The sequence below is a fragment of the Mustela putorius genome, unplaced genomic scaffold (genome assembly GCF_011764305.1).
Source record: "Mustela putorius furo isolate JIRA1106 unplaced genomic scaffold, ASM1176430v1.1 tig00003845_pilon_pilon_pilon, whole genome shotgun sequence".
NCBI lineage: Eukaryota > Metazoa > Chordata > Mammalia > Carnivora > Mustelidae > Mustela > Mustela putorius.
In genome coordinates this window covers 29,736,833-29,808,921 of record NW_025421998.1, presented here as the reverse complement: position 1 = coordinate 29,808,921, position 72,089 = coordinate 29,736,833, and the positions used below count along the sequence as shown (strand labels likewise).

Here is a 72,089-nt window from a genome sequence, read left to right as displayed (position 1 = left end):
AAGGGTAAGAGTGAAGGATAAGTAGATAGAGCACAGGAAATTACAGGGCAGTGAAAATATTCTGTAGCACATAGTAATGAAATATATACATGATACTATGCGTTTATCAAAACTTGCATCATTTACAACACAAAGAGTGAACTGTAACATAAACTATGTACCTTAGAAAAGGATAGTGTATCAGTAATGATTCAATTTTAACAAACGTATCACACTAATTCAGGAAATTGCTAACATGGGAAACTAAATATTAAGGGAACTATATGTGGAGGAAGAGGATATACTGCAAATCGCAGTTTCTGCTTCATTTTTCTATAACCCAGAACTAGTCTAAAATAGAATCTATTAATTTAAAAAAAACATGATTTCCAGTACCAAGTCCACACATAAGGGACTTGGAAATTCTTGCTAAATTATAATAAATAAAGACACTAAGCAGACTGAAGAATGAGTAACTCTTCATGGATCTCTAAGAGAAGACAGGACACAGGGAAAACAAACCAATCGCCCCCAACACTGGAGAAACCAACACAGGAAAACACGGGAGTTAAGACTTACCGAAGTGGAGACTCTAGCAGACGCCACCACTGAAGAAGAATGGGGGTAGGAAAACCCCAAGAGTAATTGCTGAGCTCCTAGAGGCTCGACACAAACAACTCTGAGAATTAAAAACTCCTGGGCAGAAGAGTCAGAAAATGGCCCCCACAAGATTTCTCTCCAGGAGCCTGACCAGGTTCCCTCAATAAGTAATGGAGAAAACTTCCCCCACTTGTGTTTCAAGCAGGGGGAGGGGAATATTTGAAGTTGGCAAATGTTGATAATAACTGAGGGTGAAGTGCTCAGTATTTTGGAGCTTATTATACTATTCCTTCTACTTTAGTGAATCTTTGAAATTTTCCACAGTGATAAAAACAATGATAGAAAGCATATGTGTGTGTGTGTGTGTGTGTGTGTGTGTAAAGGAACTAACCAGAGCAAAGTGCTGTCTCCTTAACAAAACCTGCCCTCAAGGGAAACGATTTAACCAGAGTCTTACCTGTTGGGTGTTACAAGATACAGCTGACCTGCTGAAAAAAAAAATAAGCAAGTCCAGCCAGTCTAATTTCCCACAGGAAAGCAGGGAAATAGCCAAGTATAGACCCTTCTAGCCATCTTGTGCCACCTAAGGGAAAAGAAAAAAACAAACATAACAACAAAAACTGAGAAATGATTATGAAGTTCATAGTTCAAAAGAGGCATACATGAACTAAAAAACTAAGTTTCATGAGGCTTAATCATAGGACTATAGAATGCTTCCCTCTCCTCATACCTCATACTTGCATCTCCTGCAACACCAAAGGTCTATTAATAGTTGTTTCACTTGCCCAGTATATCCTGTCTGGCCATCAAGAAAAAAATGAAACATACCAAAAGGGCAAAGAACACAATCCGAAGAGAACAAGCATCAGAAACAGACATGGTAAGGATATTGGAATTATCAGACCAGGAATTGAAAACAATTGCAATCAATATTCTAAGGATTATAATGAGTGGAACAGATTGGGTGCAAGAATATATGGGCCATGTGAGCAGAGAAATGGAAATCCTAAGAACCCAAAAGTAATGTTAGAGACAGAACCCACTGTGACAGATATGAACACTTTTGAGGGGCTTATTAGTAGACTGGGCACAGCTGAGGGAAAAAAAATCTCTGCCCTTGAGAATACCTCAGTAGGAGTCTGCAAACCTGGGGAGGGGGGAAACAACTCAAAACAGACACAACACAATCAGTAGCATAGCATCAATGTAGCTCAGGATTTCCTACTAATAAGTTCACCTCCAAAAATTTGATGAAAAGTTGTCAACATACACACAGGAAAGGAAAGCTATTCAGTTTGTTAATTTCCAAGATGTTTTATTTGTTTTATTAAAACTGAATACCGAAATGCTACAGATTCAAACATAAAATAATCTTTCTTTTCTTGAAGATAGTGGTAAATTAAGAAAAAAAAAAAAAGACAACAGAAATTATTGGCAAATGGTGCATATTTACTACATAGTAACTTCATATTTTCATTGAAACTAAAATATTGGACAACCATAAGAAGTGTGTGTGTATATATATAATATATGTGTATATATTATAATATATGCTGTATTATAACATAATATATATGCATATAATATAATATGTTATAATGTATGCACATATAATATATATACATATATATACATATAATATATGATATTTATATATATAAAAAGTGTGTGTGTGTATTTGCATTTGTGTATGTGTGTGGTTTTTTTTTATTTTTAAAGATTTTATTTATTTGACAGAGAGAGATAGCAAGAGAGGAAATACAAACCGGGGGAGTGGAAGAGGGAGAAGCAGGCCTCCTGCTGAGCAGGAAGCCCAACACAGGGCTCCATCCCAAAACCCTGGGATCATGACCTGAGCAGAAGACAGCCGCTTAATCAACTGAGCTACCCAGGCACCCCTGTGTGTGGTTTTCTGTTGGTAGATAAAACATACTAAGGTACTGGTTATGATCAAAGGATGGGAAAATAACTGAAAGAGTTTGTAATTGGGAAGAGATATTTATAGTTCAAATTGAAAAATAACGGTAAAAGAAATTTTCATAGAAAAATATAAAATGTCAGTATATTAAAATCATCTATTTAAAAGAAGAGACTATTAGAATGGAATGAAAGAGAAAACCTATCATATACAGAATATAATAAATATATTTAAGGCAAAAATATTTTCAAAATTTTAAAATCAAAGGAATGTAAAAATATATATTAACCAAATGAAAGATGAATGGGGGAGACATTTGTTTACATAAGGCAAAATACAATTAAGACATAAACCTTGACATTCAGTACTGCTTAATATTGACTGCAAAGAGAGGTTTGACCAAATTATATAGTATGTAAATTATATCTCAATAAAACTGTTTTTTTTTAAAGATTTTATTTATTTATTTGAGAGATCACAAGTCAGCAGAGAGGCAGGCAGAGAGAGAGAGCAGGAAGCAGGCTCCCTGCTGAGCAGAGAGCCCAATGTGGGGCTCAATCCCAGGACCCTGAGACCATGACCTGAGCCGAAGGCAGAGGCTTTATCCACTGAGCCACCCAGGCCCCCAATAAAACTGTTTTTAAAAAAGGTTTCTTTTTGGCATAACCATTAAAGGTAGCAAAGAAGAGCATTATCTGACATCCAACCACAGGCTGGCAACTGAAGTCCTGCATTGATGTGTCGCACCGTTTCCATTTATGCTCCCCATTCTTCTTTTTTTCTTTTTTAAGATGTTATTGATTTATTTCAGAAAGAGAGAGCACACCAGTAGGGACAGGAGCGGTGGAAGAAGGGGAGAGAGAATCCCAAACAGATTCCAAGCTGAGTGTGGAGCCTGACTCAGGGCTTCATCCCAAGACTCTGAGATCATGACTAGAGCCAAAATCTAGAGTCACATGCTTATTAACGCACTGAGCCACCAGGGTGCTCCCACTCCATTCTTCTTAAACATCATGGAACTTATATTTATCCAACTTAGGTTAAATGGGGAAGGATTTATGGTGCCTCTGAAGAGAGGCAGCCACCTGAGCTGGGATTCATTAGCATTGTGATCTGGTGATTAGGTGTCAACAGTAAGAACACCAGTGCCAGTTTCATTCTGATTTTCATCCTGTTCTTTATCCACCACCTGAACAGTTGACTCACCTAAACCACTTTTTTTTCCCATTATGATTTTATTATTATTATTATTATTTTCATTTTTCTGTTAGCCTTCTTCGCTCTTGGGAATGGCTTCTCATTATTAAAGCAGTACATGACAGATATGGTGGCAAGAGGTTTTTTCCTATGTGTTTTATCACCCTCTGAACATGAGGTTGAAATAAGGTGGCCCAGGCAGAAGGAACTGCCTGTATCACAAGGTATATGGTTGTTTGGACCAGAGGCACATCATTTTGGCTGGGTGTTTGTCATCATAAAACGAATCTCATCTTGCTTGTTACATGTAACATTTTAAGGGATTCAGGGGATATTTCATTATTTAAAGAAGGCAAGACAATCAAGTGGTAAGATTTTCAGCATAAACTTGCTCAATTCATGACTTCATTCATTCCCAATTGGTCAATTCAATTATGTCTGAATTCTGGAGGATTTTCCGTGTGTTAATTCTGTTGGGATCCAGCCTGAACAGTCCATTCTGTTCAATTATGTATACCATGAAATTGTAAGCCTCCCAATCATTTAACTAACAAATCTGAGAGAATGAAGATTTATCAGGGAGTTGTTAATATTTTCAAAGTGTCACACTTCTGTGAACTATATTCACAGGCTTCTGCGGTCACCTCTCTCCTGTGTCATATGCCTGGAGTATGGCTAGTGACTGATGACCATATCTGAATAAAATCACAACTGATTACGTTACTTCTCAAATTCCCAATAGAACCTTCCTTGTACAGTAACACTTTTTTACCTACTATGATTGACTCTTTTCTTGTGTTTTCGGCAATTCTACTTCAGCTAAAAATCAATTAAGTACTAACCCAGTTATAGTCCTTCTCTGTCTCCCCCTCTCAGTCAGCCTTTCCTTACGAATTTATTTTGCCAGCTGAACAGGAGTTAAAACTTTTCACTCATAAATAATAAACAAACAAGCAAACAAACCTCTACCACAGAAGTTTTGCTGCTTTTTACTGAGAGTGGGTCAGCAGCTGTCCTGGCATTGAAATGAGCTCTTTCTTCCCTTGTCCTTGCCAAACCGTCAAGTACACTTGCCATATTGAGTTGTAGGTCTGAAAAGTCAATCCTTCCTCTTCACGATGTCAGCGTGTAAGACCTACTAGGATTAAATACCGGTCGTGATCTTGGGTTCCGTTTGATAATCAAACTCATAAAGCACAAGTTCATTAACTTTCATGAAGGTTAAAGATCAGGGAACAACATGCACAGTGACCAAAGAGGAATTGTCTCTTGGCTCTCAAAACCAGCTTCTGAATATTCCCTAAATCCCACATTAAGATTATGGCTTAGATTTGAAATTGAATTTTTTTTTTAGATTTGTATTTATTTATTTGTGTGTGTGTGTGTGTGTGTGTGTGGGAGAGAGAGAGAGAGAGACAGAGAGAGTGCACAAGCCAGGGGAGAGGGAGAGGAAAATGGAAAAGCAGGCTCCCTGCTCAGCAGGGAGCCTGACTCAGGGCTCGATTCCAGGACTCTGGTATCATTACCTGAGCCGAAGGCATATTCTTAACAGACTAAGCTACCCAGGCATCCCTGATATTGGATTAAGTAACATGGAGGCTGACTGGTTATTTTGACAAAAGAGTTATAGCGTTACCGTGGAGTGAAAATCTGATTAGAGGCGGTTAATGAGAAATAGAGGAGGCATTACACGCAGAGACTATAGGTAACAGTCTCAATGCGATGTACAACAGAAGAATGGGCAGGGACTTGAAGCATTCAAGGTCAAGTCAGAAGCCACTTTGAAATGAAAGCATTTGTGGATGGGAATAAACCAGTAGAGAAGGAAAAATAAAACATGCAGAAGGAAGAGGGAAGCATCACTAGAATGATGTACTCGTGTAGGCAAGAAGTGAGTACTGCACATTGCTGGAGTACTCGGAATATTTCCAGACTCTTCTTGTGTGTCATTATGCTATTTACTGCCATTTCAGGCTTCAGAAGAGATAAATATATGCTAGCAACTCTTTGTTTCATTGCTAATATTTTTGGTTCCTTTTTGAACATTTAGTATTATAATTTCTTATTGAAATGCTCTAGGGTGAATTTTAATTCACAGAAGTGGGGAAATCTACTAATCGTGTCCCTATTCCATTGTACTATGAAGAAATGTTTCCCAAGATTTTAATTGCTCAGAGAAAACTAACAAAATCAAAATCCGTGCAAAGGATCCACGCATAGCTGAGATTTTCTAGGACTTTATGCAGGAAAAAAAAAATTGTAGCTCACACAACAGTGGCACAGTAATCAATGATTTCTGCTGAACTCTTTGCAGAGCATTCACTGGGATTCCAGGTGTGTTTAATATGCAGGAGACGGATCCTATCAGACAAAGCAGGGAAGGCTTTGCAAAGAGGAGCAATGTCTTCTCTGTCCTGGTTTGTGGTCCCCACTATAGTGATTGTGTTGATAGAGTTTTATTTCTCCCATTTGTTCTTGCCTTTGTTGTTGATGACATTAATATATTTTTAGGAGCCACGCATCCAGGGATAACCAGAGAGATGTAGCTCATATCATGCATTACTAGGATGACAGCAGAGATAGTGTTAGCTGAAAATCTGCTCTCTCAGTAGAAGACCAATCAGAAAAACAACGTGGAAGTCATTCTTTTCCTTTTCTATTATTTGCTTACCAGCAGTCTTGTTCTTGCCTCTAATCAGATCTCTTGAAGTCCAGAGCTATTTAAACATAGCCATATTTCTGATCTTGGACACTCAAATTTGGCCTCTTTGTTTTTAAGCCCTTATATGGGAGTAAATAAACCACTAAGAGTTTTATTGATTTTTAAGTTAGAGCATAAGCAATCTGGCCCCAGCTACCAGCATCTAGTATTTAAGGGAAGGATTTGAGTCCAGCGTTATGTTCTTTCGCTTTCCCACCACTGAGCATAGATTTGGCTGCAAATGACTGTAGCAACATGCCAGTGACCCAATTTGAAATACACCTTTAAAGCAACTTTGACTCCTCAGCACTCTGTGTTCCCAGTGATTTAACAATAATGCTTTCCAACCAACATGTTATTTTTCTCTCATATTCCATTTCTCTCAAATTCCAATATGTGTTTATCATCTTTTTGGGATTACAACCTTGTTTTCCAAACAAAAATGAAATAAACCACAGTCTGAGATGTATCTCTTGAAAGGAAATTCTACCAAAATGGAATATTCCATAATTTATATGATTAGTATGGTTTTGCCATTTCTTTTCTGTGTGGCTTGTTTTACAGATGCTAGCGTGAGGGCCAGGCAGGCTAATTAATCTCAGGGCACATAGGTTATGTGGCATGCTGTCATATTAGTGCTTCTACACAGCTGCCAGGAAAAGGCAGCATGACCAAAAAATGCCACGGGACGTGAGGTCTTCTAAATAACCCCACTGTAATTTTTCAAATTGCTGCCAAATATCTTCTTCAGAACAGCAGCAAATGTCAATGAAGACTCAGGTTTCTGTTCAGGGTAGAATCACCATTGTTCAAATAGCAAGAGAAAAACAGACCAGATGCTGTCTGGTGTTGAAGAGAGGAAGAAAGAAGCACCCCAGGTTATACCTATTATTTTGGAGACAATATATCTCTGAACTAGAAGATCAGTGTGACATTGGCTTTGCCTGAACTAGGCTGTGTGTGAAAAACTAGGCTTTGCTTAAACTAGTATGATGACAGAATTTAACAGTATGTCAGATTCTTACCTATTATCATAAAAGTGGCAGCAAATACTACCTTGCTACCATCTGAACAAAACAGCCTGTAACATCAGCCTTTACTGGCAATGACAGCCCCTTTCTCCCGGCAGTGTTTACACGCTTCACACAATTCAAAACAGGAGACTAGAGCTTGGATGTCCAGTGGACTTATTTGCATGTTTGTCTATAAAACATCTCATAGAAATATTAAAACCTATGTGTTTGGAGGAAACTCTGGTTTTGTGGTGGGTGCTCAGATATAAGGATCGAAAAGAAGTTTCAATCATTTCTGTTTTTATCATCTTTAGAATTGATATGAAAAGGTTCAAGATGTTGATACAAGGTTTGGGGGTAATACATAAGCAGAGGACCGGGTCCTTGTTCAAAGAGAAGAATTATATTCCTCAAATGCTTCCTGTATTCAAAAATGATGGAATCTTACATTTCATCATTAGTGAAAATTACAAATACGACTATCCCTTAGTAATCTTTTTCAGCCTCTGAAGACTGAGATGAAAACCTGGTACTACATGTGATTGTTTCTCTACTGTCTCTCTCTCTTTCTGAGAATGTAAGTGCCAAATGGGAACAAATTTTGTTTTGCTCATTTTGTGTCTCCGGTAAAACTAGCATGTGATAGAAACATCAGAAACTAGCATGTCAAGAAACATCATTTGAGTGAACGCATAAAGGCTGAAAAGGTTATTGAGTGCCCCCAAAGGGGGGGATACACACCAAACAATGAAGGCTAGGCTTTATAAAGAGAAAAATGGATGATGGGGATTTTGTTTTACACCTTAGACTTCTCAGTTCCGTGGAGAATACTGATAAGGCTGTGTATATAACATACACACATACATGTCAAATATAATCTTGGAGAGGTTTATAGTGTGAGAATAAATATACATCGAAGGAGAGGAAAAGGAAGATATACAAGTACGAGACAAATGATATAAAAGTGTTATAAAAAGAAAAGAAAAAGCTACCTGCATTCAAATCCATTTTCTGCCCAACTCTTTTGCTTTCCAAGACACTATGTTTTACTAACCACCTCCTTAACTTCCTGGAGGTGGAGACCCTTGCTTATCTTTCTGATAAAAAGGTCACTACAGTAACTGTGATCCATTGGCTTTTGGAAGTTAACAACTCCCAACTCCCCACTATTGCTTTGGCATTCCATCTTTTCTATTGCTATAAAGCCAAACACTGTGATCATCTTCCTTACCATCAGCACTGAGCTACAGAAGAAAACCTCTACAGTACAGAATGGTACCAGTACCCCTTTCACCAGTGGTATTCCTGATGACTTTGGTAAATAGATGTGCCCTCTGGGCATTCTTACAGAATAGAATCCTCCATTGAGTGGTCTGGTCTCATATAATATATTCCCTCCTGCAAAGTCGCTTTTCTGAGCCATTTTGACCCCTTTTAGAACTGTATCCCATGGAAACTCAGGCATTCCCACTTTGGTCAGTGTGGACAATTTCTCTCTCTTGGCTTTTAAGGGCCCCTCTAGCAGTGAACTTCTCCTATTTTCTTGGTCTTCACTGATAAACTCTATTTTGGGAACGTGTCCCCAAGCCTATGAATTCTTGTTTACCCAGCCTCAAGTTCTGTACCTCTCTGCCCTGAAACCCTTAAGCAAGCACCCTCGTGTTCCTGCTGGGACATGTAAGCTTTCTTGCACCTCCTTTGAAATGCACATGACCGATTTCTAAAGTTCTTGATTAGTTTCAAAACATGTTTATTCTTGTTTATGCAATTCTTGTTTCCCACTCACCTGTGTACTCTTCCAACTTCTGATCTGGTCTGACTCTAAAAGCATCTAAAAGTAAAGTAGAACAACAAGGTGGAAGAAAATCATGCTCTATTTTTACTAGCCAGGTGACAAGGAAGACTCATTGAGACATTTTCAGACTTACAATAAGAAGCATAATGCATGCATTAACATTGGGAGAAAGCTTGCTTAAAATGGCTAGAGTTACTATTTATTTTAAAAAAGGAGGCTTCATCAAATGAAAAGATAGAAAGCTGATGTCGTTTTTTAAAAAATATATTCACTTTAATTACATTCATTTATCTGGGAGGAGAATCCTTACCCTTTCAGATAGAAGGTGAAATGAAATCTCATCTTTAGGTAGAAATAAAGTGTTTACAGGTAACGTAGCTATGTACTAGAGGAGTTCAATAAACAGATTTTCTACTGATAGTATTTCAACAAAAATACTACTGAATATTGACCTTTAAATTTTCTCTTCAGTATTACTTTGAACTTGAGTTGCTAGCACTCCTTACTTGGAATATTATCAGAAATGTACATAAATTTTAGAGAGTTAAAAGAGAACCCAATGCCTGTGGAAACGCTCAGGCTTCACTTTCTCACTTAGAAACAGTAAATTGCAAAATGCATTTAAGCAGCTAATTTCCTGCTTGAATATACTAAATCACTTCTTCTGATTTCCCTATTGTGTTTTGTTAAGAATGCACTTTAATCTTGTGCCCTAGTAATGACAAGGTTGATACTTTCTGTATTTCTGTTAGGTATTCTCATTAACATCACTTATAACCTTATATAACAAAGAGCATTATCCACAAGACAAAACAGAGATTAGAAAAATGAAAAATAACATGAGATTTACAAAATACATACATGCATACATACAAAAACTTACTGTCAGCCAGCCCTGAGTGATGGTACCAATTTTCCAATGCAAATTGCGTACATTCATGCTTTGGTTTTTAGAACAATCTTGTCAAAATTTTGTTATTGTTTCATAAAAATCTCTCTCTCTATTTTTTTTTACTTCTATGTGTGTTACTTGTTTTATGTAGCCTACTCGTTTTATATAATCAGGTTTAAGTACTTTACATTACATATTTTTTGGTCTATATAGATATACTTAAATAAATTGATGAGTCAGACTGAAAAAATACATAATTTATCCTAATCACTGTGTTCTCTGAACAAGAGATTTATTTTATTATTTAATTCATGCCCCATAAGATTCTCCCCAAAGGTTTTTCTTTTTTCTTGGGAAGGGGATGTGTTGATAAGGTTGTTCAGTTTATAAAACAATAGATTTATAGCAGCTATCATCCACTTAAATAATATCATAATCTCTCTTTACCAAAAGGCATCTGAAGTTTTCCATGTCATGTCTTCAATAAAGCATCCTATATTTGGAATTTTGGAGAATAATGATGGTAAATTTTAAAATATTTTAAATTAATATAATGCATTTTTCTCAAGCTGGAAGCTCAGCCTGTTCTTTTAGCTTTAGGTATCTTTCATAGCTTATCCATGTGAGGTAAGATTGAAAACCACAGTGGACAACTGAAATGCCTCACTAAACAAAAAATAGGAAGTAGGTCAATGATTACTTTCCGAATTGTATAAATATGTGAAGAAATATATTTAGCACACATCAGTGTCATCAACAATATCATTGAGTAATCTCTACCTGTATGTTGACCCCAAATATTTAATACATTTAACTTATCATACTTTGATTTTTTTTTGAAATGCAGTGATTGACTCTCTCCCAAAGAATAAAAGAGAGTCTGTGATAACCTTAATTTCAACATGTCAAGTCCTGTTTATTGATAACTTTAAAATGTTAGCTTATGTTCTAATAGCACAAATTTGTAATTAATTTCCCAAATAAGGAAAATTTGAGAATAAAAGAGGCACTATTAATTAATTGTAATAAAAGAAGAGAGAGAATAACCCAGGATTGTCTCAGGCAAACACGCATTCATAATGACTTCAATTATTAAACATTGCTGACAGTTTTCCAATATATCCATTTCTAAATTCAACAGTCCCCACAGCCACTGATCTATTTATTGTATGAAAGATTATGTATTTCAAGAACTTGCTCCAGGGGCACCTGGGTGGCTCAGTGGGTTAAAGCCTCTGCCTTCCGCTCAGGTCATGATCCCAGGGTCCTGGGATTGAGCCTCGCATGGAGCTCTCTGCTCAGTGGGGAGCCTGCTTCCTCCTCTCTCTCTGCCTGCCTCTCTGTCTACTTGTGATCTCTGTCTGTCAAATAAATAAATAAAAATCTTAAAAAAAAAAAAAAGAACTTGCTCCATATTATCTAGGTTGTTGTGAATGTAGATTATTCTTTCTTTATTATCCTTTATTGTCCTTTCAGTTTCCATGGGATCTACTGTGATGTCCTCTCTTTCATTACTGATATAAAAAATTTCATCCTCTTTTTTCTTAGCTTGGTTGGAGGCTTATCAATATTATTGATCTTCTCAAAGAATCTGCTTTTGTTTTTATTATTCTTCCTATTGACTTCCTACTTTCAATTTCATTGATTTCTGCTACCATTCTTATTATTTCTTACTTTCTGCTTACTTTGGATTTAATTTTCCCTCATTATTATAATATACTGAGGTGAAAACTTGGCTGATTGATTTTAGGTTTCTCTTTTGTTCTATATATGCATTTGATGCTATAAATTTCCCTCTAAGACTTGTCTTTGCTGTATTCCAGTTTGATAAGTCATGTACTCCCTCATTTAGTTAAATATATTTTTTATTTATTTTGAGATTTCTTCTTTGACCCATGTATTATTCAGAAATGTGTAATTTAATCTCCACCTATTTGAAGATTTTCCAGTTTTGTTTCTGTTAACTAATATTTAGCTGTATTCCATTGTAGTCTGAGAACAGACATTGTATTATTTCTATACTTTTAAGTTTTGTTGAGGTATGTTTTATGGCCAATAATGTGGTCTATCTTGGTGAACATTTCATGTGAGGTTGAGAAGAAAGTGTATTCTCCTATGGTTAGATTGGAGTGTGATCAGATGTCAATTATATCCAGTTGACTGATGGTGTTATTAAGATCCACAACTAGATCTGTCTTGTTAAGGCAGACACTTAACAACTGAGCCACCCAGGCGCCCCAACTGTTCTTTCTTTCTTTTTTTTTTTTTTTAAAGATTTTATTGATTTGACAGACAGAGATCACAAGTAGGCAGAGAGGTAGGCAGAGAGAGGAGGAAGGGAGCCTGTCGAGCGGAAAGCCCACTGCGGGGCTCGATCCCAGGACCCTGAGATCATGACCTGAGCCAAAGGCAGAGGCTTAACCCATTTTTAAAAAATGATTTATTTATTTGAGTGAGAGAGAGAGAGAACAGGTACGTGTGAGGGGCAGTTGGAGAAGGAAAGAGAAGCATAAGGCACCATGCTGAGCTCAGAGTTGGATGTGGGCTCTATCCCATGATCCTGAGATTAGGACCTGAGCTGAAACCAAGAATCAGAGGCTTTTTAAAACATATTTTATTTATTTATTTTAGAGAGAGACAGAGTTAGCGATAGAAAGCATGAGTGAGGAAGAGAAGGAGAAGCAGGCCCTCTATCCAGCAAGAAGCCCAAGGTGGGGCTTGATACCAGGACCCTGAGATCATAAGCCAAGCCAAAGGCAGACACTTAACCAGCTAAGACAGCCGGGAGCCCCTAAGAATCAGAGATGTATCCAGCTGAGTCACCCCGGTTCCCCTGCCTTTTGAGGTTTTGACAATTTTTGGATTCCATTTTCTCTCTTTCTCAACATATCATTTGTATTTTTTTTAACTTTTTTTCAGTGGTTGCCCTAGAGTTTGCAATATACATTTACAACTAATTCAAGTCCATTTTCAACTAGCAATAGATCATTTCATGGGTAGTATGAGTACTTCCTCTACAAAAATAATCCTAAATCCTTCCTCTCATTATCTTGTATCGTGGTATGCCTTGTAATTTATTCTTTTTTTTTTTTTAAAGATTTTATTTATTTATTTGACAGAGAGAAATCACAAGTAGATGGAGAGGCAGGCAGAGAGAGAGAGAGGGAAGCAGGCTCTCCGCTGAGCAGAGAGCCCGATGCGGGACTCGATCCCAGGACTCTGAGATCATGACCTGAGCCGAAGGCAGCGGCTTAACCCACTGAGCCACCCAGGCGCCCCCCTTGTAATTTATTCTTAATAGCTGGACATGATGCACTAGGTAAAAGGAACTGCTATAAATAGGCCTTTATTAACATAATGGTGGGGGGCTCCTGGGTGGCTCAGCTGGTTGGTTAAGCATCTGCCTTTGGTTCATATCATGATTGCAGGGTCATGGGATTGAGCCCCACATTGGGCTCCTTGCTCATCAGGGAGCCTGCTTCTCTTTCTGCTTACTGTTCCCCCTGGTTGTGCACAGGCTTTTTATCTCTGACAAATAAATCAATTAATTAAAAAAAAACAGTAGTGGGTTTTAGAGGGACAGGAAGCTTTCATATAGAATTATGATTAGGTCTCAATCTTTTAGTGAACTTGTCTCAACTTTTAACTTCACAAACTTTTCTCAGTTCTTTTCTTTGCCTTGGGTGGGACAAGATAGCTAGAGCTGACAAGTTGGTTATTTTCCTTCTTTCAGGTTAGTTAGGTTCTGACAATACCCCAGCAGGTTAGCCTCTGGTTAGTTAGTTTCTCTTGAAGCAGGCCTTGCTAAGAAGAACAAAGTGTTCTTTTTTGTTGTTGTTGTTGTTTGTGTTTTGTTTTTGTTACAGAGAGAGGATGCATTGAGCAGGGGGCAGGGAGGAGCAGAGTGAGAGGGAGAGAGAGAGAATCTTAAGCAGGCACCATGCCCAAAACAAAGCCCAACATGGAGCTTGATGTCATGACCTGAGCTGAAATCAAGAGTCAGAGGCTTAACAAACTGAGCCATCCAGGCACCCAAAAAACAAAGTGTTCTTGTTTATTTCAAAATGGGTCCTTTTCTCCTCCTCTTTCCAGAAATATGAGGAGATTTATCTCGGATATATATTATGGGAATCTGGCTGAGCTCCTGGAGTAAAGTTTAGAACTGGGCAGGTATCTTCTTGTGACTGGGTCCTCTGTAGCTTTTAACTATCAGGGTTGCCTGCACTGAGTCCCCAGAAATTCATCCATTACAGTTTAGGTTTTCTTACCCCAGCACTGGTTTCCACAGTAGTTTCTATTTGTGATTCCTTGCATTTGCCTGACTCTTCAATCAGGTACAATGATTTTTTTTTTTTTTTAATGCCCTTAGCTTTCATAGGGATCCAAAAAGTTAACTATTTTTCAGTTTGACCATCTTTTCACATATTGTTAGGACAGCATGATGACTTCTAAGCTACTTATATGCAGAACCAGAAACTGGTAATATTCCCCTATAGACTTACACATGCAAGACAACAGCTGATTCAGCTTCAACCCTCTATTCCCCAGACCTTGGACACCATAGCTCAACTAACTTACAGTTTTCAGGTTGTAAAGGTGTGTGAATCATTAGCTTGCATAATTTTAATTTATGTCAATTTAGAGCAGAGAGGCTACCAATTGGTCTGCTGTTGTCAGTAGAGTGGGTATTTGCCTTTGAACAAGGTATTACATCTCCTATGCTTTAGAGACCATATGATTCAGTACAGTGAGGGCACAGATAAGTCACCTAGTGTCTGGCAATCATATATACCAATTTCATTCAGAAGTTAGTGACAAAAAATCAGGACCCATGTCAAATTTGGCTTCCAGACGTGGACATATCAGCAGTATCCACTGCATATTGTCTGCAGAGTATGTGCCCATTGGGAGGAACATCTCTGTTCTATTTCTTCAGGTACTGTACCCAACTGTGTGAACTTCAAGTCTTGTTTTTGGTCCACTCAGAGAGACTTTAAGCTATGCAGTATACTTTCAATATGATATCTGACTAAAGTCCCTGGTTATATTTCACATTTTTATTTCATACATATGTTTACATTAAATAATCTTATGAGGAAGCAAGCAAGAATAGAACAAAGTAGAATTTAATATTTTCAAACAAATTCATCCGTTTTCATGAGTGGAGATTATTTATGCTTTTAGCACACACATTTTTTTTTCTCACCTTTCAACAAAAGAAACAATTACTCTACATTTATTGTTCTGCAACTAAAATCACTCATTGTTCTCAGAAAATATGTGTGCATATTTAGAAACATATTTAGGTTCTAACTAACCATTGTTTTCTAGCATGTTTTATGTTTTAACGTACTTGCACTCAGAAAATCAAGTAAATGAATAAAGAGTTTTCAGAAACTCTCTGTCATATTCTGTCAAATTCATACTCATTCTTTGACTACATGTTGATATCTAAATTTGACATTGAGTATTAATAGCTTGATTAATCCCAGTGATCTATCAACAACAACAACACAAACCAGTAGTTCAAAGACATCGCCAGTTATTATGCTATGTTTATGACATTAAGATTTATTTTAAAAATTATATGGAAATGAAAAATAAAGACAATCAAGATAGTTTTAAAATTACCCAAGAAGGCATGTATTTGATTTCTTTAATTCCTCTTGATTTTCCTAGACTCAGTTACCAGTCTATGGAATTGCTACAGAGTATGTGACCTCACATATTCTTGTGTATTCTGTTGAGTTGTACTGTTATAAGTATCTGCTTCTATATCTTGTATTTCATATGTTAAACCAGGCATTTGTTGTACAATCTCCTCCTCCTTCTGAGTTCACATAGTTACAGGTAAACTATTTTACAACATCCACGCTTTTTTTTTTTTTACATGATTCCTGGTATAAGCTCATTCTACATTCATCCTTCACTTCTGAAAAATACCTTCTGGAAGAAAAGTGTCTTGAGGCAGTTAATGGCTTGGAACTAACCATGAGTTAAATTTGAACTGGACCTCTGATTTCCTGGATTCAGATTCTTTTTAATAACCCAAGGAAATTCAATTAACCTAACCTTCAGAATCTAATTATATTCATTGTTTCAAATTAACACTCACTTTTATCCTTTCATTCATTAAACATTTGCTAAATTTTTGTAATTGAATGTCTTTACAAGTCCAAAGAAACATGCTGACAGAAATACTCTGTCTTCCATATAAATCTGAGGTTTGTACAACTCATTATTTTTTCAGTAAGCTTTTGTTGTCTTATTGTCTCTCCTTGAGTTGATTCAGTCTATTACTCTAGACCACATTTCAAACTGTCAATACATTCTAACTTCTCCATTAAAGCTTATTTGTAAAAAAGTTAGATACCTCTTCCCCAAATGCAGATGTACAGATGGTAGATTCAACATTTTTGTTAGAAAGAAATGCAGAGGCTACACCAGTCATCTCAGGTAAGAAAAAAGAGAAATCATATAAAAATGATTTAAAAAAAATAGCCTTGTCTAAGAGTACAGTAATACTTATTGATAGCAAAGTAGACTAGGAGGGTGCTCCGATATTCTCACTACCTAAACCATGCTTCTGGTTCTATGGTCACTCTTGCTACTTTTGCTACACTTGCTACTTCTCCTACTACCAACATTATAATTTATAACAATGTTTTAATTTTAAAAGAAATAATTTATTATGTTTTTGTTTTCCTCTAAGTATACCAGGCCATCATCCTATCTGTCTCTACATATCTACACATAAGTTTCAAGTATAAGCAACCATGATTTTTTAATTTATTTCATAACAAAGTAACTGTAAATTAATTGAAAATTAAAAAGTGTTAGAAGAAATTTTTCAGCAACAAATAGAAATAAGTGTTAAAAGTGGGAAATGATTTTGTGTGGCTTTGAGATAGATTAAAACACAGAAAAGACAATATGCTTTTGGGGTATATAAAAGACTATCTTTGCCATCTTCTTTTAAGTTTCTGCCACAAACAGAAGGCAGTATCAGTTAAGAATATTCACTTAAACATTACTGACCTTTAGATACTTTGGGAACTCTCAAATGGCATTCAGAGTAACTAACAAGAGACTGGTATTCAACAATTTAATATATATTCAAGTAAACATTATAGCAGGAGATAAATTCATGAAAGGGGATATATAATAACTCAAGAAATGTTAGCAGATGATTAGGATAACTTCAACTGTATAATCATATAAAGACTAATAGAGTCTTCTAGATGAGTTCTAATTATACTCCTTTGCTTTAAAGAAATTTTCTATGATGCCAAAGAAACTTGACAAGGCTAACCTTTTAAGAGTTAGAGAATTCTGACTTGCCCTGAACTTCTGATCTTTAACCAATTGTCTAGGGAATAATGAGGGTTTCTGTAATTTTCCACTAAGTATGTATATGTCACCTACACAGGGTCAGGTGTATTTTAACTTTTTCTCCACTTCAGTCATAAAAAAGGTTGTGCCGTTGTTGGTGGTTTTTGTTTTCTTGTATTTGTGTTGTGTGTCTTAGTGCTGCATATTAAAATTAAAATCATGAGAATGTGGTATATTGAAATGCCCATGTTCTTTATTTTTATTCTATCCCATCTCTTCTTCTACCATCTTATAATAGAAACATATTTTATAGCCTATTAGATTTGAAACAGATTAGTTAAATCGTCAAACTGTAATACTTCTTCCTTCTATAGAATATATGTGTATTCATATATATATACATATATGTTCATATACATATATACATATGCATATATTCATATATATATAACACACACACATATATAAGTTAAATTGCCCGGTTATTGTTAAATAATTTGACTTAATTGAAATTTATGAAATACTCCACCCTTCAGTAGCAAAATAAACATTAGTCTTAAACACAAACCATTCATGAAGATGATACATTTTGGGTCAAGAAGTAAACTTTAACACCTTTAAAATAATAGATACAGAATAAAATATGTTCAAAACCAAAATGGATTTAAACAAGAAGTAAGTAATGGAAATAAAGCAGGATAATCCTTATATATTTAGAATTTAAGCATCATACTTCTAAATAATGCATAGGTCTAAAGAAGACCCTCAAGATAAATTAAGGATGAGTGAAGATAGAGTGCTTGTTCATGGACTAAAAGATTCACTATGACTAAGATTTTAATTCTTTCCACTTCAGTCTATACATTTATTTCAGTCCTAATCTAAATACAGAAAATAATTCTAATATATTGATAAACTGAATGTAAAGTTTATATGAAAATCTAAAGATAAAAAATAGCTTGCATGATACTGAAGAAGAACAAAGTTATAAAACACATATTATCTAACTTTAATATTTAGTATAAGGCTACAGTAAGCAAGGCAGTGTGGTAGTAGAAGTGCCAACTGTAGATCAACAGAACTGTACAACATAATTCAAGATTTATTATAAAGCTGCAGTAAACAAGACAGTGTGGTTTTGTGAAAATATAGGCATACAGATAAATAAAACAGAAGAGAAAGCCCAGAAATAGACTCATACAAATATAGACAACTGAATTTCAGCAAAGAAACAGACAGTTCCATGGAGAAATAATGGTCTTTCCAAGAAATGTAGCTATAACAAATGGATATCCATAACAGACACTGTTAAGAGAATGACAAGCCATGACTTGGAAAAAGTATCTGCAAAACACATGTCTGACAGAGGATGTGATGAGATCTTAAACTCAACAATGAGAAATTGAGCAACCCACTGAAAAAATGGGCAAGATATCTGTACAGAGAACTCACTAAGGAAGGCATATAACTGACAACTATAAATATAGAAGATGTCCCATCTCATTTATTATTAGGGAATAGCATATTTTAAAAATTAGAAACCACTACATTACCTATTAGAATAGCAAAGACAACAATTAAACAACCATGGCAAAACCAACAAAACCTGACAAAATCTCATGCTGGTGAGGATACACATCAACAGAAACTCTCATTCATTTTCAGTAAGAATATGTAGCACTTTGGAAAGACAGTTTTGCAGTATTGTACAAAGCTAAACACGATCTCACCATGCAATCCAAAACTCTCATTCCTACATATTTATCCAACTAGTTTGAAAGATTGAGACCACACAAAAACCCACACACAAATATTAATAGCAGCTTTATTCATAATTTTCCAAATACTAGAAGCAACCAAGATGTCCTTCAATAGGTAAGTAGGTGAATGACCTAGCTAGAGAAATACATATAATGGGATACTATTCAGAAATAAGAAGGAAATTAGCTGTCAAACAATGGAAAGATATGGAGGAGTTTTAATTCACATTGCTAAGTAAAAGAACCCAATCTGAGAAGGCTACATGGCATATTATTCTAGTTATATGACATTGTAGGAAAAGCAAAACTGTGAAGACAAAAGAAATCAGTGATTGCCAGGGATTAGGGATGGGAAGGGTGTGATGGTGTTGTGGGACACAGAGGCAGAAGAATAATTATTAAATTTCCTTACCTACTGACAAGCCCTTAAAACAGGCAGAGGGACCTCCACCTTAAGGCTTTGCTAAGGGCAAAGGACACTCCTCACCTGACCAGACTAACCTCAACCAGGATCCTGTAAGTCTACTTTAACAATTCTTTTAGGAAACTTTATCTCTAATCCTCCAAGATAGTGTTGACAATCATTCTCAAGCATATGGCCCACTGATACCTATCTAAAGGGTCTCACAAGAAGGTTTTATTACTGGTAATTAATAACTTTTTCCCCACACAACAGCTAGCCCCTCAAGGTCCTAGAAACCTTGCTTCCAAAATTTCTTAGAGACTTACACCATCCCTAACCCCCTCCCAACTTGCAAGTATATAATAGACCACTCCTCACATCCCTGGGGCAGTAGCTCTTCCTGCTCATGGGTCCTGTTCCCCCGCTTTAATAAACCACCATTTTGCACCAAAGATGTCTCAAGAATTCTTTCTTGGTCATTGGCTCCAGACCTCACCCCACTGAACCTCACCTATGTTCTAGAACTTCATCAAGTGTTGTATACATAAAGCACAGAAAAGTTTTAGCATGCCAGAAGTATTCTGTATGACAGTGTAGTGGTGGCCACATGGTTAATATGCATTTGTCAAAACCCACAGAACTTTAAAGCACCGAAGGGAAAACTTCATTTATGCAAATTAAAAAAAATATTTAGGAGGTTGGGATAGATATTCCAGTAAGGCATTCAGGCTACAATAGCAGACTCTAACAGTACTAAAAAATGTATGAAGCACTTTCATTTAAGTTAAGGGGAAGCAATGCCACACAAATCTGTAAAATTAAAGAGAAAAGGAGTTTCATGTATTCTAGTTTATGACATATTTCCATGGGCTAAATGGATATGAGTTAGTAATTGTGATACTGCTATACACATACAGTGGAATTAAATTAAGAAAATGGGTTGTGGATTGTGTGAACCAGTTCTCTTTGTTTTGAAATTAGGTTATAGGTAAGCAAGGGGATGAGAATAGAATGATCTAGGTGGTCATGGATAAGAAGTGGAGACATCACTATGTCCACATATTTCACTTCAAATAGATATAGAGGATATTGCATACAGAAACGTTTATAAATGTATGCCTATATGTTGATTAACATACGTGCCTTTTTCCTTGATCTGTCAGATGAGATGACCTAAGGTAACCATACCCTGATAGCAACAGACCTAACACCTGGACTATATTTTCAAATAGCACTCTCAAATAAAAACAACCAAAAAACAATTAAGGTTCCTTGGAGAATTATACTAGATAAACATGGAGCAGAAAGCAAAGAAATGCTAAGAAGGACAAAAACAAACAGAAACTAACAAGCCAACAAAAAAACAAAAGCAGAATCATCACATCAATAAGGCTGTGTTGAAGACAAACAGGAGTCAATTGAAAGAACTCTGAAATGCCAAAGCTGGAACAGTTTGAATAGTGTGAAAGGCAGAAAACCAAAACAAAACAGTAATTTACAATGGAAAAGCTTGACAGACACTACTTCAGCCAGGTGTTCAAGATCAACAACAATAAATCACGTTAGAATTTACCCTTGATATGATGGGGAAAATGATATGTTACTTCTGTGGTCGTCTTCCCCAAAGCCATAACTCCAATTTAATTATGGCAAAAACATCAAGCAAATTCCAATAGAGGAGCATCCCACAAAATATGTGATAACTATTTTTCAGTACTGTCAAGGTCATCAGAAACCAAGGAAGTCTGAGAAACTGTCACAAGCAAGAAGAGCTTAAGGAGACAGAACAGTTAAATGTAAAGTGGCATCCTATATGCAATTCTGGAAAGTAAGTGGACGTTACATTAAAACTAAGAAAACTTAGGAATAATCTAAATCTATATTGTCACTGGTGAATGTATACACAGATTTTTTTTAACACTTTGATTTAAATTCCAGTTAGTTAACATACAGTGTAATATTAGTTTCAGGTATATAAAATAGTGATTTAATACTTCCTTACAACATTTGGGGCTCATGATGTGGGACAACCAAGTGTGCTCCTTAATCCCCATCACCTCTTTCACCCATCCCCTACCCACCTCCCTCTAGTAACCATCAGTTTGTTCTCTACAGTTAAGCTGTTTCTTATTGCCTTTTACCCCCTTTGCTCATTTGTTTTGTTTCTTAAATTCCATATATGAGTGAAATTATATGGTATTTGTCTCTTAACTGACTTATTTCACTTAGCATAATACTCTCTATTTCCATCCATATCCTTGCAAATGTCAAGATCTCATTCTTTTAAATAGCTAATTAATATTCCATTACACACACACACACACACATACACACACACACACACACACACACACACCCCTTCTTTATCCACTCATCAGTTGATGGATACTTGGGCTATTTCCATAATTCGCCTATTGTAGATAATGCCTCTATAAATGTCAGGTGCATGTATTCCTTTGATTAGTATTTTTGTATTTGGGCCAAGACCTAGTAGTGGAATTGCTGGATCATGGGGGTAGTTCTATTTTTAACTTTTTGAGGAAACTCCAGACTGTTTTCCATTATGGCTGCAGCAGTTTGCATTCTCACCAACAGTGCAAGAGATTTGTCCCTTCTCCACATCCTCACCAACACCAGTTGTCTTTGTGCTGTTCATATTAGCCATTCCAGCAGGTGTGAGGTGATATCTCATTGCAGTTTTGATTAGCATTTCCTTGCTGATAATTGATGTTGAGCATCTTTTCATGTATCTGTTAACTATCTGTATTTTTTTCTCTGGAAAAATGCCTATTCATGTCTTCTGCTCATTTTTTAATTGAATTATTCATTTGGTATTAAGTTTTATAAATGCTTTATATATTTTGTATACTAATCCTTTATCAGATATGTCATTGCAAATATCTTCTCCCATCTCATAGGCTGCCTTTTAGTTTGTTGTTTCATTCACGTACAGAAGCTTTTAATTTTGATGTAGTCCCAATAGTTTACTTATTATTTTGTTTGTTTTGCCTCAGGAGATATAACTAGAAGTTGCTACAGCCTACAATCAAAGAAGTTACTGCCTGTGTTCTTTTCTAAGGCTTTTATAGATTCAGGTTCTACATTTATCAAATTCATTTTAAATTTATTTTGTGTCTGATGCAAGAAAGTGGTCTTCCGTTCTTTTGCACGTAGCTGTCCAGTTTTCCCAATACCATTTGTTGAAGAAACAGTCTTTTTCCCCTTGAATATTCTTTCCTGCTTTGTCAACGATTAATTGATCATACCATTGTGGACTCATTTCTGGTTTTTCTATTTTGTTCCCTTGATCTATGTATCAATTTTTGTATTGCTACCATACTATTTTGATTACTAAATCTTTATACTATAACTTGAAGTCAGAAGTATGATGCCTTCAACTTTGCTTTTCTTCATCAAGGCTGTTTTGGTGACTTTTTTTTTTTTTTGGTTGTTCCATACAAATTTTAGGATTGTTTATACTAGCTCTGTGAAAAATGCTATTGGCGCTTTGATATGGAATTTGCATTTAAAATATGTAGATTGCTTTGGGTAGTATAGACATTTTATTTTTTTTTTAAGATTTTATTTATTAGAGAGAGAGAGTGAGTAGGGGGAGGAGGAGAGACGGAGGGAGAGAGGAACTCAAGCAGGCTCCATGCTGAGCCCTGAGCCCAATGTGGGACTCGATCTCATGACCCTGATGTCATGATCTGAGTTGAAACCAAGAATCAGAAACTTATTTAACTGAGCCACCCAGGCACCCCTGTATACACACTTAAAAAGTATTTCTTCTTCTAATCTAAGAGCATAGAATATCTTTCCATTTCTTTGTGTCATCTTTAAGTTCTTTCATAAGTATTCTATAGTTTTCAGAGTATAAGTCTTTCACCTCTTTGGTTAGGTTTATCCCTAGGTATCTTGTTTTTTTGTGCAATTGCAAATGGGATCACTCCTTAATTTGTTCTTCCTATTGCTTCACTATTGGTGTATAGAAATGCAACAAATTTCTGTATGTTGACTTTGTATCCTGTGATTTTAATGAATTTGCTTACTAGCTCCAGCAGTTTTTTGGGGGAGTCTTTGGAATTTTCTGTATTAAATGTCATATCATCTGCAAATAGTGAAGCTCTGACTTCTTTCTCACCCACTTGGATGTCTTTTATTTCTTTTAGTTGTCAATTGCTGTAGTTAGGATTTCCAGTACTATGTCAAATAGCTGTGGAAAGAGTGGACATCCCTGTCTTGTTCCTATTGTGAGGAAAAGCTCTGTTTTTTCCCCATGGGGGATGACATTAGCTGTGGATTTTTCATAGATGGTTTTTATTATCTGGAGGCATATTCTTTGTAAACCTGCTTTTAGGGGGTTGTTTATCATGAATGGGTTTTGTACTTTGTCAATTTATTTTTTGCATCTATTGAAATGATCATATGGTTCTTATCCATCCTTTTATTTATGTGATGAATTATTTTGATTCATTTGTGAATGTTAAATAAATATTCACAACCCAGAAATAAATCCTACTTGATTGTGGTGATTTTTAGAGTATTATTGTATTCTGCTGGCTAGTATTTTGTTGAAGATTTTTTCATCTATGTTCATCAGAGACAATTGAGAGACAATGGCCTGTAGCTTTTTTTTTTTTTTTTTTTTCTTTTTCTGGTTATCTGTTATCTGTATCTGGTTGTGGTAGTCAGGGTAATGCTGTCCTTACAGAATGAATTTGGAAGTTTTCCTTCCTTTTCTACTTTTTGAAAGAGTTTGAGAAGAATAGGTATTAACACTTCTTTAAATGTTTGGGAGAATTTGCTTGGGAAGCTGTATTTGTCCTGGACTTTTTTTGTTAAGAGTTTTGTTTTGTTTTGTTTTCATTACTGATTCAAGTTCCTTCCTAGCAATCTGTTCAAATTCTCCATTTCTTCCTGCTTCAGTTTTGGTTAAGTTATATATTTCTAGGAATTTATCCATTTCTTCTAGGTTGTCCAATTTGTTGTCATATAATTTTTCATAATATTCTGGTTTGGTTGTTATTTCTCCTCTCACATTTGTGATTTTGTTTATTTGAGTCCTTTCTCTCTCTGTCCTTCTTTCTTTTGATTAGTCTTGGTAGCTGTTCATAATTTTTCTTTCCATTTTTTCAAAGACCAGCTCCTAGTTTCATTGACTTTTTTTTTTAAGTTTCTATATAATTTATTTCTACTCTAATCTTTTTTATTTCCTTCCTTCTGTTGTATTAAGGCTTTGTTTGTTGGGTTTTTTTCTAGTTCTTTCACACGAAATGTTATGTTGTTAATTTGAGATTTTTCTTGCTTCTTGAAGTCAACCTGTATTGCCATATACTTCTCTCTTAGGATGATTGCTTTTGCTGCATCCCAAAAGTTCTGTTGTGTTTTCACTTTCATTTGTTTCCATGCACATTTCACTTCTTCTTTCATTTCCTGGTTTACCCATTCATTCTTTTGTAGCATGTTATTTAACCTCCATGTATTTGTAGTCTTCCCAGATTTTTTTCTTGTGGTTGACTTCTAGATTCATAGTGTTGTGGTCAAAACAGGTGCAGGGTATGCACCGTAAGTCTTCTTATATTTGTTGAGGTCTGTTTTGTGGCCCAAGATGTTATCTATTATGGAGATTGTTCCATGTGTACTTCAAAAGAATGTGTATTCTGCAGTTTTAGGGTGGAATGTTCTGAATATTATCTGTTAAGGCCATCTGGTTCCAGTGGTCATTCAGAACTATTGTTTCCTGTTGATTTCTGTTTAGATGATCTGTCCATTGATGTAAGTGGGGTGTTAAATTCCTTTAGTATTATTGAATTATTATAATGGGTTCCTTTACATTTATTATTGGTTTATATGTCTCAGTTCTCCCATATTGGGTGCATAAATATTTACAATTGTTATATCTTTTTGTTGGATCGTCCTCTTTATTATTATATAGAGTTTTTCTTTTTCTCTTATTATAGTCTTTGTTTTGAAGTCTACTTTGTCCTGTATAAGTATCAATCCTTATATATTTTACCTCATTTGCATGATAAATGTTTCTTTATCCCCTCACTTTCAATCTAAAGTTCTCTTTAGGTCTAAAGTGAGTCTTTTGCAGGGTGATATAGATGGGTCTTGGTTTTTTATCCATTCTGTCACCCTATTCCTCTTGATTGGAGTGTTTACTCCATTCACCTTCACAGAAGTTATTGATAGATATGTAATTATTGCCATTTTATTGCAGGTTTTCTGGATATTTTCTCTGATATTTTCTTGTCTTTCTTTTATGTTTTGCTATCTTTAGTGATATATTTGGATTTCTTTCTCTTTATTCCTTGCACATTTATTACTGGTTTTTCATATTCAGTTGCCATTAGGTTTTAATATTAAGTTGATGATCATTAGTTTTGGACACATTCTTTTCTCCTCTTCTCCCCACATTGTAGGTATATGTTATTAAACTTTATAACCTTTTTTGTGAGTTCCTTCACTTATTTTTTACAGAAATATTCACTTTTATTACTTTTGTGATTCCTGCTTTATACTGCCACTTTGGGTCACTCCTTTCCCCTCAAAGAGTCCCCTTTAATATTTCTTACAGGGCTCGTTTAGTGATCATAACTCCTTAGGTTTTGTCTGTTTGTCTACATCTTCTTCTATTCTAAGCGATAGCTTTGCTGAATAGATTATTCTTGGCTGAAGATTTTTCTCATTCAGCACATTGAATATATCATATCACGACTTTCTGTCTTGCCAAATTTCTTTTGAAAATCTCTTGCTGGCCTCATAGGTTTTCTGTTGTAAGTTAAGGACATCTTTTGTCTTGCTGCTTTTAGGATTTTTTTTCTTTATCACTATATTTTGCAAATTTAATTACAATTTCTTGGTGTGGGCCACTTTTCTTGATTTTGATGGGAGTTCTATGTGTCTTCTGGATCTGGACATCTCTTTCCTTCCCCAGATTAGGGATGTTTTCAGTTATTATTTCTTCAAATAAACTTTCTGCCCCCCCCCTTTTTTACTCTCTTCTTCTGGGACTCCTATAATATGAAAGTTAATATATTTTAGGAGCCACTGAGTTCCCTAAGTCTGTTCTCATTTTGCATAATTCTTTCTCTCTTTTGTTTAGCTTTATTACTTTCCATTACATTGTCTTCTAGGTCACTAAATCATCCCTCTGCTTCTTTCGGCCTCCTGTTCATTATATCAAGAGTGTTTCTAATCTCATTTATTGTATTCTTAATCTCTGATGAATTCTTTTAAACTCTTTTATTTCGTGGTAAGGATTTCACTGATGTCTTCTATTCTTTTCTCAAGCCCAGTGAGTATCCTTATCATTGCCACTTTCTTCCTTTTTGGGGGGAAATGGGTGCTATTTATTCTTGACAAATATTCCACATCCATTATCCTCTCCAGTCAGAAATTCTTTGAAATTCTGCCCATGGCCTTTGTGAGTCAGATGATGGAGTCATTGGACTCCCCCATCCATCAAATGGTCCCAAAGATAGTGTTTGTTTTAACCTGGCTATTAAAACTGCCTGTCACCTTGTCAACCTCAGACACATCTATCTGGATGACCTGTAGTCCTTGGTGACCATGATATGGTTGTTGGCAGTGCATTTTCAGGCAGGTATTGGTCCATGAACTCACAGCCAATGACCTGCATATAGAATATTGCCACCACCACTGGTGCAAGTGCAGAAAAGCCATTTTACATTTTGACTAATAGTGTATTAGTCTTTCAGTTCCTCTATATCCTTGCCAACACTTCAGTTATTTCTTCTTCTTCTTCTTCTTTTTTTTTTTAAATTAAGCCATTATAATAGTGATCTAGTGACACTGGTTTTGCTTTATGCTTCCTTTCTGATCAATGATTTTGAACACTTTGTCATATATTTATTGGAAATCTATACCTTCTTTGAAGAGGCTATTTAAGTGTTTTTAGTTTTTTGTTTGTTTTGTTTTGCTTTCTTATTATTGACTTTTGAGACCTCTCTGTGGATTCTACCTACAAGTCTTTCAACAGATACAGGATTTGCAAAAATATTCTCTGAGTCTGTAATATGTGTTTATGTATTTCTACTCTCCTAATGTGACTTTTGAAAAGCAGAAGTTTTTACTTTTCACAAAGTCCAGTTTATCAAATTCTTTTCTATGGAATATGCTTTTGTTGTTATATCTAAGAAATATTCATCTAACCTAGTGTCACAAAGATTTTTCTTAAGACTTCTTCAGGAAATTTCATAGTTTGAGGATTTTAGTTTTGATGTATGATCCAATATGAATTAATTTTTGCATGTAGCATAAAAATTTATTAAAGCTTTTTTTAAATATAAGGATATCATAATCTTAGTAACATCTGTCAAAAAGACTATTCAGTCTCTCCTGAATATACTTTGCATATTTGTAAAATCAGTTATCAGTGTACATGGAAGTCTAATCCTGTACTATTTAATTCTATAAATTTTTCATTCACCTTGACTCCAATTCCATACTTTCTTGATAATTCCAGCTTTAAAATTAGTCTTGAGAGTAGGTTGTCTTTATTCTTGTTTTTTGAACCTTTGGTTAATCCAGTTCTTTGTATTTCTATTTGACTTTTAAAACTACCTTGTTAATTCCAGGGTAGGGGGGATCCTGTTTGATCTTTGTTTGGGAATGCATTATGTCTATAGTTTGAGAAATTTTCATCTTAAATATATTGATAGTCAATATGGAAAATTACACTCTACCTTCTTCAGTGTCAAACCAACATTACTTTGAATAATTTGTTTTAATAGCAATAATGACAAAAATAATGTAGTTTCCTCACTAATAAATATGATTCTGTCTACATAACATTGGGAATTTAGGTTTTAGTGTTAGAAGATGGGTAGGACCCAAAATGTCAATGCTCACTCAACTATGGTTTATTTTAGGAAAAAGATACAAGATAGAATAAAGAATATACGTCTTGACCAATGATTATATCATGGATTCAAGTTTTCATTTTTCTTGCTTTCTGAGAACCATAATTGTTATGTTTTCTCTCTCTTGTCTGATCAGAAACCACAAAGTAGTCTTTTTGTTTTGTTTTGTTTTGTTATGTTAGTCACCATACAGTACATCATTAGTTGTTGATGTAGTGTTCCATGATTCATTGTTTGTGTATAACACCCAGTGCTCCATGTAATACATGTCTTCCTTAATACCCATCACTGGGTTCACCCATCCTTCCTCCCCTCTCACCTCTAAAAGCCTCATTTTGATTCCTGGAGTTCATAATTTCTCATGGTTCATCCCCTCTCTGATTCCCCTCCCTTTTCTCCCTTTCATTTCCTTCTCTTAATGCCCCCCTTATGTTCCATAAATAAGTGAAACCACATGGTAATTGTCTTTCTCCATTTGACTTATTTCACTTAGTATAATCTCCTCCAGTTTCATCCATGTTGATGCAAATATTGGGTATTCATCCTTTCTGATGGCTGAGTAATATTCCATTGTACATACGGACCTCATCTTTTTTTATCCATTCATCTGCTAGAAGGTAGTCTTATAACAGTAGAACCAGGAAGCTTGAAATAGAATCTTAGCTGGAGTTTCTTATGCCTTTCTAGCAATGTAGGCATATTTCTTGCTATGTAAAAAGTGCCATAGCAGAGCCCTCCAGGATTTTCAGAAAGTATAAAATTATCAATCTAATGGTTGTTAATAATCACTGCTGCCAAGCTTGAACAAACCATCCCAAAATTCAGTATGGGGCCCATTTTAATAATCAGTGCATTTCGTAATTTAAGCAGGTGCCAGTGCCCTTTACATAATTCAGAAAAGCTGCTCAGGTAAATTTCAGGCACACAGAATTAACTCCTCATGAACCTCCTGACCCCTGGAAAAATCCACAAGCATTTCTCTGTTGTACAACCTTTTTCTTTGTTAGTAATCAAAACTAATATAATTTATAGTCATATATTTATTTAATAAGTTTGAAGGTTTTCTTTTAAATTTTTGATTCTCTAAAAGCAGAACATGAGATAAGGAGTTGAGTGTGATTTTTGGGGAGAGGATGATGCCCAGAAAGGAGATATAATAGAATAAAGGGAGCAATTCACAGGATAAAGAAAATTCTGTATCAAGATACATTATTTATTTCATATTAGCAAACTATAGATGCTCAACTCTACTAGGAGTCCTTGGTAATTATTCAAAATGCAGGCTAGAATTGACTTCCTTATAGAGAGAAAGACTATTTATCTATCAGCTGCTTTTTTCCACCTGCAGGAGATTGCCTCCAGAGGCTTCAACCACCAACCCCAATCTTTTTAACAGCATGTGCTCAGAGGCCAATATAATTATAGTGCAATTGGAAAAGGCACTGAGGAAAAAATGTTGCAAGATGCTAAGTGTAGGAATTGGGAGTATCAGCACCAGGTAAGTTGGGTCTCATCAGGTCTGACTACTACAACCTGCATTAACTGACACTAATATCAGAGGCAAGCTAAGGAGATGCATCATAGAATACAAGAGATGTGTGTATACTCATTTATTTGTTTATTGTCTTTTTTTATCTGCTAGACAGTAAGCCACACAATTTGTATGTGATTAAGAGCTTTGACTGTTTTATATACAATGTTCTCTTGGCCTAGAACCTAGTGTGTAGTCAACACTTCACTGGTATTTTTCAGAAGAAAGGAGGAGAGGAAGAAAAGGAAAGACAGAATGCTAGCACAAATCCAGTTTCCACAAAAAGGTATATATGAGAAATGGAGGGTATTGGGGTTGCACTAGTAGGTACAAAGGTTGCAGAGTTAGAAATCATAGTAGAATGAAAAAGCAATGTACAATAATCTCCATTAAGATTCCCAAGTTTAGGGGTGCCTGGGTGGCTCAATCAGTTAAGCCTCTGCTTTCTGCTCAGGCCATGATCCCAGGGTCCTGGGATCCAGACCTGCATCCAGCTCCCTGCTCAACAAGGAGTCTGCTTCTTTCTCTCCTTCTCCTTCTGTGTGTGTGTGTGTGTGTGTGTGTATGCTCTCTCTCTCTCTTACACACGCACACTCTCTCAAATAAATAAATAAAATCTAAAAAAAAAAAAAAAAGCAATCCCCAAGTTTAAGTCATTTACTTTACAATTTTGGTTCCAAGTTTACTCCAGAAACTTAATTATTATAATTTTAATATCAATTAGCAGTATATTTCAAAATGAAACTATCACTTCTATTCATTCCTCTGGCACTTTTCTAGAGCTGAGATCACTTGAATTAAAATCAGAGTCCACTCTTTCCTTTTATTTTTAGGACACTCACTGAAATCTTTTCTGACAACTGTCAGATTTCCTACTGCTTTGTCAAGGAGAGTGATAGGTAGGCTTACAGCCCTTAGGAATGTATATATCAAGTCAGAAATCAACCCTATATTGATTCAAAATACACAACATAAACAGTCGGTTCTGTATTCCCACAGAAGTGTTTTTATATATTCATTTACTTTGGTGTTTAAACACCCTTCATACCTAATAGATTAATGACTGAAAGCTTTTCAAAAATTGGAATCATTTACAATGATTTGAATGAAAAGAAGTTGCTATGTTTTCATTAGATCTGTTTCTGTTTGCTTAGAGGTAAATAGTAGGGTTTTTATTTTTACTTTCTTCTTTTAACAGTCTCATTGTAGATTTTGAGCTCGTATTTAGAACCTTTTGGAAATGGCTGAAACTAAACAAACAGAAGAGCAAAGAAAATGCTACTTTTACATAGCTCTATTGTTCCTCAGATTTCATTTCTATTTGCTGAGCATTTTATGAAAAATAAGAAAAGTAAATGATGACAATTTAATAATAACTGATAAAGGTTGGTAGGATATTAAAATTAAATTAGTCACAGATAGCAGTCAAGACAAGAATTAGACTTCAACAAACTACTGTTAATGTGAATTTTCCAGGTAGTCCTTATTTAAAGGAGAAAGTGTATTTTATAATATATATAAAATTTAAGCATATAAGATCCTAACATGAGAAACTTTTTCAAATAGTATATTAAAGTACCAATTAAAAATATTTAAATATTGCAAAACCTAAGTAATTTGGTAAAAATTGAATGCTGGAATACCCTTAAGTGAATGAATGAATATGGATGGATGAAGGAATGAATGAAGAATTAGTGAATATATACTCAAGAAAATAAATACTGTTTTGTTGTTTTCAAATATCTAAAATAATTACTCTCCCCCGCAAAATAGAGAAATGATTGCCCCCCAAAATCCTATCTTAATGAGTGGGTGAAATTCATTTTTTAAAACCTGTCTATTTTGAAATAAATGTAGACTAACAGAACAGTTGCAGAAATAGTATACAGAATTCCCTCACAGCCTTCATTCACTTTGCTCTAATTTTAATATTCCCATTGTTGAAACTAAGAAATTAGTTATTAACTGAATTATATAATTTATTCATATTTCACCATTATATTCATTAATATCATTTTTTCCGGTCTGAGATCCAAGTCAGTAGTAACATTTAAGTTGTCATTGATTTTTTTCACTCTCCAATCTGTGACAGATTTTCAGTTTTCCCTTGTTTACCTCGACCATTTTGAAAGATATTAATTTAGAATTTTATAGACTCTCTCATTTTGTAGAGTCTGTTTTGTTTTGATTTATTTTGTTTTTACAATACAGTTGAAGTTATGAATTTTGGGGGAAGAATACCACAATACTATTTGCTATCTAGGCATAGTCAGACCAGTAAATGGGGTAGGAGATGAGCTTCAATCTCTGACGATAAGAATTCCATAATAAATTACTGATTTAACAAGGCAGAAGTCGTGAGCATGATCAAAAAAGAAGATCTGCACACTGACCCTTGTGATTACAGAGTAATTACAGTGGTGTTTTGTTGGGAATACCTAATCTATCAACATGTCAAGTTGCTGCACCAAAAGGCATATCATTAGTTTCTAATTCTTCCAGATATTTCAGAGCTACCCTGAAATTTGAAGCAATATGCCCTGACAAGCTAAGTAATTGCCTACATTAGTGATAACACATTTTTCTTTTGGGTAAAGTCCTAGTTTACAAAAAAACAAAAACAAAAACAAAACAAATTGAAATTATGAACTTCAGCCCTAAAATATGTATTTTTTCTTGAAAATTAAAAATGTGCAAATATATTAAGATTATAGTATAACACTAAACCCTTTTTATATAATGTGCTACAAATAAAAATGAATATAGTATTCTGATAAAATCAATAATAATAATAAACACAATAATAGCAACAAGAATGAAAATAAATTACAAAATAATTCCACTTGAAGTCCACTTTCATATAACATCAAAAGGAAAGGGGTTTATTTAGTTGTACCTTGCATGAAAAAACCCTGTTATATCATATGTGCTCAATAAGTGCTTATTAATCTATTATATATCCCTATCACTAAGATTTGATCTGATATAATATTTTCTCTTTAAAAGAAACTTCTACTATTAGAAGCTCATTTCATATTATGAAGTAAGAAAAAGGGAAGTACATCTGGATTATATGCTTATTGTGAAAAAACTGTAAAAAATCTCTAAGATAATTTTGAAAGGACAAAGGGTAAGCTAATAGGGCCTGCCACTATTCAAGCTGTTATAATTTGGCCCAATACTGAAAAATAATTATAACTTTTTAAAAAAGATTTTATTTATTTATGAGAGAGAGAGAGAGATTGAGAGCGTACCCATGCACACACACAAGCAGGGGGAGCAATAGGCAGAGGAAGAGGGAGAAGCAAGCTCTCTGAGGAGCAGGGTACCTGACTCAGGACCCTGGGATCATGACCTGAGCCAGAGGCAGATGCTTACCCCACTGAGCCACCCAGGTTGTTGGGCTCAGGTCCAAAATAATTATAACTTATTCATGTAAGTTAAGAGTACAAAAATGTCATAAGAACAAGTTGATAATCAAATAATGAAAATAAACATAAAAAGCACCAAAAATGGTCTTAATTAAACTTTAACCATATTAAGAAAGAAGACAGAATTTTTTAAAATTTTTCTTTCAAGATTTTATTTATTTGACAGAGACAGAAAGAGCATAGGCAGGGGGAGCAGCAGGCTGAGGGAGATGGAGAAGTAGGATCCCTACAGAGCAAGGAGCCGTATGTGGGACTCAAACCCAGGACCCTGGGATCATGACTTGAGCCAAAGGCACATACTTAAATCTTGACTGAGCCACACAGCCTTCTCTTAAGACAGAATTACGTTATGATTATATGTATATACTATAATGCATAGGAATTTGTTTCTTTTATTAATTTTATATCACTTTATATAGCATAAATGCAATTTTTTTCTAAGTACAGAGATTTGTGAAACTATAAATAAACCAACTCAATGAATGATAAGGGGAAGGATGAGAAATAAGCCTGGTTTCCGGTATATGGAATAGAGCAAACTACTGAATTAGCTAAATGTAGCAAGATGGAGATGAAATACACAAAGTTAGCCTCTCGTATTCTAGGAGATAAAACATTTTGAACACTCTGAGACACTGAGTATCTACTCTAAGTAGATATACTGATATAATTAGTAAACCAAGGCCAAGCACCCTCTATATGACTTGGTAAATTTGGGAAGGAAGTGGATTGGAGACCCAGGATGAAATAAATGTTATGAGTTTGAGACCCTTCAGTTACACATTACAAACACTGACATTACAAAAAATAGAATTTCCCTGGAAATTTATGTAAGAATAGCCATCAAACCCTAAATGTAAATTAAGGTGGAAGACTCAAACAACTCTTTATTTCCCATAAGACAAATAAGCTAAAAATCACTCCAGATTTTCCAACTTAGAATCATTAATCAGTGTTTCATTTCTTGAACCTGGATATATAAACATAAGTATTTCTACATGTCAGTAAGATTTATAGCTATGAAGATAAAAAGAAATGTCAATGTGTAAAAACAGTAACACATATAACTAATACATATGTAAACATATGTTAAATATATGTAATATATTAAATATTATAATATAACTTTAATCACACTTTTATAATTTTTTCTAGTGTTGTAATACTTAAGAGGGTTTGGATATATAATATGACTTTTGAAAAAGATTTATTTATTTATTTGGGAGCGAGCAGGAGGGAGGATGGGGCAGAGGGAGAGAATCTTCAAGGAGACTCCCCACTGAGCAGAGACCAACACAAGGCTTGATCTCTTGACACATGAGATCATGACCTGAGCCCAAACCAAATGATGCTCAACTGACTGAGCTACACTCTCATCCTGATATTTCTGATTTTTGAGAAATTTAATTATGTTTTAAATCAATGTTTTCAAAGAATGTTTAACTGATGAACCTTACCCATAAAAGAGGTAGACAAAGAAGAACAAAGTCAAAGCTAGTAGAAAAAAGAAATAATAAAGATTAGAACAAAGGGCACTTGGGTGGCTCAGTTGGTTTGGTGACTGCTTTCAACTCAGGTCATGATCCTGGGGTCCTGAGATCGAGTCCTACAACAGGTTCCCTGCTCAGCAGAGAGTCTGCTTCTCCCTCTGACTCTACCCTCCTTGTTCTCTCTCTCACAAATAAATAAATAAAATCTTAAAAAGATTAGAGCAAAAATAAATGAAATAGAGACTAAAAAACAAAACAAAGAGGAAACAAAAACAATAGAAAGGATTAGTGAAACCAGGAGCAGTTTCTTTGAAAAGATAACATTGATAAACTTTTAGCCAAATTTATCTAGAGAAAAAGGAGGAGTCAAATAAATAAAATCAGAAATGAAGGAGAAACAACTAACCCCACAAAATACAAAGGGTTATAAGAGAATATTATAAAAATTATACAACAACAAATTGGAAACCTTGGAAAATGAATAAATTCCTCAAACCATATAATCTTCCAAAAGTAAATCAGGAAGATACAAGAAATTTGAAGAGACCAATTACTAGTAATGAAATTTAAATCGGTAATAAAAAAATTTCCAACAAACAGAAGTCCAGGACCAGCCAGCTTCTCAGATGAATTCTGCCAAACATTTAAAGAAGAGTTAATACTTATTCTTCTCAAACTATCCCAAGATAATAGGAAAGGAAAGCTGCCAGATTCATTATATGAGGCCATTACCCTGATACCAAAACCAGACAATGACATGACAAAAAAAAGAAAACTACAGGCCAATGTCTTTGATGAACATGGATGCAAAAACTCTCAACAAAGTATTAGCTAACTGAATTCAACAATACTTTAAAAAAAAAATCATTCACCATGATCGAGTGAGATTTACTCCACAGATACAAGAATGGTTTAGTATTCATAACTCTATCAATGTGATATATCCCATTAACAAGAAAAGGGATAAAAACCATATGAGCATTTCAATAGATTAAAAAAATGGTTTGACAAAATTCAACATCTATTCATGATAAAACTCTCCACAAAGTACATTAAGAGATAACATATTTCAACACAATAAAGGTCCAGTTTATATTTTTCCTATTTTTGTGTATAGGATTTTTAAAAAAATTATTTCTTTAAATACAGACTAACTGATAAAATAATGATCTATCCATCCTTTGACCCTGCCTAAAGTTGGTAACCTCCGGAGTTCACTAATTCTTTAATTTTAAACATTGAAATCATTTTTGCTATCTGTTTCTCAGATTCTTCAAAATTTAACAATTGTCTTTATTATACAGATGAAGTCAATGAAATCTGTATTGAGTTAACAATTAGTCCATATTTGCTATAGCTACAGGTATTGGACTCTGGATCATAACCCAAGATGTCTGAGATTCATTGTTGAAAAACTTACACTAAGTAGGCCAACACTATTTTATCCAAAGCAATTACTATAGTGAGATTCATATTGATTTCAATTCTCTAACACTGTATTTGTTTTCAGTCTCAGTAACATTAATGGAGTTCATTGCTTTTAATGATGTGAGGGAAATTAATTAAGCAATTTATGTTAGTCCGACAGAGAAAATAACCTCATTAAGAAAATGCCATAGGGTAAATATGGCAAAATATAAAGTGAAGAAAATCCGAGGATAGAAATGATGATTAAGACACCCTTGAAGACTGACTATAAGCTACACAAAATAATTCCACCATAGCCAAGGAGAAAATAGTATCATATTTTAAATAAATGTATTGTAGGTTGTAAGGTTCATCTATGGTTAATATTTAAGAGTTCTGTAAAGATGGATTAAGAGAAATATTCATTAACAGATAAGAAGACATGTTTGTTAATGGTAGTTAGCAACTGATGTTGAAAAATTTCTTCTTATTTTGGGAAGAAAAAAAGAAAGAAAAAAGGTCAAAGATCATCCTGCTAATACCACCTCATGAAGTACAAAAATAAGGGGCTAAATTACAACACTGGTATAATTTCATACACTTGCTACTACATATTGTCTGTCTTAGAGAATTATCTAGGCCCACTTCTTATCCAGAGAGATTAAGTATTTCATTTAGTTAATCTTGTGTAATATGTTAAGCAATATGCTTATCTGCTCTTCTATACTTTACAATAAACATGTTTATCTATTTATTTGACAGATACTTCAAAATATATTTAAAATGTTTCTTAAATATGATTATGATGATTAAAATAAAACAATAACCTTGCTATTTTGGAATCTCATCCCTAGTGGGCCTAGTTCTACATTCGGTGTGTTAGTTAAAACTTGTGTGCAGTTAAAATCATCCTTTTAATATTTTTAATCAATCAATTAAATCTACACGATTTGTGTTAACCCTTTATAGTAATTTGATGATAATGATACTAACATATATCAGCGCTTACTATGTACTAGAAGTTATCCTAAGACCTTATGTATACTTTATGTGTATTTACTTACTTAATCTTCAATATTACTTAGTAGTTAGTTACCATTATGTTTATTCATATTTTATGAATAATTGTAATTCTTTGGATATAAATGAGAATGTAAATAACTACATGTAATTATATGTATAGTCACAAAGGTCATGTCATGAATATCATTCTTAATCCTAAAAATAATAAAAAAGTTTTATGCTTGGTAGATGACATAAGGATAACTTTTCAAAGCATTACGTCTGTCTCCTAGGGAAAAACAAATTGTGAGTAGCCCTCTATACAAATTGTCTTAATGGCCCAGGGAGAGTGGTAATGGGTACTAGAGAGGAAATCAACATGGAAAAGTGTGGAGATTCAAGATATTAGGACATACTGATGTACTGCATATGTGGTGTTTGTGTACTTACATGTGTTACCTACCTAGGAACTTTGTTAGGATGGAAAAAAAATGAAAAAAAAATGGCTGTATGAAGGACATTCCTCAAAAACACTTAAAGTAAATGAACAGATTACTGCAGCTTGGGGCAGAAGTTTACAGTTGAGGCAAACAATAAACATGCCCTAAGTCTTAGAGGATAAAATTGAGAGAGAGTCCTTTGGTTAATTTGGATATTGAAGACATTGTGTATACCAGGGAATTTAGAAATCCATGCATATGTCTAGGTCAAGATGCATACACTCAGAAAGACCTGAGAAGTCCTTAAGCTTTCACTTCTGAAACCTTAGGCTCAATGAAAGCAATGAGCCTGAGGCAGTTTTATGGGCCTAGCTAAGCATAGAAGGAGTGTCCCAACTCAGGGCCAATTTACAAATACTGAGAGTATTTTTCTCATTTTCTTTCTCTTTCTTTCTCTTTCATTTTCTATTTTCTTTTGACTCCATTTGTCAAAAGGAGTGTCTATCAAAACACTAGCTGACCACAAGCTACAGGAACACGGACAGCAACCAGTGACATTCCTGACCATTAGTCAGTAATGGTTGTACCAATTTACATCTCACTAACAGTGAAAAAAGGTTCACTTTCTTCACATAATCACCAGCACTTGTCATTTCTTGTTTATACACATACACACACACACACACACTCCATTCTCACTTGTGTGAGGTAAAAATCTCTTTGTGATTTTGATTTGTATTTCCCTGATGATTAATGATGTTGAGCATTTTTCATGCGTCTGCTGGCTACCAATATGTTTTCCTTAGAAAAATGTCTATTTGGGTTTTCTACTCATTTTTAATCAGATTTTTTTTGAGTTTTGATTATTTCTTTGTTGATTGCAGAAGTTCTGTTCTGGCCTTGACCTTGATTTCTTAGAAATGTCTCTAGTGTTTCTTCATAAAGGGAGATTGGTTTTGGGCTCAGTATTTACCAATATTTTAACTTAATTTAAATCTAACTTAATTTAATTTGCTTTTCCGCAAGGACTGAGATGAGTCTCAGGGACATAGCAAAGTCTTAGGGTTAGAAACTGGGAGAGACCAGTAGCACAGACTTAAGTTAGGCCCGTGATCTGCACTGACTGCTCATCATAGCTATAGCTATAGCTATAGCTTTTATAGGTTAAAAGTCACATTATGAGGCACCAAAAAAAAATATATATGGATATCTATCTCTATATAGATATAGATATATATATCTCTATATATCTATATCTATATATTTTTCTATATATCTGATACTTTGCTTCCTTTGCCACGTTGAGAACTTCTCATATTCCATATTAAACCTACTCTGGCCCTGACTCTTCAAGGTGATGGTTGTGCTAATCTCTAAAAAAACTTAATATCCAGAAGATTGTCAGTGACAAAATATAATCTTTTCCTTTATAGCTGTTCTGCATGTGATTGATATTCATCATCTCCCTCCTCTCCTAGTCATTCCATGTTCAATGATAGCAAAAAAACAAAAACAAAAACAAAAACAAAAAACCTAAAATATCAAGACTGTATAATACAAACCAGCAAAAGATAGGGACTGATCATGTATAATGGATCCTTAAAGCAGTTAAAAGCATTTTTTTTTTTTTCAGCAGAAACCATGGAGGCTAGAGGTAGTGGGGTCATACATGAAATCCTGAAAGAATAAAAATTATCAACCAAGAATTGTATGTCTTGCAAACATTCTCCATTCAATCAGAATTGGAGAAATTAAGACATTTTCAGGTAAACAAATGTTGAATGAGTTTGACACCAGTAGAACTGTTTATAAGAAATGCTTAAGGGACTCTTCAGGAATAAATGAAAGAATACTAGGGAGTAACTTGAAGGCAAATGAATAAATAAAGAAGTCCAGTAAAAGTTACTGAATAAGTAGATTCAAAAGGTAGTATTATTACATTTTTGGTTTATAATCCCTCTTTTTTCCCCCCACGTATTAAAAAAAAACATAAATGCACCAAATGGTATTTATAAATCTATATTAGTGGGCACACAATGCATAAAGGTGGAATTTTTGACAACACAAAGAGGGAAGGAAGGAGCTATATATATGACCAAGGTTTGTGTATACTATGAAGCTAACATGGTATCAATTCAAAGTAGATTGTTATAAACTTAAGAAATCAAATGTAATCCCCAAGGCAACCACTGAAAAAATAGCCAAAAATCTACAAAAACTAAAATCAGAAAGTAATTGAAATAATACATTACAAAAACAATACATTTGGAAGGCCAAAATAGAACTGAGGACCAAAGAAACAGAAAAATAACAAAATGGCATAAGATTTTTTTCACTTATAATTACTTTAAATAATTTATAATTACTGGGGCACCTGGGTGGCTCAGTGGGTTAAGCCGCTGCCTTCGGCTCAGGTCATGATCTCAGGGTCCTGGGATCGAGTCCCACATCGGGCTCTCTGCTCAGCGGGGAGCCTGCTTCCTCCTCTCTCTCTCTGCCTACTTGTAGTCTCCCTCTGTCAAATAAATAAATAAAATCTTTAAAAAAAATAATAATTTATAATTACTTTAATTTCTCTTATTAAAAGGAAAATGTCAGCAGTATGGATTTAAATCAAAATTTTTAAAAGTAAAAAATAAAGGGCAATGATCCAACTCTATGCTATCTATAAAGTGACTGACTTAAATCCAAAGATACAAATAAGTTCAAAATGACAGGATGGATGGATGAAGATATTCTATGCAAATGATAACCAAAAGAGAGCTGAGTGGCACACTAATATCAGACAAATAGATTTTAAAGTAAAAACCTAAAAACCTTTATAAGAAACAATGAAGGAAATATATATATATATATGTATATATATATATATATATTTGGTATTGATTGAAAATTGAAATATATATATATATGGTATTGATTCTGTTTTTCAGAGAAATCTAAGACAATAATGTTTTATATTTTGCTGTTTTTTTTTCTTCATTCTACTAATGTTGTATATTACATTGGTTGAGGTTTCTGTGTTGAACCACTCTTGCATTCCTCAGATAAATCTCACTAGATCAAGATACACAATTCTTGATCACTAGATCAAGAATCTCACTAGATCAAGATACACAATTGTATAACAATTGTAATTTTGGTTTGTTAGCATTTTGTTGAGAATTTTTGTAACTATGTTAACCAGTATATATATATATATATATATATATATATATATATATATATATAGTATTGTATATATGGTATTGTATTGACTCACATGGTTATGGTTACCAGGAAGTCCCATAGCCTGCCATCAAGCATCAAGCTGGGGAACAAGGGGAAGGCAGTGGTATAACAGTCTGAATCTGAAGGCCTAAGAATTGGGTGATGATGCACAGCCAAACATATAAACAGCAGTGTGACCCGTCTGAGTTTGAATACCCAGGAATTAGGAGTGTCAATGTCTGAAGACAGGACAAGATGGAAAGCTCAGCTGAAGAATGAATGAATTCATCCTTCCCTTCACCCTTTTTTTTCTATCAGGACTTCAAAAGATTGGAAAATACCCACCCACATTATTGAAGGTGATATTCTTTACTTAGTTCATTGATTCAGATGCTAATTTCTTCCAGAGACACAGTGCCAGACACATCCAGAAAGAGTGTTTACCTCTTATCTGTGTGTTGTTCAGCCCAATCAATGTAACACACAAAAAATTAACCATCACACGAATGATCTCAATTGACTCAGAAAAGTCATTTGAAAAATCCAATATGCATTCATAATAAAAACATTCAACAAAGTTGGAAAAGAAGGATAATTCTTCCTTGATAAAGTGCATTTATGGAAAGTGTATATCTACTATTTTTCCGTTAAAAACTGAAAGCTTCATTTAGATCAGGAAAAAGGTAAGAATGTGCCCTCTCACCACTTCAATTCACCATTGTCCTGGTAGTTCTAGTCAGGGCAATTCAGCAGGAAGAAGAAATAAAAGACATCAAAATCAGAAAGGAGAAAGTAAAGCCCAATGCAACTAACATAATTTGATATATATTAAATCCTAAGGATCTGCAAAAAGACCTATTAGAGCTAATAAGAAAATTCAGCAAAGTATAAGAAACATGATCAACACACAAATATTAGTTGTACTTTTGTACACTAGCTATGGACAATTCAAAAAGGAAATTAATAAAATAATTCTATTGATAATAACATCTACACTTGATCTTAGCCAAAAGGCTGAGAAGTGATTATTTATAATAACATCTAAAACACTAAAATACCTAGGACTAAACTTAACCAGGTTATTGAATGATTCATACACTTAAAATAGCAAAATATTACTGAAAAACATTAAAGTCAGTCTAAGTAAACAAAAGACATGGATCAGAATACTTGGTATTCTTTTTTTTTTAAATTTATTTGACAAAGAGAGAGAGAGAGATCACAAGTAGACAGAGAGAGAGAGGGGGGAAGCAGGCTCCCCGCTGAGCAGAAAGCCCCATGCGGGGCTCAATCCCAGGACCCTGAGATCATGACCTGAGCCGAAGGCAGAGGCTTAACCCACTGAGCCACCCAGGCGCCCCAGAATACTTGGTATTCTTAAAGTAGCAATAGTACCGAAAGATTTCTACAAATGCAGTGATATGAATCTCTATTAAATTTTCAGTAATTTATTTTTTCAGAAATGGAAAGGCTAATTCTCAAATTTACATGGAATTTACAGATAGCTCCTAAAATGACATATCTAGAAAAGAAAAAAAAAGTGGGAGAACTCGGTCTTTCAGATTTCAAAGTTTACTACAAAGCTACAGTTACCAGAAGCATGTGTTATTGGCATAAAATAGATATAAAGACCAATTGAATAGAACTGGGAGTCCAGAAATAAATCCATACATTTATGGCCAATTCAACAATGGTTCCAAAACCATTCAAATGGTTAAAAATAATCTTCCAACAAATTGTGCAGGAACAATCAAATATCCAAAGAAGAATGAAGTTGGACCCCTGTGTCACAACATATACCACATTTAACTCAAAATGGATCATAGACCTAAATGTATCAGGTAAGACTGTAAAATTCTTAGAAGAAAAAATGAGAAAACCTTCATGACCTGAGGTTTGGCAAGAGATTCTTAGATATGACACCAACTGTTCAAGCTTAACACATATAAGCTCTTTTTTTTAGGGGAATGATGAAACTATTCTCAAAGTTGACATAGATCATAACTACATAACACTGTGAATATATTAAATGCCACTAAACTTTACACATTGAGATGGATACATTTATGTTAAATAAATTTTACCTCAATACAAAAAAAAAAAAAGTAGTCAATCCAGTCTGGGTCATAGGAATAGAATAGGAAATGCTTTATTTAGAAGATACAGTCTTAAGCTGAACCCCCCAAAATGAGTTGTGTATTAAAGCATAGGAGATGGGAAGAGAAAGTGTAAATGGGAGGATGATAGCCTAAAGGATTTCCAGTCAAGAGGTCATGAAAAAATATACAGAGGTCAGAATCAACATGCAGTGAAAGAAAACGGCAAATCAATCTTAGGGCAAAATACACAATTGCAAAAAGACCCAAAAGACTTCTTCACATGCAAAAGAGCCTGGATCTACCTTTAATATTTAGAAGTCATTGAGTCATTGGTATAAGGAAAAAACATGGTCAAATTTGTCTGTCAATAAGATTACTAAGGAAACAGAGTGGCTAAGATATTAGAAGGAAGCAAGATTAGAGATAATGAGAATGATTTCATTAGTCTATGTAAGACACACAGTGATGAAGGCCTAAACTATACCAGGAACTATGGAGATTTTCTCCATAGTTGATCAGAAGAGTCATCTGATGAATGTAATGTTTTAGAAGGATTTAGGTGGCGGGGGGATGAATTAGAAACTAAAGGCAAAGAGACCCTTATGATGTTTTGAGATTGGGATATAAACTAGTGTAATGGAAACAAACAGAGAAGGACACACATAAGGGATATTTCAAGAGAAGAAGTATCCCTGGTAACAGGGAATATGAGCAATGAGGCAAATGAAAAATCAATTACTCCTTCAAAATTGCTAGTTTTAAAAACAGAAAAATGATGATAAATTTAACATGGAGTGGAAGTGAAATTTTGATTGTGTAATCTAGGGAATGTACATTTCCCCATTATCTCTATTCCAATTTTAAAATCAAACACAATGCTGTGAAAAAAGGGATGGATGTCTTTGGATTCTTATGAGTGAACTTGAGCAAGCTGCTTTCCTCTGGGCTGCTTTTTATCTACAGAATAGTTTCAAAATTAAAATTTCTGTCTTTCAGAGATGAGAGAATGAGGGCTCATGTTAGTAAGAGTGTTTAACATGTGTATAACAAGTACAATAATAAGTGCTAGCTGCAACAAATGGCATGATGATGATGATGATGATGATGATGGAGAAGAATTATGCCAAAAAGGCTAATATTTAAGATTTAGAAACAGGAATACTGCTGCCAAATATTTGTAGCAGGAAAAATTCTCATATATTTGCCCTTGAATCAATTGACTTTTTTTATTCCAGGATATTTCCTCAGTTACCGTTATCTTTTGTCACTTTTAGAATTTTTTTCAGTTCCTAAGTATTACGCTCTTAAGGATCTTTGGGAGGAATAGTTACAGAATTTACATTAGGATTTATGGTCAAGTTGTCACATATTTTAATTTTATTATTTTATTCTAAGTCCCCTGTGTTGGATACGACAATGAAATTTGAGATAATATTCAACTACCCTTGTTCATATGTAGGCTGTTAATAGTATGCAAATGCAAGGGTCCTCATTTTATATTTAGAGGTTCTTTGGTAGTAAAAATAGAATTTTGCATGTTCATTGAAAGGACTGTAATGTAATAGGGAAGAAGACTCCGTATTATATGACAAATCATATTTTGAAATGACAGCAGTAGTATTTTCTTGCCTACAATGAATTCCAATTCATTAAAATTAAAACTAATAACAACCAGTAATCATTAGAGCAGTTTAATGTAAAGGGCAAGATATACATATTTTAAATAGCCTTGCATTTCAGACTCTTAACAAAGACTTGATTACTATAATAAAATTCATTTCTTCTCCCAGAGAAAAATATAAAAATTAGAAAGGATAAGTAGTAAACCTCTAGTCAATTGCAAAGTACTACATTAAATTTTTTTTTTTTTTTAATTTGGTAAAGAGGGAGATCACAAGTAGGCAGACAGACAGGAAGAGAGAGAGAAGCAGGCTCCCTGTTGAGCAGAGATTCTGATGTGGGGCTTGATCCCAGGACCCTGAGATCATGACCTGAGCCAAAGGCAGAGGCTCAACCCACTGAGCCACCCAGGTACTCCCAAAGTACCACATTAAAATTAAATATTTGGCTCTGGTATATTAAGTTCTCTGGATACTCAAGATGACCTTTAAGACAAATCCAAAAACTACCTGAAGATTTTACTTTAAATTCAAAACAGAGTATTGCTAATGTGTTATTGTTTCCAATATTCACTGGTCATATAAACTTGATGGAAAATACATTATAGAATAAAAAGCTTCATCTTAATCTTTCCTATTTTGTATAAAAAAATAAAACATAATCTTTCAAGTTTAAAGTTGTATGTTTAAAGATAACATTTAGTATTTTCAGTGAAGATGAAATTGTAAACGTACCCCCTGCCTGAACACTTCTTTGGTAATAGAGAAGAATGACTGCCATGAAGGTCACAGCCTTCAGAGGAAAATCTGATTCCAATATTGAAGGCAATTTATTTTCCCCAATCAAGTCAGAAAAAATTTAAATGTGTTGAGAATATATTACTAAAAAACTAGTTTAAATCAAGACTTAACAATCCAATAAAAAACACTGGATTTTTTGCATTTTATTGTTTAAATTTCTTATTTATAATCTATAGTGAGAAGGCAAAGTTGATATTAATGTATTTCAGACCAATTCTGTTTGCTGGCATGTTTTATTCTATCCTCCCCAAGTTGATAGATGACATTACTGTCAATTTAAAATCAAATTAAGTAGATATAAAATGGCCACCTCATTATTTCTACATATAATCTTTCTTTGCTTTGTATAAATCAAATACTGTTAGGTCTAATTGAAATTGTATTTGTACATAACTGATGCAAGATTATAATATTAATACACTGTTTTAATTTTCTTGAAACCATTAATAATCAACACTAATCTTGAACATGCATTTCAATTTTTCTGTAAAGAGGTATGTGTGTATATATATATCTGCTCAATATTTAGAAATATGAAAGAATTACAGATGACCCTGGGAAGTGTCGGCTGCATTTTAAGATTTAAAAATAACTATGATTTACATATTAAGGGCGTTAGTGGAAAAGGTGGACTTTTCAAGGTCAGATAAATAATTTTAACAGAGAAGAAAGTGGTAACAAATAATCAAGTGGAAATGGTAGGGAAAAAATACAGAAACAAGAAGGAAGTCAATGAATTCATAACAGTTTAATATATATAATTAAAATCCCAGAATAAAAAAAAGGACAAAATGTTTATAAAAATAGATACCTTTTTCAAAATTAATAACAAGAAAGTCACAGAATCAGAAGCTCAGATAACATCAAACACTATTGAAATACAAATTAAGGGGCGCCTGGGTGGCTCAGTGGTTAAAGCCTCTGCCTTCGGCTCAGGTCATGATCCCAGGGTCCTGGGATCGAGCCGTGCATCGGGCTCTCTGCTCTGCAGGGAGCCTGCTTCCTCCTCTCTCTCTGCCTGCCTCTCTGCCTACTTGTGGTCTGTCTGTCAAATAAATAAAAATCTTTAAAAAAAAAAAAAGAAATACAAATTAAACAAAACAACTAGGTATATCTAGGGATATTATATATAAACTGCTCACAATTCAAATAAAAGGGAAAATCTTTAAGACTCATAGAAACAATCATACACATGAATAAAGAGAAAGATTGCAGTAGATTTTTCATTTACCAATGATACATGAAGGAATGTGTTGCCAGCAGACTTGGATTACAGGAAATACTAGTGAAGATTCTTTAGGCAGTGAAAATTGTTTAAGAGACAGAAATCTGGATCTGAACACAGAAATAAACAGTGTGGGAAGTGGAGCAATTGGAGGTAACTACAAATTTTGTGGGATTTTTCTTAATTTTCATTGCATGTAAAGACAATTCACTCTCTAGAGTAAAATACTCATGCTTTAGTGTATATTTATAGCACAAGTATAATTAAAATGTGTATCAAGGATAGTACAAATGTTGTAAGGAAAGAATTAAAAGTATATTGTAAATTGCTTCAATTATAATGAAGTGATGGTATAAGGTTATATGATGGTAGATTCTCATTAATAAAGAAGTAAAATATGTTAAAGAAACCACTAAAAATTTTTAAAAAGAATAATAAGATTATGGGAATTAAAATAAAATGCTAAAAGTTAAAAGTAGTTCATGAAAATGAGGGCAGAGAAAGAGAGGAAAACTCCAACAATGAACTGATGGAACAAATAGAAAACAACTAGCAAGATGGCAGACTTTAATCCAACTACATCTGCATTAAAATATTTGTAATAGATTAGGAAAACCTGTTAAAACACAGAAATCATCAGATTAATAAAGAAGTTAAGTCTAACCACAAACATCTATAAACTACATATATAACACATGCTTCAAATATGAAGGTTTAGTATTAAAAGATGGAAAATTGGGGCACCTGGGTGGCTCAGTGGTTTAAGCCTATGCCTTCGGCTCAGGTCATGATTCAGGGTCCTGGGATCGAGTCCCACATCGGGCTCTCTGCTCAGCAGGGAGCCTGCTTCCCTCTCTCTCTCTGCCTGCCTCTCTGGCTACATGTGATCTCTCTCTATAGAAAAAAAAAAAAAAAGATGGAAAATTACATACTAAGCAAAAATAAGAGAAAGTGGAAATAGTTACATCAATATCAGATTAAATGGATTTAAGCACAGAAATATTCCCAAAGATGAAGAGTAGATGATGAAAAAGATATCAATTATCTGAAAACAAGAGAGCTTCAGAAAACTTGCAGTGATAAAGAAGATCTGAAAATTAATATCAACCAACATGATCTAATTGGCACTTAAAGAGTCTACTAAGAACACATTAAATATTCCTTCAAGTGTACATGAAGCATTCCCTAAGATAAACATATTCTGCTCCATAAAACAAAACTTGACAAATTTAGGAGTTGGAATTAGTGAATGTATGTCCTAGGTTAATAATGGAATTAAACGCAAAGCTAACAAAAAAGAAATTACTCACAATATTTGGAAATTAAACAAAACAAATCATGAATGAATCAACAAAATTATAAAATATTTTCATATAATAAAAAATAAATACACATATTAAAATTTTGTGAATATAACTAAAGCAGTATTTAGAGGAGTATCTATGCCATTAAATATTTGTGTATGTGAAGAATAAAGATCTCAAATCTTTGATATTGTTTAAGCCTCCCACTTTAGAAATTTAAAAAAACACACATTAATAAACTAATCCAAAACAAGTATAAGAAGAAAAGAATAAGAACAGAAATTAAGAAAATTGACAACTGAAAAATAATGATGAAAATAAATGAAACAAAATCTGTGTGTTTGATAATATCAACAACATTAACAAAACTTGACTATAAAAGGGAGACTGGGTGGCTCAGTCATTAGGCATCTGCCTTCCACTTGGGTCATGATCCTAGTGTCCTGGGATTGAGCCCCACATTGGGCTCCTGCTTGGCGGGAAGCCTGCTTTTCCTCTCCCACTCTCCCTGCTTGTGTCCCTGCCCTGCTCTTGCTATTTCTCTCCCTGTCAAATAAATGAATAAAAGCTTTTAAAAAACTGAGTATAAAAAAAGAAGGCACACATTGCAATTATTGGAAAAAACAGGGAGAACATTAACACAGACCCCATGTACAGTACAAATCCCATGACAAAAAAACTTAGATGAAATGGACAACTTGCTTGATAAAACAAACTGCCCTGGCTCAGTCAAGAGGAAATGAAAAGGCTAACTTGTCCTATATCTTATAAAGAAATTTAATGTGTAGTTAAAGCCTTTCCAACAGAGAAAAATGCAGACCCATATAACTTCTGCCAAACATTTAAGGAAAAATACTAACAATTCAACACAACCTGTCCAAAATATTAAAGATAACAGAACACTCCTTATCTTATTGTATGAAGCTTGTATTATTACTCTGATGCCAAAAATAGACAAAAACTTGACAGAAAAATAATTCTTCAGACTAAAGTTCTTCAATAATATGTTAGCTAATTTCATTCACCAACATATAAATATAATAAAACATTACAACCAAGTTGGTTTAACCTAATTGTTAAGTACAGTCCTAGTCTATGCTTTATCTACCCCTGTTACACTGAAATACCTCCATCAACCACCAACTAAGACATTATGAACATTTCCCTGTGACCAACTGACAAGGACAACAAATTTTAGGGTTGGAGTTCAACATGATATGTTAATGCAAACCAAAAATTCACTACTACAATGCTAAGTCCATTCAAGGAGGGTTTTAGTAGTCAATGGTGAGAGAAGAACTCTTAGTCAAAAAAGTTTTGAGCAGTACTCTTGCATGTCTACTTTCTGTGGAGGGAATATTGGTTTGAAGTAAAGATATGTACATATATTATCTTGATCAAATATATATAAAATATAATATATATACACATCATATATATATAAGTATATATAAAATATTTTATATATATATGTCTTGATCAAGTATATGTATATTTGATCAAGAGCCTGGGAGGATAGAATTAGGGAAAATAGCAACTAAGAGGTCTGGGAAAGAAATGTACAAATGCACTCATGGGAGTGTGCACTATGTGTGAAACTCTTTGTCTCACATCAAAACCCACAAAAGAGTGTAGAGGAGGCACTAAGAAACTGGGTGGATAGGATGACTTGAGCAATGGAAGCCAGAGAAATCCTGCTTACAGCTACCATAATGGAATAAATATCAGAGCAGCCATGGTGCTACAATTAACACCACCAAGGTTGAAACCAAAAATGTCTGATCTTCCAACAATGGAGACCAAAGTGAGGCCCTTCATGTAATACCATCCTAGATGAAGACCATATAAGCCACTTGATGTCAAGTTGAATATGCTGCACCTCTTTCACCCAGGGGAGGAAAACCACTCTCTTTTCTGGAATTGATATCAGTTACAAACATTTGTCTCCCCTTTTCACAGTGCTCAATTAGCATCATTAAACAATAGTTTTCAAATGCCTGACTTATAAGCATGGAATTTGGCATCTAACACTTTATATAAGGGAGGTGTGACATTGAGAGCTTCTAGTCCTTCATTGTCTTAGAACAGCTTGATGAAAAATTAGAGTAAGTTATTAATAGATCAGATAAGAACCCAGCTACAGAACTAACAGTGTAATTTGAGGGCTCTGACCTTCAAGTTGTTTAAACAATGGCTAATTTCAATTGTTGTGTCCCGAATAGCTTCAGATGGGTCTAGAAATTGGAAGTAGAAAGAGGACCATTCCGGTGACTCAGATTTTGTTTCCTATCCCCACTAACTTCGGTATATTCTGGCTTGGAGAACTAGTTTCCTGTGTTGTGGCATCTTAACCAGAGGACAAATAAAGGATTATGATAAATTTAAAACTATGGCTTTGAATTATTCAATTTAATGAAATATTAATTGAAGGAAATTTATAGTATTTGAGGTAATCAATTATCACAAAGATTTAGATCTGATGCTATATGAGGAAGGCTAGAACTTGGAAGATTCACTGAGCCATCTTTTGTTGTTTCCATATCTGGTGGTAAAAGAGTAAATTTTCAACTGCCACCTGATAAAGAGCAGGAAAACCAAGGGCTAACACTCTTTGGAAAGGAAACTTTGGGCTACTTATGAGATAAGCTGAAGTGTTGGCTGACAGTGAGGGAAACACAGCTGTAGAATAAAAGACTATAGTTTGTCACTTACAATCTTCTGGATATTAAGTTTTTTTTTTTTTTTTTTAAGAGATTGGCACAAACATCACCTTGAAGAATCAGGGCCAGAGTAGGTTTAATATGGAATATGAGAAGTTCTGAACATGGCAAAGGAAGCAAAGTATCAGATGTGTGTGTGTGTGTGTGTGTGTGTGCCTCATAATGTGACTTTTAACCTATCTCTCATTACTGCTACAGCTATGATGAGCAGTCAGTGCAGATCACGGGCCTAACTTAAGTCTGTGCTGCTGGTCTCTCCCAGTTTCTAACCCTAAGACTTTGCTATGTCCCTGAGACTCATCTCAGTCCTTGCAGAAAAGCAAATTAAATTAAATTGGATTTAAATTAAGTTAAAATATTGGTAAATACTGAGCCCAAAACCAATCTCCCTTTATGAAGAAACACTAGAGACATTTCTAAGAAATCAAGGTCAAGGCAAGAACAGAACTTCTGCAATCAACAAAGAAATAATCAAAACTCAAAAAAAAATCTGATTAAAAATGAGCAGAAAACTCAGACATTTTTCTAAGGAAAACATACTGGTAGCCAGCAGACACATGAAAAATGCTCAACATCATTAATCATCAGGGAAATGCAAATCAAAATCACAAAGAGATTTTACCTCATGCCAGTGAGAATGGGGTGTGTGTGTGTGTGTATGTGTGTGTGTATAAACAAAGAAATGACAAGTGCTGGTGAGGATGTGAAGAAAGTGAACCTTTTTTTCAGTTAGTGAGATGTTAGTGATACAACCATTACTGAAAACAGTAGGGAGTTCCCTCGAAAAATTAAAATGAGAAATACCATACAAAACAATATCCAGTTATTCCACTCTTGGAATATTTACCCGAAAAAAACAAAACAAAAAAAACTAATTTGAATGCAGCCATGGACCCAGCTAGTGGTGAGGGATCAAACCAGGCCCTGACTCGTGCCTCCTGAGTATCATTTGAGTTGTGCTTGAGAAAGAGCCTGAGCTATGGACCCTAAGACTCGCTGACGTGACCGCCTACATGTATTAGAGGCAAAACTGGGTTGCGCATTTAACGGTCACAAGATTATCCTGTACTTGCACGGATTATAAATTGCACCCTTGTAAACTCGTGAATTGCTAGTTAAAGATTAGCTAAGTAGACAAAAGTTACCGGCGTCACAAGATCCGCTACCAGCGCTTGGGAACTGGGGCTCCGTACAAGCTTGAGGGGTTTCATGTGAATGTTACGTGGGTATGAGCAATCAACCAAAAATAGATACTTCCTTATAATTATTTCTGTTATCTATATAATGCCTCACAGCCTTGAATAAAATTGGCACTGTTGGACAACCTCCTCATCTCTTTGTCTCTTAATTTCTTTTCACCATCCTCTTACCCTCGTGTTCCTGGTCCATTTGTCGACCCGGCTGCGATATTTGAAAAAAATAAATGGACTACTATGTTTATTGCCGCATTATTTACAACAGTCAAGATATAGAATAATCTAAGTGTATGTTATAGATGAATGGACAAAACAGTATATTTTCACTCATATGTGAAATTTAAGAAACACTTGATCTTAGCCAAAAGGCCGAGAAGCGATGTGAAATTTAAGAAACAAAAGTGAATAAGAGACAAACCAAAAAACAGACTCCTAACTATAGGGGAAAAAAACCTGATGGTCACCAGAGTTGAGGTGGGTGGGGGGTAGGGGAAATAGAGGATAGGGATTAAGAGTATGCTTATAATGATAAGCACCGAGTAATGTATAGAATTGTTGAATCACTGTAATGTATCTCTGAAACTAATATAATAAATACTCTAGGTAGACTATACTGGACTCAAAATATATATAAGAATTTTAGTTTTGATACAAGAAGATATGGTATATTCACAATGGAATGTTATTCAGCCATAAAAAAAAAAAATCAAAGCTTGCTATTCATGAAAACATGGATGGACCTAGACAGTATTATGCTAAGTAAAACAAGTCAGTGAGAGACAAGTACCATCTGATTTCATTTATACGTGGAATCTAAAAAACAAAACAATGAACAAACAAACAAAATAGAAATAGACTCATAAATACAGAAAACAAAATGATGGTTTCTAGAGAAGGGGTGAGAGAATGCACTAAATAGGTAAAAGGGATTAAGAGGTGCAAAATTCTAGTTATAAAATAAGTCACAAGAATGAAAGCATAGGGAGTATAGTCAATAACACTGTAATAATTTGTATAGTGACAGACAATAACTATATAATTATCAAATCACTATGTTGTATACCTGAAACTGATGTATTATACATCAACTATACTTCACTTAAAAAATTAAAAATTAATAAAAATTAAAAAAATATTTTAAAAACTATAAAACACTACAGAGTTTTAAAATCTCCCAAAGTCTCCATGTGTCTTTAATTTTATTATTTTTAAAAATTTTGTTAAGTGTTTTTACCACTCTCTTTTGGAGAAATGTCTGTTCATTTCCTTAGCCCATGTTTTGATGAGGTTATGTTATTTTTTTTTTTGTTATTGTTTTTGTCGTTATTGAGTTGTTGTTTCCATGTATAATATTAACCTCTTCCCTCCCTCCCTCTTTCCTTCCTTTCTTTTTCTTTTTTTGCATGTGGATTCACAGTTTTCCCAGCATGCTTTGTTAAAGAAACAATCCTTTCCCCATTGTATATTCTTGACACCCTTATTAAAGATCACTGGACTCTGTATATGTGGGTTTGTATATGAGCTATTCTATTCCTTTTGTCTATATATCTGTCTCTTTGCCAGTGCCATGTTGTTTTTATTTCTGCAACTCTAATATATTTTGAAATCAGGAAGTTTAATACCACTAGCTTTGTTCTTTTCCAAGATCTCTTAGACTATTCTGCAGCCTGAGTCTTCTGTGATTCCACATAAACTTTAGGATTTTCTTCTATTTCTGTAAAAAACACCTTTGGGATTTTGATGGAGATTGTATTGAATCTACAAATCGGTTTGGACAGTATAGATATTTTAACAATATTAAGAGTTCCAATATATAAACAAAAACAAAAGAAAAACAAAAGGACTTGAGGAAACTGGGAGGTATCAAATATGCCTCTTTCTTGATTGTAGGAATAGTATCACAGGTGTTTGCATATGTCCAGACTTATCAAATTGCATACATTAAATACATACATTTCTTTATATATAAAAAAAAATACCACAGAGAGTCAAAAGATTAGAGTTGAAAAATAGAAAGATAAAAATTGTTTTTTATAGGAAGGCAACATTTTTTCTAAATGTGAACTTTAAACAAGTTAATATATAAATTGAGCATGAAATCAATAAATACCTCAATAGTCCACAATAAGTATACAATGCTTAAAACAGAACACTACTGAAATGTCTAGATGATTTATTGCTGAAGGTGCTTGGTTTTGGCAATATCTACCCAAAGCAGAATCATAATCTCTGCTGTTTTTAATTTGCTCTGTCCTTCAAATTAAACATGTCTTTGTTATTACTCATTTATTAGTCTACTACTGACGAGAGTTCCAGAGAGTAATGAGAAATTCTTACAATTTTTTATATTTATTATTTAAAGTATTTATTTGTTTGATACATGGTAACAATTACTAGTCAATACCAATACAAATTCTGCCAAGGAAATTAAACCTTTTACATAAACTGAAACATACTCACTGGTTAACAAACTCCCAGAAACAAAGTTTTTAGTAAATATAACTTTAAATAACATTTTATTTCAATTCTTTGTTTTTCCTCAGAGACCAAATTTTGGAACTTCCTTGCTTGTCTTTCCCTTTACCCATCCTCCCTCTGATCATTATTCTCTCTTTAATTTTATGCAATCTTTTGGATATTTTCCTGCATTATTATCAATTTATTCTCCCTTGAATACCCTCTATTTTAGTCTTATTTTCTAAGATAATTTGTCTTTCTCTTTAATTTCTTTCTTCTACTTGATAAACATTGTTACATTTGTTCTTACTCTTAACTACTTCTTATTATTATTATTATTAACTACTACTATTAGTTTTTGAGTTTCTTAATGTCTCCCCATATCCTCAAAAGCTTTCTGAGGTATTTAATTCAACTTGTAATATCATAATATAGTTCTCTTCTTCTTTTTGGTTGTTTATATATATAAACTTTATTTTTGTATATTCCTTTGAAATTCCATCTTTGTATCTATTCAACTCTCTATTCAACTCTTACTGTCACATTTAAAATATCAAATTTGATTTTCATTTGCTGCTAATTTATGTTCATATTTATCTAAATCATAGTTTCAGTTTCATACACCTGTCTTTAGAGTGCTACAATGACCTATGCTAATAAGAATTTCTTGTTGCACCAATATTATTAATGGCTAATAATTAACAGTGTTCTTGTACATGATATAATTGATATTGTCAATTTGCTTTGATATAACAAGATTATATCATAAATATGATCATGAATTTTTACTTTTATTTTAAAATGTATTTTATTTTTCTTATAATCATGAAACTTAATAGTTTTTAAAACAACAGTAAGTAAAATGTTTTTGTTGGCATAGTTATTCATAGAGAAGTCAGCTTTAATTTTACTCTAGTTTTAATAGTACCTAAAAATAATTAGTGTGAGAGGAAATAATAGTCAATTAACATATGGTTTCACTTACTTGTGGTGCCTAAGGAATAACATGGAGGACATTAGGAGAAGGAAAGGAAAAGTGAATTGGGGGAAATGGAAGGGGGAGAGGAACCATGAGAGACTGTGGACTCTGAGAAACACTGAGGGTTTTGGAAAGGAGGTGCTGGGGGGATGGGTGAGACTGGTGGTGGATATTAAGGAGGGCACGTATTGCATGGAGCACTGGGTGTGGTGCATAAACAATGAATCATGGAACAGTGAAAAAATTGTATTAAAAATATTTTAAAATATATACTTAAATTCTCAAAAAACCTGAGATAGTCTAGCAAGAGATAAAACTCTAATAGAACTTAAACATAACTATCATCTGCTTTTTTCATGAATTATTAGGAAATATTTAACACAAAAATGTTTTAAATGTTCAGTTTCTATATTTATTTTTAAAAACTCTCTCTACATTCTAATATATTATGCATGAAAAGAAGCATATTATTTTGGCAGCTGACTTACCTTTAAGAACCTAAGCTACATTTTTACATTTAAAATCATTCTTTTTTCCAGCAAGGGGCATATATATTTTTCTTTAATTTTTATCTTGAAAATAGCATATCTTTGCTGATAGAAAGTAATAAATGTCTATAGCTATCTACAATCTAATTACTCAGAGTGTATAAAATTCTATATATTTCTTTGAATCTTTGAAATGAATACTTAGAAAAAGTTAAAAAAAAAAGCACATGTTCAAAATATTTTAATTTTCCTAGCTGTTCCCAAGAAGATGTAAGTAGTTTGTTTCTTTTTAATTTATCAGGCATGAAATTGTAAGGAGATATCTATTTGCAACTCAGTTCTTTTTAAATGAAAGTAATAGTAGTATTTTGTTATTCAGTGACATTTTAAAAATCTATAATGACATCTATTTTTACAAAACAAAGAAGGAAAGGCCATCAGTCAGTAGGTGAATGGACTATGCTTATGTAACAACTGGGTGGGAATTAAAATCCTTATTACACAAAGCTATTTTCAATACAATTAATATTTGCCCCTTTCTATCTTGGAGGTCTAGGACTTTTACTCTGAAGCTGAGTTTCTTGACAGATTTGTATATTATTGTCTGATTATATATTGTTAGTTAGGGGAATAAAAATCTATTAGAAAAATAAAAAAACAATACTTCTCTAATACATTTGATGCATATTAAACAACTTTGTTATTATTCATAAAATTTGTTTTTCCTACATACAGAGGCATTTGATCACAGGCAATCTTTAAGGACATCACAGCCTCATTAATGCAAATAGCAGCAAAAAATGTACCACATTTCTAAATTAGAAAGATGTCTTAATTAAATGTTTTGTCTATTTTTATTTCATTTATGAATTTTGATATTTAAAGTCAAATTAATATTTCATCTCCTCCTCAAATGCTTTCTTGTTACTCAACAAAGTTACCTGTGTTTCTGCATGTATCATATATATAGATATAGATATAGGTATATCTTTCTTTTTTTTTAAAAGATTTTCTTTATTCCTTTTAGAGAGAGAGAGAGACAGAGAGAGAGACAGAGAGCAGAAGCAGGGGGAAAGGCAGAGAAAGAGGGAGAAGCAGACTCCCCACTGGTAGGAGTCTGATGTGGGGTTCAATCCCTGGACCTGGAGATCAGACCTGAGCTGAGGGCAGATGCTTAACCATCTGAGATACCTAGGTGACCCTTTTCCTTTTTTTTTTTTTTTAAGATTTTTATCTATATATATCCTTTGTTTGAAGAATTTCAAAAAGCAGTAAGTATGTATATATGTCTATCTAAATATCTTTATCTTGTTGTTATAAAGAAACACTATGGGGCAAAGTATAATGTACATCTGAAATGTTAACTTTTTCTATTGGCTTTAAAAACAATGAAGTACCTCTTCTGCACATATAGGCACTTTCATAAGATGATATTAAAGATGGAAAAGCCCTAAAAGCAGTATATTGTCTTTAAGACAGTTGTCTTAACCGGAAAATTCTCAGTGAAAAATGAAAATTTAATATTTTTATTTTCCCTAATACTTACATAAGGGTACAGAAATCTCAGCTAGGAATTCATAATCTAAGAATTTCCTTCAAAAGTTTTGGCTGACCAAGTTTATACAGCATACTATAAAGCAACTGGGGTAAAATTTTAATTTAAAGTGTTCTTTGATATTAATGGCAAGAGTTATCTATCTGAAGCAAATTCAAATCCTCACTGGAGGAAGATAAGTTAAATAGACCATAAAATATTACAATAGATTAAAAAAAAAAACCCGTGATGACTGAGAGCACAATAAAGCAAAATCAAAGAAAAATAATTTAGCAGGAATGAATCCCAGAAGAAACAAAGCAAGAAGAAAATTCGACCAACATTACTTTCCAATGTTGAACTCTTCAAAGGGAGGATAAAAAATAAACATTTAAAGAAATAAACATAAAAAAGAAAACATTAATAAATAGCAAAACACTGTGAAAATTAACTAAAGCATATGTGAAAAAGAAACAAATATACTATTAAGAAAATGACATATTAAAATTAAAGTAAAAATTACATGTTCAGTAGAATGGGCATATAGGTCTAGAATTGGCAGATCATTTTAGCACTTTTACAGTTCCCATCTGGTTTCATGGAAGTCACTTCCTGATTTAAACCCAGACATAACTTCCATGAATATAAATTTCATTAATAATAGATTTCATATTTTTCTCCAATGTAGCTATTATGCTTAACACTTCAATCATTATTTATTTTAAAATGTACTGCTTATAAAGTTAATATATTTAAAATACTCTCTTGTTTCCAGCTTTATGCCAAGTATACTTTGGCAGTTCTATGAGGGGGTAAAAGCTAAAAAATTTGGAGAAAACATGTAATCCAAAATGTTAAATTCATCAATGAACTAAGATATAAGAAATATTTTGAGACCTAAAATTAAACAAATTTGAATAACAGAATGTTATTTGAAGTGTTTTCAACTTCTTGGTATTTGCGAAAACTGGCAAATGTAATATTAATTGCCATTCACTTGTAGACCGTGAGTACTAGGAGACAAAACTCAGATTTAGTAGAAGGTTGGTAATAAAATTGGAGACACCCAGCATACATATGGATATCTTTCTTATTTTAGAAATATTCTCCCATAAGTGTGCCTTGGTGGCTCAGTCAGTTAAGCCCTTCACTCTTGATTTTTGGCTCAGGTCATGATCTCCAAATCATAAGATTAAATGCTGCTTCAAGCTCCCTGCCCAGTAAAGAGTCGGCTTCTCTCTTTCTCCCTCTTCCTCTCCCTCTGACCTTCCCCCTGCTCATTCCATCTCTCTGTTTTAAATAAATGAAGCTTAAAAAAAAAAAAAAAAGAAATATTCTCCCATAAAGACAAACAAGGAATAATGTTCAAAAAGGCAGCTAAATATTTAAATAATAAATAAACTGACTAGTTGAGGCATTACATATCTTTTGGGATAGGAAAGGCTTGAAGCAAAAGGAATTGCAAAGGTGTGATCCACATTTAGTACAGTTTCTTTCCTTGAGGTATTTGCTAATTCTAAAACAGTTGATGGTGGATTGAGAAACAGAAATCTTGGGAGGAAGTATAGAACAGAAAATTGGACTTCAGATCTCTCAAGGAAGAGTTCCTGGAAAAGTCGTTAGGTTGGAATACTGAACAGTTCTCACCATATAGGTAAGGATAGACTCTAAATAGATCAATGTTGAGCTGAACTTAAAATCATCTGAACCCTTGGTTCCACTAAAGAAGATATACTCCTATATCCACCTCAACCCATAAGGAAGAGTAAATTCTTTATGAATTCTCAAAAAAAAGAAAGCCTTACATTGTATCTAAAAATTCCAACATTCAACAAAAACTGCTAGTCATATCAATAGATGAAAACAGAGGAAGAATAGCCAAGAGAAAAACAGACAAAAGAAACACACAAGAAGAAGAAAATAGTGTAATTATCAAACAAAGACTTTAAAATAACTATGACTAATATTCATGAAATAAAACACATGATGGCAATATTAAAAGATAACTGAAATGTAAAAAGGAAAGTAGAGAGGAAGGAAGACAAAGAGGATAAAAGAATAAAAACAGATAATTTATAATTTTCTTAAGCAATGATTAAAAGGGAGAATTTAGTAGTTAAGTTTAATAACTGATTAGACATAATAGAAGAAATAATTAAGAAAGGAAAAATTTAATAATATTTTAGTCATTTTGGTCTGCTATACCAAAAATATCATAGACTGGGTAGCTTAAGCAATAAACCTTAATTCCTCACATACCTGGAAACTAGGACTTCCAAAATCAATGCTGGCAGGTATGTTTCAGCTGAAACCTTCTTGGCTTAACCACCTTGTTGCTATATCCTTCATGGCAAAGAGAGAGATCATCTCTTATGTCTTCTTCTAGGGGCACTAATCCCATTCATAAGGGTTTCACCCTCATGACCTAATTATCTCCCAAAGTTTCCACCACTAAATGTCATCACACTGGAGAGTAGGGCTTGAACATGTCAGTTTTGGGGAACATAAACATTTACAGCATAGCAAGACCCAAAAAATATCCAAACTGAAGCACAGAGCATAAAAACAAAAGATAAAAAATAAAAAATACATTGGACAAAGGGCTACATGACATGTGTAATAAGAAGTCCTGAAGAAAGGCAGGAGGAAAATGTACAAAATAATTACTTTAAGAGATAACAGACTAGACTTTTCCAAAATTAATAAAAAACATCAAGCTAAATATATAAGAAGTACTGAGAAAGTCAACCAGATAAATATAAATAATGCCATGCTTGATACCTCATAAGTCTACTAAAGATCCAAGAGAGAAGATAATAAGAGGGACAGTGAGGAAAACTAAATAATAATACAACTGTCTCAGGGGCGCCTGGGCTCAGCGGGTTAAAGACTCTGCCTTCAGCTCTGGTCTTGATCTCAGGGTCCTGGGATTGAGCCCTACATGGAGTCCCGCATCGGGCTCTCTGCTCAGCGGGGAGCCTGCTTCCTCCTCTCTCTCTGCCTGCCTTTCTGCCTACTTGTGATCTGTCAAATAAATAAGTAAAATCTTTAAAAAAACCCACAACTGTCTCAAAGGAATAGCAATAAGACTAATACTTTTCTTCTCAAAAGAAACAGTGGAGAAAATAAAAAACTGCTATTTGAAAGAAAACAGCATACTCCAAATTACATTCTTACTAAAAATATTTTTCATAAATCTATGCAAATTATTTTTAATAAATGGTGAATAGGATTATTTATTAGAAGTAAGCACACATTAAAGACAATCCTAAAAAGTATTCTTCAGGTCAAAAAAAAAAAAAGGTACTAGATGAAACCAAAGTTATGCAGAAAGGAAGGATTACTAACAGAAAGTTTAAGTATGTGGGTAAATGTGTAAATATGGACTTTATTAAACAACAGAATTTATCTGTGGGCTTCAAAATATACCTATCAATAAATATACATTAATTTAAAATATGGTAGCAGAAGTTAACTGAAGTTAAAATACCACAAGTAGTTTTTAACCTGTGAAAATTGAGGATGTTGATGTGTTTTATAATATAACAAATCAACACTGAATGTGGCAACTTCTAGGGCAATCACAAAAGCAAGAATAAAAAGATGTATAATGAATGAGCTAATAAGAAAATAGTGAAAAAAAATCCACACATAATATTAATCTAGAAGAAGACAAAAAAACAAAACAAAAGAGGGAAAAGCTACATGGAACAGGTAACAAAATTAGAAAACAATTTTAGGATGATATATTTAACCAAGATATACAATTAATTATTTGATATATATCTGAACTACTAGATTGGTTTTTTTAAAAAAATATGCTATTTATAAAAGACACATCTTAAATACAAAAACCCAGAATGTTTGAAATTAAAATGATGATATATAACCAGATACTATAAAAAATAAGTTTGTTTTAGCTAAACAAATGTCAAACAAAGTATAACTTAAGAAGTACTATGGACATAATGTGAAATATTTAGCAACGATTAAATGTGAAACTATGGGGGCGCCTGGGTGGCTCAGTGGGTTAAAGCCTCTGCCTTCGGCTCGGGTCATGATCCCAGCGTCCTGGGATCGAGCCCCACATCGGGCTATCTGCTCAGCAGGGAGCCTGCTTCCTCCTCTTTCTCTGCCTGGCTCTCTGCTTACTTGTGGTCTCTGTCTGTCAAATAAATAAATAAAATCTTTAAAAAAATAAATTAAAAAAAATAAATGTGAAACTATCAAGAAGATATGCTAATAATGAGGGAATAGAAGGCTAGCTGAGGACAAAGCAGAAGCTGGCATCCTAAAGCACAACCCCCACCCTCAGTCCCTTGTGACATGTGTGATATTCCCCAGGCAGTCCTGGCTACCTTAAAGGAAAAACAAATAGTTTAACTTGTAGAGATCACAATCCTGCAAGACTTGAGTCTCCCCCAGTTACAAATACTCTAGTGATTTACAAAGAAGCTTTCTTATCAATAACCTAACTTCCAAAGACCCATAACTCAGTTCCTGAAGCCCTAACACCATCTTCTCCTCCATAAAATTGAGGGAGGCTAAGGCAAAAAGAAATGTAAATAAAGTTAAATTTCTTCTAAACCTAAAGCTCATTGATAAGGGCATGTGATAGCTGAGTGTGACATTCCACTAGGAAACACCCAACCAGCTTACTCTTAATGCCTTATTAAAAGGAAAAACCACCTTATCTTAACAATGGCAAGGCCTCTGGTATCTTGTAGGTCCTCTTTAGCATATAAAAGTTCTGTTGTGGGGCACCTGGGTGGCTTAGTTGGATCATGACCAACTGAGTCACCCAGCTGCCCTCCAGATGATATATTTTTTTTTAAGATTTTATTTATTTATTTGACACAGAGAGATCACAAGTAGGCAGAGAGGCAGGCAGAGAGAGAGAGAGAGGAGGAAGCAGGCCCCCCACTGAACAGAGAGCCCGATGCGGGGCTCGATCCCAGAACCCTGGGACCATGACCTGAGGCTTAACCCACTGAGCCACCCAAGTGCCCCTCCAGGTGATATTTTTAAAAGTTGGCAAAAGAATGGGGAAAAAGAAAGAAAGAAGGAAAAAAAGAAAGAAAGAAGAAGGAAGGAAGGAAGGACAAGGTAGGTCTTCACAGAGAATGAAATCAGAATTTTTAAAATATCGTAATTCATTAGTGTTCAGGGATTGCATACTTAAAGCAGATGAGAGAATTTTCATGCTCACCAGGTTGGTAGTTTACAAATTATTAAGGACAACATCAGGTCCTGGCAAAGATGAAGAGCAGAGCAGTGTGATCAGTCCCTCATTTGTGGGAATGCAACTATGCTCCACTGTTTGGGAAAACAATCTGGCATTATTTCAAAAAGCTGAAGTCGTGCATATCCCATGACCCAGAAATCCAACGGCTAGATACATGACCTAGTTAAACTCTTGCCCACAATCACCAGAGAATATGTAAGAATGTCCATATTATGACTGTGTTATCTACCTGTGATAGTTTGTCTATAACTGTATCTATCACAAATGCTATTAAAAACATAAACAAAAACTAGTTTGAAGTATCCTCATACAATGAAATACATGGCTCTGCCATGTGGAATACAGAGGGAAAATGAGAACATCAAGAAAGTTCCCACTTACTGACTTTAATATTCACTGTATAATAGAGTCTTAGTTATGTGCTAAAAAGATAGAGAGGGAAATTGAAGGGTGAATTTAAAGGGAGTGGTAAAAATTTAAACAGAATTACTAAGCTTTCCTGAGGCCCCAGCTGAGGCTGGCAATCATAAATCAGTAATGGTCTCAATCAGCAGTGTTAACCACTTATCTCTAACAACACTTGGCAGGAACTATTAGCTCATTGATGAATTCATTCACTTACTGACTCACTCGTTTTCTAAAATATTTATTAAAAGCAACAATGTCAGGCAATATTGAATTCCAGCTTTGTAAGAAAAAAAAAAAACAGCTGAGTAATGAGGTGGACCATTTGGCATATACGCTGACTTAAAAATCAATTTGGTTAGCTAATGGAGTTAAATAAATATGTCTAATTCCACATTAAAATATATGAATATTATGTAAGTGGTAAAATTAAATGCCAGAGAAATTCAGAGTGGTTAGAAACTCTAAACTAAAAGTTTCTCTAACAGTAAATGTAAAAGCTTCATCTGCTTTCAATTTTTTAGTATATTTTTTCTATCTTTCAGGTGACTGTGATCTGCTGCTTTTTCCTATATTTTCAGTCTCTCCTGCATGTTTTTTTAATTTGCTCTAATTTTTTTGAAAAGAAAAGAAATTGGTTTTTACCCACATTCTTCTTTCAGATTTCAAACACTTTTGCAATTTTGCAATTTTGTAATTCTAATAGTCAAAAATGAATTAATCATAGGGAAAGTTAAAGAAATCTTTACTAGGAGCAAGAATACTGAAGTCCAGCTTGTTGTACCTGCCAGTAACCTTCTTAGTGGTCCTGTACAAGTAATTTCACCTCAGGTAACATATTATGGGGATTTTAAACTAAGAGGAATCTAAGCTTTTATTTATATTAAAGTAATTAATGAAAAATTAAAGGCATCATAACGTCAATTTATTTTATCAAACACCCACACACATCCAATGCTAACTTTCAAAAATATGTTCACAATATATGTAGTAAGTAGGATTATTCAGAATAATAAATAATATGTGGCAAAAATAATAAATGGCAACATCATTAAAAAGAATACAAAACAAAATGGGATGCAGGCAGAGGGGAAAATAGGAATGAAAAATCCAGACTCTACTGTTTCTTTATGTTACCTATACTCTAACATTGCTATAAATTACATGGATGACTTACAATCTATCAACCTTACTTATTTTATGTTAAATAAGGAAAATAATATTATCATCCTGGAAAGCCCTATTGTAAGAACTGCCCAGGTAAGAACTTTCCATATTGCATGGGCTCCAGCTCCACTCTGGCTGACAGCAGCCATTCTCTATGGAGTACCTTTTGGAAGTGTAGAAAAAAAACACTGTTTTTGATTTTTTTTTTTTTTTAATTTGGCATTGAGCAAGTGCTTCGTGAAAGAGAAATGACTAAATGGTTGAAATTAACTAATGCTTTAGAAACCCCAGAACATGGTATTAAAAAACAATACCTGTTTTTTTCCATCCCCTTTGTTTGATAATCAGTGCGGAACTTGATAACCAAAAAGGAACCCACTGTATAAAAACATAGGTGCATAAGTAATAAGCTATATTCAAAAATCAGAGTCGAAATGATGCTTAAAGAAAAGTGGAAACAATCAGAACGTGCTGTCAGAATGGGTCTTCTGGAAGGATAAATGTTAATACATTTATTGGATGTATTAATTAAATGTATTAATACATTTAATAAATGTATTAACATTTATACATTTATTAAATGTTGAGGAAAGGTACAAGAACATTTACTCCTTGGGTTAATTAGTGCAAGAAAGAAAGTTCTATTACTTACCGGTCATGGAAAGCACACAGCACACCTTGGGCCACACAGAAAAATAATGGATAGAAAAAAGAGAAAGGGGTTCAGCTTTTGTTGGATTCCAAGGTGGGACCTATAGTTTTGTGTGCCGACTCTTTATTGAATTTAAAATACAGGAGCAGGAATTTAAAATGTGGGAAGAGCAAAAACAATTGACCCAAATAGTTAGTTATGGAAAGCAACCAAGATCTCTAAAACAGAGGAGCCTGGAAAGGGAAGAAGTGGTGGGGTGGGGGGAGGGGGTACAGAATTTAGCCTGGCTCTTTATCTAGTAGTGTGGCTGGTTATGTGTTTGTCCCAGATAGCCATCTTTGAAGCGAATGTGTCTTTGAAGCAATGCCTCAGCAATTGAAGCTTCAGTGAGGTGCTTGCATTACTGGCATTGCATTTCCAGTCACAGGTACAACCTCTGGTTAGAAGGGAAAGTGCAGCAATAAGTAACATTTCTCTTATTCTACCTGGGGTATATTTTATTTAAACTTGTCTTTGTTCCCACCAATTACATATAAGGGGCCATAAAAATATCAATCAATACTGAAGAACTCATGTCTGAAATTATGGAAAATGCTGGCACGTCAGAGATGTCACATTACTAGGAAAATCACTTCCCAATAGAATCTTGGCAAAGTGAGTGGAGACGGTTGTACACAACCATTCACCATGGCTATCCGTCACCCATTGCTGCATGGTTTCCTTAGTAGCTTAATACTGATTTTGAAACCTTATAAACAGAATCATGTTGATGAGCAGGGAAGGGAGAGAAAAGTGTTGCATTTAGAGAGCATGACACGATTATCTAACAGACAAGGAAAAACATCATCTAGTTTCTACTTTGGACCCATTCTTCTAAAGACAAATATCTACTCCAGAAAATAAGATTATTACTTAAAATTTGTTGAGTCCATACTGCTTGAGGCACAACAGTAAACATGCTCTATATATTTAGCATTCCGCTTCACGAAATAGGATATGGTATTAGATTTGTTATTGTTTTTTTTTTGTTGTTGTTGTTTTGTTTTGTTTTGTTTTTTAATGTCTGGAAATTACTGCCTGGCGGTGATGTCTTAATAGCAGCTGAAATCCAACAGTGTGTGAAATTATGTTTTTTATAATGTTGGGAAAATACTCTTGGAATTCTTCAATATAAAAGCTTTTATATAAATGCAAAATGTTATTTCATTTGGAGAATTTTATCTTTGTATTCAAAGACAAAATATTTTATAGCAGAATTTTAAAATCTAATATATAACAGAAGAAATTTAGGAGGTCAAGGATGAGTCTACCAGAAGTTCAGTAAATGTTTCTTTAAAATGTAAATAGAACATCACTGACCTTGGGGATATCATTTCCTCTGAAATTACAATATAAGTTCCTTTTCTCTTTATTCAGTCACTGAAGAAAAAAAGAAAAAAGAAAAATGGTAAAAGAATTCATAAAAGATGCTGGATGTATACATGACAATTCACATTCCCTTAATTTGATAGTTCTGAATTTTTTAAAAAAGAATATTAGTTCTTTCAGCAAAGACTTTCGAAGCTTATACTTAATCAAGCTAAGCACAGGAAGAATTCTAAGTAATTATTTCATCAGCATAGACATCTATCCTTTGAGTCTTTCAAGAAAAAATAGTTCTTACATTCTTCCCTCTTATTTCACAAGCAGTCTTTTCATTATTAGTCGGTTAGCTGGGACATCTCTTTAGTATTAGCCCTGTCATCACTTTTTCTGACATTGGATAAAACATTTTATATTCTTATCATTCTGTCTTTCAGTTTGTTCCTACATAAAATGAGGATCTTCTAAAAATCAATGATTTTTGTTTTATCTAACAACCAGAGATCTATGCAGAGGACTCGCATGAGTTAATGTCGGCTGGCTTCGGGCACAGTAGTGGTCTTGTGGCCTTTGACTGGCCTGTGACTGCACTCACTTTGATGCCCACTCTCATAGCACTGTACATACACACATACATATAGTTGTTATGGTTGTACATACCTCTCACATTTCTATCTCCAACTCACACCTTTGTGTGATTCATATATGTAGGCATGTACTCCAGATTCCCCTATCTACCTGCCTCTTCAACAGTTCCAGTTTGATGCCCCTTAAACTCAACTCAATCTCCCCAACAACGTGTGCCATCTTAATATTCCTTAATAAGCTTCTTTATTCTTAGTTACTCAAACTAAGAATTTAGGAGTTATCTTGAGCCTTCTATTTTCCTTACACCCCAGTAGTATGAAACCCCATTGAGGATAATTTGGGTATCTTTGATAGCCTCTGTAGTCTTGCCCTGACAGTTGGGTTTTCTCTTTTTCATAATGCAAGTGCCTCACTGAAGCTTCGATTACCGAGGCATTATTTCAAAGACACATTCACGTCAAAGATGGCTATCTGAAACAAACACATTGCCAGCCACACTACTAAGTAAAGAGCCAGAAAAAATTCATTACCCCCTCTCCCACCACCCTTCAACCTCTTCCCACTCCAGGCTCCTTTGTCTTAGAGATTTTGGTTGCTTTCCATAACTAAACATTTGGGTCGATTGTTTTTGCTCTTTCCACTTTTTAAATTCCTGCTTCTATATTTTAAATTCAATAAAGAGTTGACACACAAAACTATAGACCCAACTTGGACTCCAACAAAAGCTGAATCCCTCTCTTTTTTTCTATCCATTATTTTTCTGTGTGGCCCTGGATGTGCTGTGTACTTTCCATGACTTGTGAGTAACAAAACTTTGTCCCCCCAAATTTCCTGATGGCTATTGCAAGAGGTGTCTTGCAATCATTATAAGAACCACAGGACAGGTTCAGCCACAATACTGGTTATTAACAGGCTAATTCGGTACAAAACAATCTCTTACTACATTTCTTTGTTATAATCAACTTTCAAATACAGCAGCAAGCTTGATCTTTGCCTAAGTCAGATAATGTCACTCCAATGCTTCAAACCTTCTAATGACTCCAGTTTACATTCACTTTAAAAGTTGATTTCCATACAGTGTGTGAACAGGCCCATACAATTTCTCCCTGTTAGATCTCTGCCCTCAAGTCTCACTACTCACCTAGGAATCGCTCTGTTCTAGACGCACTACCTGCTTACAGGTTTTAGTGGCTCTTCTGCTAAGAGCATGGCTCCTCTTAAACAACAGATAGCCACTTGGTTAAGTGACTTTTCTGCATTGCATCTATGCTCAGTGCCCAGCTTCTCAACGAAGTAGCAGCTTCTGCACAAGTACAAACCCTCAAGAACAACTATCACTCACATTATTTGTTTCTATGCCTTGCATGGCATTTATCATCTTCTATCATAGTAGACTACCTTTTTACTTACTTGCCTACCGTTTCACACTGCTCTCATTTTCATAAAATATGGAGCTCTATAAGGACAGGTATTATTATTTTCTTAACAGCCATATACCAAGTGCATAGTTAAATATGTGGCACATAAATGAATGTTGAATAAATAAGTAAATGAAGAAATGGAGAAAGAGGGGTTGCATTCTACTGGAAGGCTGGAGCTCTTTCTCTATCATCACCAGGTATTACCAACAAAAACTGAAGCATGTACTGTAATACTGACAAGATTTCTGGTTAGGCTTTAATGCCCTTATCAGGGGAATGAGGCTCATATTTCATAGCTGAAAATTAGAGCAGAGGCGCAGCTGGCCGGCATCATAGCGCTTACAGCTCTTGAACTCAGGGTTGTGAATTTGAGCCCCATATTGGGTGTAGAGATTACTTAAAAATAAAAATCTTAAATAAAAACTTAGACCTGGAAGGCAACTAAATGAACATTTCTTTCCAGTATGGCTCAATAATTCTGATCAAACCAAACTTTTCACAGGTAGCAAATCTAAATGTTGGAAAATAACAACAGGAGAAAACATCAACAATGAAATAGGCAGAGTTCATGAGAAGTGAACAAAAGCAAACAGAAACTGGAGATAAATCAAAGTTGGAAAAAGTCAATGGCATTAGGTGAGTGTCCTGTTTCTGTGTGTTTTATTGTGAGGAAAGGCCTCATGTACCTGTGTGACATGGTTAAACTCTAGTCTTGTGTTTGAAAAAACAGGATCAGTCATACAAGCTGGAGAATAAAGAGAAACTTTCCAGGAAGCAACTCTGCCTTTAAGTCTGAATATCCCCAGACCAGGGATAAACAGGGAAGACCCCTAGCAGCATAGCTGAGGTAAAAATCACTGATTTAAAGTTTGGCTTACCAGATGACGAAGGGGGTTTTAGTTTGATTTTAGACAGATTAGCTGCATGCTCATTTAAAAAGATCATTTTTTTAAGCAGGATATTTCAGAGTTCAGAGTTTATATAGCATATGAAAAATATCTGGGGATATATTCCAAAATGATTTAACATATAAAAAAAGAATAAAATATGACCTTCCCTAAGAGAAAAAAAAAAATCAATGAACATGAATCCAAGATGATAAACACATCAAATTAGCAGACAAGAATTTAAACAATTATAATTATGCTTACAGGTATTAATGAAAATATGCTCAAATATACCCAAAATTTTTAACAATTCCAGCAGGGAAATATAAACTCTTAAAAAAAGAACCAAATAAAAATCCTGAAAATAAAAAGCTCACTATTTGCAACAAAAATTTACTGAAGTTCATGGACTTAATAGCGGAATGAAGATGACAAGGAAAAAAAAAGATAATGAACTTGATAAATGAATAAAAATCATTTAACCTGAAGAGCAGAGATTAAAAAGACTTGGAATAAATTATGGTAGACTCTAGGACATTAGAGATAATATCAAATATTCTAATTGTATATAACTACAGTCCCAGAATCAAAAGGAGGGGTAATGAAAAGTTTGGTAACTTAATGGTCAAAAGTTTCCGAAATTTAGTGAAAGAAATAAAATTATAAATTCAAAAATTTAATGACAACCAATGAGGACTAATGACAAACAAACAAACAAACCTAAGTACATCATAGTCAACTGTGGAACACTAAAATGAACTGAAAATATTAAAGACAAAAAGAGGAAAACAACATAACACATAAAGCAGTTATTCAAATGACCCAAATAACCACTGATATGTCATTAAACACACCAAACCAGAAAAAAGTTGCACAGTATTTCCCCTTTAGAACAGCCTTTGCTGTATCCCATAGGTTTTGGACCAAAGTGTCTTCATTCTCATTGGTTTCCATGAATTGTTTCAGTTCTTCTTTGATCTCCTGGTTGATCCAAGCATTCTTAAGCAAGGTGGTCTTTAGCTTCCAGGTGTTCAAATTCCTTCTGAACTTTTCTTTGCAATTGAGCTCCCAGTTTCAAAGCATTGTGATCTGAGAATATGCAGAGAATAATCTCAGTCTTTTGGTATTGGTTGAGTCCTGATTTGTGACCCAGTATGTGGTCTATTCTGGAGAAGGTTCCATGTGCACTTGAGAAGAATGAGAATTCTGTTGTTTTAGGGTGGAATGTTCTGTGTATATTTATGAGGTCCATCTGGTCCAATGTGTCATTCAATGCTCTTGTTTCTTTATTGATTTTCTGCTTCGATGATCTATTTCTGAGAGAGATGTGTTAAGATCTCCTACTATTAATGTATTCATATCAATATTACTCTTTATCTTGATTAACAGTTTTCTTATGTAATTGGCTGCTCCCATATTGGGGGCATAGATATTTACAATTGTTAGATCATATTGGTGGATAGTCCCTTTAAGAATGATGTAGTGTCCTTCTGTATCTCTAACTACAGTCTTTAGTTTAAAATCACATGGTCCTCTAAATTGATGCAGAAAAAGCATTTGACAAAATCCAGCATCTGTTCCTGATTAAAATGCTTCAAAGTATAGGGATAGAGGGAACATTCCTCAACTTCATAAAATCTATCTATGAAAGACCCACAGCAAATATCATCCTCAATGGGAAAAAGCTCACAGCCTTCCCATTGAGATCAGGAACACGACAAGGATGTCCACTCTCACCAATCTTGTTCAACATAGTATTAGAAGTCCAAGCAACAGCAATCAGACAACAAAGAGAAATAAAAGGTATCCAAATTGGCAATGAAGAAGTCAAACTTTCTCTCTTTGCAGATGACATGATTCTTTATATGGAAAACCCCAAAGACTCCACCCCCAAACTACTAGAACTCATATAGCAATTCAGTAACATGGCAGGATACCAAGTCAATGTACAGAAATCAGTGGCTTTCTTATACACTAACAATGAAAATACAGAAAGGGAAATTAGAGAATCGGTTCCATTTATTATAGCACCAAGAACCATAAGATACCTTGGAATAAACCTAACCAAAGAGGTAAAGGATCTGTATTGAGGAACTACAGAACACTCATGAAAGAAATTGAAGAAGACACAAAAAGATGAAAGACCATTCCATGCTCTTGGATCGGAAGAATAAACATTGTTAAAATGTCTATACTGCCTAGAGCAATTTATACTTTTAATGCCATTCCGATCAAAATTCCACCGGTATTTTTCAAAGAGCTGGAGCAAATAATCCAGAAATTTGTATGGAACCAAAAGAGACCCCGAATCACTAAGGAAATGTTGATAAACAAAAATAAAACTGGTGGCATCACGTTACCTGATTTCAAGCTTTACTACAAAGCTGTGATCACCAAGACAGCATGGTACTGGCATAAAAATAGACACATAGACCAGTGGAACAGAGTCGAGAGCCCAGATATGGACTCTCAACTCTACGTTCAAATAATCTTCGACAAAACAGGAAAAAATATACAGTGGAAAAAAGACAGTCTCTTCAATAAATGGTGCTGGGAAAACTGGACAGCTATATGTAGAAGAATGAAACTCGACCATTCTCTTACACCATACACAAAGATAAGCTCAAAATGGATAAAAGACCTCAATGTGAGGCAGGAATCCATCAGAATCCTAGAGAAGAACACAGGCAGTAACCTCTTCGATATCAGCCACAGCAACTTCTTTCAAGATATGTCTCCAAAGGCAAGGGAAACAAAAGTGAAAATAAACTTTTGAGACTTCTTCAAAATCAAAAGCTTCTGCACAGCAAAGGAAACAGTCAAGAAAATAAAGAGGCAACCCATGGAATGGGAGAAGATATTTCCAAATGACAGTACAGACAAAAGGTTGATATCGAGGATCTATAAAGAACTCCTCAAATTCAACACACACAAAACAGACAATCATA

General features: G+C 34.2%; 2 pseudogenes; both read right to left on the bottom strand.

The window, feature by feature from the left end:
* Nucleotides 1-26,988: 26,988 nt before the first annotated feature.
* On the bottom strand, nucleotides 26,989-27,238 carry LOC123394884 (annotated as a pseudogene).
* A 14,686-nt stretch (nucleotides 27,239-41,924) lies between these two features.
* On the bottom strand, nucleotides 41,925-42,018 carry LOC123387140 (annotated as a pseudogene).
* Between the last annotated feature and the right edge of the window lie 30,071 nt (nucleotides 42,019-72,089).